At 42.4% G+C, this 71604-nt stretch overlaps 2 protein-coding genes, 2 long non-coding RNA genes and 1 pseudogene across 4 annotated transcripts in view, besides 4 other annotated features; 2 read left to right on the top strand and 3 right to left on the bottom strand.

Moving 5' to 3' along the window:
• Positions 1 to 1274, bottom strand: part of GPR39 (G protein-coupled receptor 39) — a 229778-nt gene extending 228504 nt beyond the window's left edge. Inside the window, exon 1 of the mRNA NM_001508.3 lies at positions 181 to 1274. Within this exon, the coding sequence (NP_001499.1) occupies positions 181 to 1036 (856 nt within the window). The 5' untranslated portion in view covers positions 1037 to 1274. The remainder of the gene's footprint in view (positions 1 to 180) is intronic.
• LOC124905948 (uncharacterized) lies at positions 1035 to 5690 on the top strand. The gene is made up of 4 exons (XM_047446885.1): positions 1035 to 1173; positions 1543 to 2659; positions 3660 to 3850; positions 5620 to 5690. The coding sequence occupies exons 1-2, from the start codon at positions 1035 to 1037 to the stop codon at positions 2262 to 2264; spliced, it is 861 nt and encodes a 286-aa protein (XP_047302841.1). The 3' UTR covers positions 2265 to 2659; positions 3660 to 3850; positions 5620 to 5690.
• Positions 1349 to 1643: an enhancer, noted in NCBI's record as "tiled region #6129; HepG2 Activating DNase unmatched - State 4:PromP". NCBI's record gives its function as "activates a minimal TATA promoter and a strong SV40 promoter by Sharpr-MPRA in HepG2 cells {active_cell/tissue: HepG2}" and the evidence as "EXISTENCE:reporter gene assay evidence [ECO:0000049][PMID:27701403]".
• Positions 1349 to 1643: a silencer, noted in NCBI's record as "tiled region #6129; K562 Repressive non-DNase unmatched - State 20:ReprD". NCBI's record gives its function as "weakly represses a minimal TATA promoter and a strong SV40 promoter by Sharpr-MPRA in K562 cells {active_cell/tissue: K562}" and the evidence as "EXISTENCE:reporter gene assay evidence [ECO:0000049][PMID:27701403]".
• RNU6-175P (RNA, U6 small nuclear 175, pseudogene) lies at positions 11221 to 11327 on the top strand (annotated as a pseudogene).
• Positions 14330 to 14880: an enhancer, noted in NCBI's record as "NANOG-H3K27ac hESC enhancer chr2:133160772-133161322 (GRCh37/hg19 assembly coordinates)". NCBI's record gives its function as "activates a minimal SCP1, AML or CMV promoter by ChIP-STARR-seq in naive H9 embryonic stem cells {active_cell/tissue: H9 hESC(naive)}" and the evidence as "EXISTENCE:reporter gene assay evidence [ECO:0000049][PMID:30033119]".
• Positions 55782 to 56602: an enhancer, noted in NCBI's record as "H3K27ac-H3K4me1 hESC enhancer chr2:133119050-133119870 (GRCh37/hg19 assembly coordinates)". NCBI's record gives its function as "activates a minimal SCP1, AML or CMV promoter by ChIP-STARR-seq in primed H9 embryonic stem cells {active_cell/tissue: H9 hESC(primed)}" and the evidence as "EXISTENCE:reporter gene assay evidence [ECO:0000049][PMID:30033119]".
• On the bottom strand, positions 63796 to 65412 carry FAM201B (family with sequence similarity 201 member B). Its single transcript, NR_135203.1, has one exon. It is a non-coding gene; the product is annotated as a family with sequence similarity 201 member B (long non-coding RNA).
• A 4239-nt stretch (positions 65413 to 69651) lies between these two features.
• On the bottom strand, positions 69652 to 70606 carry LOC124907892 (uncharacterized). Its single transcript, XR_007087241.1, has 2 exons — positions 70564 to 70606; positions 69652 to 69881 (listed from the first exon to the last, which is right to left on the bottom strand). It is a non-coding gene; the product is annotated as an uncharacterized LOC124907892 (long non-coding RNA).
• Positions 70607 to 71604: the final 998 nt, after the last annotated feature.

The following is a 71604-nucleotide window of genomic DNA, read 5'->3' as shown; positions in this document are numbered from 1 at the left end:
AAGAAACATTCAGAGACCCAGAGCAATGCCCTCATACTGCTACAAGACTCTTCCACCTTAGTAAACTTAAGTGTGCAATTCTAGGGCAAGACTTGCCCTGGAGAGGGCCACAGGCAGTGGCACGGGTCGTGGGGGAAGGTTGGGAAGCTGCTCACGTGTTGCCCCCGACTTAGGACTCACTCAGGAAGATGATGGTCTGCCTCCTGGCGGTCCTGCTCTCTTCGCTCTCGGACTTCCTCAGCTGCGGAGGCCGCGTGCCCCCGGCCAGCGAGCCCTTCTGGCTTTTCATGAGCACCTGCATCATGTTCCAGCACATGAAGGCTACGGAGAGCAGGACCACGAGGTAGACCACGAAGGCGCCGAAGATGCTGGACTGGAACACGGTCCAGCGGCTGGAGAGGTTGGTACAGATGGACATATTGGAGGTCTCGGGCTGCTCGTGGTGGCGGGTGCTGGAGCGGTTGCAAGTGAGACCCCGGTGGCTGGGCACGTTCACCAGGGGGTACTCAGTACCCATGGCAAACAGCAAGGGCAGTGCCACCAGGGCGGAGGTGACCCAGACGAAGCCAATCAGCAGCTTCACCTGGCAAGGTCCCGACACAGCCTTGTACCTGAAGGGGTGACAGATGGCGATGTAGCGCTCAAAGCTGAGTGTCAGCACGTGCAGCAGCGTAGCGTAGCTGCAGGCCTCGAAGAGGAAAGTGTGCAGCTTGCAGGACAGGGTGTAGCTGGACGTGGTCAGGGGATTCCAGATGATGCTGTAGAACTCCATGGGCATGCCGATGAGGAACACCAAGATGTCCGAGCAAGCCAAACTCACCATGTGGTCTGTCACCTCCTTCTGCAAGTATCCTTTCTTCTGCAGCACCTGGGTGACCCGAATGGTGGCGCTGTTCCCCAGAAGGCCCATCACGAAGATGATCAGGTACACCAGAATAAGGGTGATTTTGATCCAGGTGGCCACCTCAAACTCGGGGACATGACTGTGATCAATGATTTGGGAGCAGTCACTGCCCGGGAGGCTGGGTGAAGCCATGAGAAAGAGCACCAGGCTACCAGGTCCAAAGACTTTCTCAACTTCCCTTTCTCCTCCCAGCAGCGTCCAAAATTCTTGGCTGCAAACTCACCTGCGTGGGCGCACGATTTTATCTCACTCGAGTTCTCCTCGCGAAGGTAACTTAGTATTTCAGGTGCTTTCATGGAAACTTGCTGGAGCAGCCCAACCTAGGAGAGGCCCAGGAGGCGCCTGGGTGTTGAGGTTTGGGAGTGTATGTGGCTGGGGCGAGGCGGGGAGAGGGCGGAGGAAGAACGTTCTAAACTCCTGGCTGGCTGGGAGTGAGACCGCAGCACCTGGCGCTCCGCCTCTGCCCCTCTTCGCCGAGGGCGCACTCCGCCTCGCAGCACTCCTCTTCCTTTCCAGCTGCCGGCACTTGAGAGCCCCGGTCCACATTCCCAGAGCACCCTCTCCCGAGCTGCGGGAGGCGGGGTGGTCAGCGATTAATCATTAACCACAGCGGATTGTGCTCAGCGGCCCGGCTGCAGACCCAGCCCAGCGGCGGGGTTTGACTCAGCACATAGGCACGGTCCCTGAAATCAGATCGTGGCTCTCGAGCTACGAGCGACCCACCCCCGCCCCACCCTCCGTCACCCAGGCGGCAGCCGCAGAGGCAGCTGCGGCGCTCCAACCCGACAAGCGTCCCAAGGAGGTGCAGCCCCGGGGAAGCTGGCGACCCTCCCGAGCTGGGAGAAAGACAAACTTCCTCTCGCCCGCACTGCCCCCACGTCCACCGCTGCCCTGGGGGCCCCCTTCGAAGGCGAGGTCACGGCCCGTTTGGTGGTGGCTTGACCGGGGCGTCCCAGAGGAGCCAGCAAGCCCTCGCCTCCTCTGTGGGGTGTTTGCCAAGGACAGCTGGGCTCTGCGCTGCTTGCAGCCGCTGCTCCAGGAAGTCGGCCCCAAGCAGGCTTGCAGGATTCACTATAGAATCCCTGCCTTTCCCCAGAGCCTGCCGGTGTTCTGCGCAGGGCCCTGCCTCGCCTTCCCACGGAGGGACGCGAAGACCCCGGGGTCTCTTCTTTCAGTTTCGCTCCAAGGTGCAGCCGCTTTCCCGGCAGCGGGACGTCTTTTAATTGGGGACATGTATATGGATGAGGATGGCACTCCGCCAGCAAGCCCCAGGTGGGAAGCATGCCCTCCGGAGGGAGCTGTGCCTAGAACGTCGAAGACAGCAGGAGGAGCTGAAGGCTCTGACAAGGCCGTCATGTAAAAACAGCATTAAGGATCATGACCTTTTCCCTCGAATGGACCCATTTTCGTCTTTTAATTCCACAATCAGAGGGAATGAGCAATGAAGGGGGAGGAAGGCTGCCTTATGCGTTCTAGGATGTTTAGCACCTGCATACACACATCCATAGGGACAGCCAAATGTCTCCAGACATTGCTAAATGCCCCTTGCCAGGGAGTGGCAAAGTCAAAGTCAGAACCTCTGCCTCAAAGGAAGAACATGGATCCCCTTTATCTGTACATTCTAGGGGCCTAGCACAAGCCCTCTGTGCTGAAAACATCTCTGAATTATCCCAATCGCCACATCGATGCAATCATTTTAAAGATGAAGCAATTCTGCTGTCTGGAGGACCTATGCTTCCCCAAGGCCATAAAAGAGTGAGTGAGAGCAAGGTCTTACTCAGATGTGGAATATAAAATAAAGTTAAATACATAGAAACAAAGAGTAGAAAGGTGGTTACCAAGGCCTGGGAGGGAGAGGAAATGGGGACATGTAGGTCAAAGGACAAAATGAATAAGTCTACAGATTTATCATACAGCCACAGGACAACAGTTAATAATGTTGCAATGTAGATTGAAAATTTGCAGAGAGAGTCCATTTTAGGTGCAACACACACAAAAAGTCACTGTGGAAGATGACAGACACCTTACTTTGCTTGACTGTGGTAATCATTTCACTTTGTATATCAAAACATCATGCTGCACACCTTAAATATATATGATTTTTAAAAAATGGTTAGTGACAGACTTGGAAATTAATCCAGATCAGTCTGACCCCTGAGTTTGTACTCCTAATTCTGGGAATGCAGTAGGTGCTTAGGAAATTCATCCTGAATGGTGCACATAGAAACATGGGACTGTACTTTTTTGGGGGGGGGAGGGGACGGAGTTTTGCTCTTTTTGCCCAGGCTGGAGTGCAATGGCGCCATCTCGGCTCACTGGCAACCTCTGCCTCCCGGGTTCAAGTGATTCTCCTGCCTCAGCCTCCTGCGTAGCTGGGATTACAGGTGCGTGCCACTACACCCGGCTAATTTTTTGTATTTTTAGTAGAGACAGGGTTTCACCATGTTGGCCAGGCTGCTCTTGAACTCCTGACCTCAGGTGATCTGCCCACCTCGGCTTCCCAAAGTGCTGGGATTACAGGTGTGAGCCACTGCGCCCGGCCAGGACTGTACTTTCTGCACAGTGCACTGGAGCTATTGTCTGATGACCTCAAGGATTATTTGATTTTAATGCTGTCTAGGAGAAAAAAAAAATGCTGTATGGCCACTGGATCTTTAAAATTAGCTTCATATGTGCCTTTCATGTTTTCTCTTTCTTTGTTCTGTTAAATCACAAGCTCCAAAGCCAAGAAGTGTATCTTTTCCCTCTCTGACAGGTTGGCATAGCACCCTAAATAATGTGTTTTGTGGGCGGCCTCTCCACCCCCGATGTGTGCTACTTGACCTGCTTGTTGGCACTGGTGGAGAAACTCCTAACTCGTTTCCTCATTAGTGCACTGCATTCAGCTGAAGGACCTAGCTGACCTTTCATCTGTCCCACAACACTCACAGGAGTAGCGTAATGGGGGTAAGCATGGACTCCTGGGGCTTTTCTACTTGCAGATGAGGACTCTGAATCGACTTCTCTACGGCAGAGCCTGGTTGTTTGCTATCCCACAGGAAATTCATCCTGAATGGCACACACAGAAACACTGGACTGTACTAGGATGTACCCACAGATTCCCCTGCCCTGAACACACATACACACACACACACACACACACACTCTCACTTACACGTAAATGCCTGCCCCTGCTCACTTCTTTCTTTTCAAAGCTGTAAACAAACTAGGAACCTCACCCTCAGCCCAGCCATAGAGCTTTCCTTGGAAATTCTCCTCTTACTCATTATCTGAGCCCCTATAACATGTCAGGCACTTTCACATAATTCATTTCTCTCAATCCTCACAATAGTGCAAAGTGGAGATTATTACCCCCATTTTACAGGCGGGGAAATTGAGGATGGGGGATTGTGATGCACCAGAAAGGCCCAGACGCACCAAAAGCACATTCCATGCTATTGCACTGTCTCCCTGTGCCAGGACAAGACTGTGCTAGGCAGAACAGTGGTGTTTTGGGGAGAGGTGTTTTTTTTTTTTCAGTCACCAGCCTCAATGCTTCTCACATCCCTATCATATTGGATAATTCCAATTTGTTCTGCTCAGACAAGATTTCCATTATTATCAGGTTCCTTTCATCAAATTCTTCTTTCCCAAAGAGTGAACACAGATTACAAATGCATGGCCAAACAGTGAGAATCAACCTAATTAAAATGCACTCTTTACAGTAGAGATGGAAAAATACATTTTGAAAAAAGGTCCAGGAGAATTAAATTTTCATTTCACCTCTGCTTTTCCTAAGGCCAATTAAAAACGGTTTCATGTGCTCTCACTTGTTGATAACAGACTGGTATAGCACCTGGCCTCGGTCTGTGTAATCTAGATGTTTTATTAGCATATTGTGTAGAGGAAAGAAAGAAAATGAATGAAAAATGAAAGAAAAAAATACTCTGGGTATCCTTTGATCTCAACACAACTCAAGGCTCACTCTACTCTAGAGCCTGCACAAATTTATATTCCCATTCTACACATTCTAGATGACTTTTGAAGTCACATTGCCTAGTGGTTTTCACATTTTTTTAGAAAAAAAATCTCATTTTTGAAATATAATCTTACACTGGCACCCAGAGTAAACACACACACACACACACACACACACGCATTATATTTTTGTAAATTTAAATTTATTTTATATACTAACATTGATAACAGACTCATTTAAAGTCGATAAACAATTTACAGTAAAAAGTGAATAACATCTTGTTTACAAAGGTTTGTCATGATTATTAAGCTACAACGAAAACTTAAAACATCTTCAAAAATTATAAATAGTGTAGATAACTTTATTTGTAATACAATATAACTAAAATTAATAACAAAACCAGAAAACTGAAACATAAAACTCTACCATCTCAAAATACACTTTTTTTAAGTCTCTGGAACAATTCTTTGTCAAAGAGAAAAGCAAAACCCAAATTGCAGATTATCTAGAGAATAATGACCACAAAAATATTGCATGTCAGAACCTGTGGAAATAGCTAAAGGAATCCCTGAAAGAAAAACTCATAGCCCTAATTATTTCTAATAAGAAAGAATAAAAATACATCAAGTTATAAAAAGAATAATATTAAAGAAGACTGTAAGAAGCGATTAATAAAGATCAAAGTAATTACGAAATAACTAGATAGTAAAACTAATAAGTAAGCTCAAAACCTTATTTGTTTTGTGTTCTTTTGTAGATGGTGGGTCTTGCTATTTTGTCCAGGTTGGGCTGAACTTGTGATCCTTCTGCCTCAGCCTCCTGAGTAGCTGGGACTACAGACATTTACCACTGCAGCCAGCTAAGACTTTTTTTTTAAGTAGGACCTCTGCTTCTGGCCTTAAGAATAATGAGTATTAGGCTGGCAGCCTGTGCACAACCCCAGACCCACACCACAGCATGGATTGTGATCTCTCAGGGAAGATAAGCTAATAAGGTAAGCCCTGGGATCACCCAGGCCTGCTGTGTGGAGGCACTTTGCAGACCATGGGGCAGAGAAGGAACCCCAAGGAGAGCACAGTCATCTCACTGAGTTGGGGAGTCAGAGACTGGAATTCAGGAGGAGGCTACTGGACTCTACGAAGAAGAGTACTGAAAAGGAGGAAACTACACAGAGAAAGAGTTCCAGAGAGCTATGCAGAAGTCTTCTTGAGCCTTTTGCCAAATACTAAATGGGCATGTGCAGATGAAACTCCAAGAGCTAGGCAAAATATGCTGAAGAAAGAGCAACTTGCAGGGCTAGGGGGTAATTCAGGGGCTGTAAGACAAACAATTCCCAAAGTCACACAGAGCTGTGAAACATTAAAGTTTCAACCAACAATAGTGAAGAGACCTCACTGAACCAACCCTGGAAGGGCCAGATCTTGGTAGCACTAAACTAGCCACAGACCTAAGACTGCTGTAGACCTGCCTTAACAAAGAAACTGACCTGAGCTATCTAACATGGCAGCCATTAGCCACGTGTGACTAATAAACACTTGAAATATGGCTAGTCCAAACTGAAATGTCCCTGAAATATAAAATGCAGACCAGATTTCTAAGAATTTGTATGAAAAAAAGAATGTAAATTATCTCGTGAATAGTTTTTATATATTGATTTCATGTTGAAATGATCATATTTTGCTATAATGGATTAAATAAAATATATTATTAAAAATAATTTTACCTTTTTTTACTTTTTTTTTTTTTGAGACGGAGTCTCACTACGTCACCCAGGCTGGAATGCAATGGCACGATCTCGGCTCACTGCAACCTCCACCTCCTGGGTTCAAGTGATTCTCCTGTCTCAGCCTCCCAAGTAGTTAGGATTACAGGCACCCACCACCACGCCGGATAATTTTTATATTTTTAGTAGAGAGGGGTTTCGCCATGTTGGTCAGGCTGGTCTCGAAATCCTGACCTTGGGTGATTCACCTGCCTCAGCCTCCCAAAATGCTGGGATTACAGGTGTGAGCCACTGCGCCCAGCCTTTTACTTTTTTAATGTGGCTACTATTACATTTTAAGTTTTGTGTGGCTTGCCTTTGTGGCTACTAGGAGCGATATCCTAGAAGCTATAAAGGAAAAGTTTGATGAACTTTATTTAACAAAAATGTAAAAGTTCTGCAAGGCAAGTGATATGGTTTGGCTGTGTCCCCACCCAAACCTCATCTTGATTGGTAGCTCGCATAATTCCTCTGTGTCATGGGTGAGACCCAGTGGGAGGTAATTGAATCATGGGGTGGGTTTTTCCCAGGCTGTTCACATGATAGTGAATAAGTTTCATGAGATCTGATGGTTTTATAAAGGGCAGTTCCCCTGCACATGCGCTCTTGCCTGCCACCATGTAAGATATGCCTTTGCTCCTCCTTCACCTTCTGCTATGATTATGAGGCCTCCTCAGCCATGTGGAACTATGAGTCAATTAAACCTCTTTTTCTTTGTAAATTACCCAGTCTCGGGTATTTCTTCATAGCAGTAAGAAAATGGACCAATAGAGCAAGAAAGACTGTGGATAAAGATAAATAACAAATGACAGCTTATAGAATATATATGCAATTGATTTTACACAGTAATGAGTAACTTCCATAATGAACTCAAAGCAGATAAAAACATACATTTCTTCCCAAAATTGATCTATAGATTCAATGTAATTAAAATTTCAACAGATTTTTCTGTAAACACTTGGCAAGCTCATTCTAAATTTACAGAGAAATGTCAAGAGCCAAGAATGAGCAAGATACTCTTAGGAGATGAGAGGACCCACTCTACCAGATACCAAGACTTATTATAAACCTGTAGTTTACAAGGCAGTGTGGTTTTGACATGGGGATAGACAAAGAGAGGAATGAAACAGAAGAGATAGCAGTGAAATAAATCCATATGTGTATGACCAGGATTTATGACAGCGATGGCCTCGTGAGCCAGGGCAGAAAAGATGGGCTTTTCCATTGGTGTAGTAATCAACCAACTCTCTAGCGGAAAATGCCCTGATTTATATCGCATTTGCCAGTTTCCATGGTATCAACACTGTGGCTGACTTTGAGCTACCAGCAATTTCACAACCTACTCAGAAAACTCCTGAAATTTTAACAATCAACTCTCATGGACTTCAGGACACCACTCTTTTCAATAGATGCCTCTTGAGACAATCAAGAATCTATCTGGATAAAATTCATTAAGGAAAAGGTGAACAACCCCATTTTCTAAATGGGCCAAAGAAATAAACAGGCCCTTCATAAAAGAGAAAATCCAGATGGACAAAAAACAATGAAAAGTTACCCAACCTCTTTAGTAATCAGAGAAATGCAAATTAAAATCACAATTAAGTACAACCACACACCAACCAGACTGGCTAACATTTAGACAACCAGTACCATCTGTCCATGAAGCTGTGAAATGATGGTGACTCTTGTACCTTGAGGATAAAGAGCAAATTTATGCAACCACTTCGGAAGAGTTTGGCAGGGTCTACTAGAGTTATTCATAGACACACATATATCCTGTGACCCAGCAATTCCTCTCCTAGGTATATACCCCAGAATGCATATAAAAGAATGTTCATAGCAACATTGTCAGTAATTACACCAACCTGAAAAACACCCAAATGGCCATCTAAAGGAGAATAGATAAACAAAGTGTTGCATATCCATATAAAGAGCTACTAGAAAGCCATGAAAACTAATAAACTGTTACTTCCAAAACAATACGGTTAAATCTTACAACCATAATGATGCCTGAAAGAAGTGAGACACAAAAGATCATGTTGGAGTGCATTTATATAAGATTCAAAAACAGACAAAATCATAATATTTAGAAATATATAGATTTTATATGTGGATATATAGGTCATATGAAGAGAGTACATATATACAATTCATACATATATTTACTTAAAAGCAAATGTGTCGTTTCCATGAAAGGATCAAGGTCAGCTTTTGTGGGTTGGGGAAGGTGCATGACTGGTAAGGACCCATGGGGTGGGGTGTCAGCTTCTGAGTGTTGACAATATTCTATTTCTTAACCAGGGAAGTAGTTCCATGGTAGCAATTACATGATACTTTGCTTTATTATTTTTCCTTATGCAGTTGCTTATGGTTTATGGGTTTCTGTGTGTCATATTTCATAATACTTTAAAACAAAACTTTCTTAAAAAAGGAAGAACACCCGTGTTGCCAGATGGCTCAGCTGAATCAACCCCGCTTTTCACTCAGTGGGATGACAGTTGCAGCCACTCATTCTCACATTGTCAATAGCAGTATCAACTCCCATTAGTAAACACCTACTGTGTACCAGACACTTGCTGGTTCAATTTGCAAATTCCTACCTACATGTCTGTAAAACACCCACCATGTGTCTCTTCTCGTCTACCCAAGAGGTGGTCCATGGCCAGCAGCCTGTAGCTTGACTGTCCACATTCCTTGCAGGGCTCACTGGCAAGATGAGTGTAGGAGCAAAGACAAGTCAGACCCTGAGAAGCCATTAATATGTAACTGGGAGACTTCCTTCCTCCCCCTCTCCCTCCCTTCCTCCTTTCCTCCCTTCCTCCTTTCCTCCCTTCCTTCCTTTCTCCCTCCCTCCCCACTGGAATGCCATCTGGTAGACAGCCTAAGGATCCAGCCTTCTGGATATCAAGGAAAAGGCTGAAGGAGGTCCTGTGACAAATGGCAGGTCTTTACGAAAACTTCCAGCTTCACAACCTTAATAAGTTGATGGTCATTCCTGGGCCCTGATGGAATGCTGTGCCACTTTGATTCTTAGGTGAGCCCTAGCTGAGAGGCTTCAGATTTCTTCTTAAGAAATCATGTTCTTTTTCAAATCAACATTTTATGTGTTGCTTTCCCTTTCTTTCCTCATCTAATAAAAGGGATCAAAAAAAAAGGAAAGTGTCCCATTGGCTAGGTAAGGCACAGCTGATAAATTATGGTTTCTGCTCAGCACATACCTTTTTTTTTCCTATAAGTTGGCTATAAGCTGCAAAGCAGGGAGTCTCCCTGGTACCTATTAGGCATTCCATTTCTTAGCCTCTGGGAGCAGAGTGGCCATTCAGTCTAGGGAAAGACAAACACCAGTGTATTCATCCCCGTTTCCCCCCATCTTATGCTAGGAACCATCTTCTACCTGGGCTGCTCCCAATCTCATGCCCTGCACATTGCAAGCTCAAAGCACAGGGAAACAGCAGGGCCAACTTGTCGTCTCTCCTTGCTTCTCCCTTATCTTTACCCTTATGAAAAAACAAATACCCCTGGACCTTGGTCTCCTTATCTTAATACTCCAAGCAAAATACAAACTCTTTTTTTTTCTCACCTGGCACTATTTTCCCAGCCTATTTGGGAAGAAACCATGCATATCCCCAGGCACAACTGTCCCTAAATATAGTGATGTTCAGCCTTGATGGAAAATGGGAGGGTCTTCTTATAAAGTAGCCTATGATCCACCATCTCTTGCTATGTAAATCTACATAAATCAATTCAGGATTGGCATTCTATTTGCCTCTGACTCTTCTGAGAGTGCTGTGGCATGATGATTGAGAGGACAGACTTGGAAATCAGATCTTCTGGGTTTGAAATGGGGCTCTACCACTCACTTAGCTTATTTGTGCCTTAGTTTTTTTATCTGTAAAATACAGATAACAGTAGTACTCATCTCTTGGGCTTGTGGTGAGATTAAACGAGTTTACATTAAAAAGTGCCTGGTATATAGTATTTCCTTATATGTAGGTTAGCTCTTTGAAAAAAGAGCATTATAACTCAGTAAGTAGAACACATTTTCTGGAGCTAAACTGCTTGTGTTTGAGTCTGCTCCTCCCTAGAGATGTAACCTTGGGCACATTTCTTAATCTCTCTATGCTTTAGGTTCCTCATCTGTAAACTTAAAAATAAGTAACAAGACCCCTCCCTCAAAGGATTGTTTGCAGGACCAGATGACATCTTATAGCTAAAACACTTAAAACAATGCTAGGCACACACAAAGTTCTAGGCAAGCTTTAATTGTCATTGATGTCATGCTCACAGTCGATGAGCTGCTGTGGTCATACTGTTGAAAATAAGGCACATTCTAAACATTCCAGGTACCACTAGAGTTGAGCTAGTATTGTTTGAATGCTCTGTCTTACTGTATTCCACTGAATTTAAAGCAACTGATACCAGATAAGCATATTCTTTCTAGAAAGTACTGTAGAGATTATAAGGTAGTAAGACACTTACTCCTCTGAAGGAGCTTATCTGCAATTCAAGCCAGAAGCATGTAAATTGTTGGATGGCAACAATTGCCAGTCAAGAAAACAATCCCATTTATAGTAGCATCAAAAAGAATATAATACTGTGCTCACTTTGGCAGCACATATACTAAAATTGAAAAGATACAAAGAAGATTAGCATGACCTCTGTGCAAGGATGACATGCAAATTTGTGAAGTGTTGCATTTAAAATGTTTAAAAATTTTAATTAAAAAAGAATACAGTACTTATGAATAAATTTAACCAAGGAAGTAAAAGATCCGAACCTTATATGAAAACCATAAAACATTGGTGAAAGAAATAGAAAACTACACAAATTAATGGAAAGATATCTCATATTCATGAGTTGAAAGAATTAATATTGTTAAAATGGCCATGCTACCCAAAGCAATATACAGATTTAACATAATCTCTATCAAAATTCCAGTGGCATTTTTCACAGAAATATGAAAAACAATTCTAAAACTCATGTGGAACTACAGAACACCCTAAATAGCCAAAACAATCTTGAAAAAGAAAAACAAAGCTGGAGGCATCACACTTCCTGATTTCAAATTATATTACAAAGTTAGAGTAATCAAAGCACTATGGTACTGGCATAAAAACCGACATGTAGACCAACGGACCAGAACAGAGCACCCAGAAATAAACCCATGCATATATGGTCAACTAATTTTAGACAAGGCCACCAAAAATATACAATGGGGAAAGAACAATCTTTTCAATCAATGGCATTGGGAAAAGTGGATAGCTACGTGCAAAAGAATAAAACTGGACCCTTATTTTACACTACACACAAAATTCAACCTAAAATGAATAAAAGACGTGAACGTAAGACCTGAAACCATAAAATTGTAGAAGAAAATATAGTGAAAAGCTCCTTGATATTGGCCTCGGCAGTGAATGTTTTTAGATATCACACTGAAAGCTCAGGCAATAAAAGCAAAAGAAAACAAGTGGATCTCATCAAACAAAAGTTTCTGCATACCAAACAAAACAATTAATAAAATGAAAAGGCATCCTACAGACTGAGAGAAAATATTTGTAAACCATATATCTGATAAGGGGTTAATATCCAAAATATATAAGGAATTTAAACAACTCAACAGCAAACAAACAAACAGATAACCTGAATTTAAAATAGACAAAGGACTTGTATAAACATTTTTCCAAAGAAGATGTAAAAATGGCCAACAGGTATAGGAAAAGGTGTTCAATACCATTAATCTTCAGGGAAATGCAAATCAAAACCACGATGAAATATCACCTCACACCTGTTAGAATGGCTTTTATCAAAAAGACAAAGATAAAAATTGTTGGTGAGGATGTGGAGAAAAGGGAAGCCTCCTACACTGTTGGTGGGAGTCTAAACTGGTACAGCCATTATGGAAAACTATGAAAGTTCCTCAGAAAATAAAAATAGAACTACCATATGATCCAGCAACCCCTATGCTGGGTATGAACCAAAAGGAAATGAAATCAGCACCTTGTAAAGGCATCTGTCTCCCATGTTCACTGCAGCATTATTCACAAGAGCCAAGACATGGAAACAACCTACATGTCAGTTGATGAATGACTGGAAAACAAATTGTGGTGTATATACAATGGAATATTATTCAGCATAAAAAAGGAGATACTGATATTGACAACAACATGGATGAATCTGGATGATAATATGCTAAGTGGAATAAGCTGGATACAGAAAGAAAAATACCTCATGATCTCACTCATATGTGGAATCTAAAATAAAGTCAAAAATATAGAGAGAGTAGAACAGTAGTTACCAGTGGGGAGTAAATGGGGAGAAGTAGATCAAATGATACAAAGTTATAGTTATATAGGGATGAATAGGTCTAGGGATCTAATGTACAGCATGAGGACTATAGTTGACAATATTGTATTATATGCTGAAAATTTGCTAAGATAGATTTTAGGTGCTCTTAACCACCCACAAAAAATGAGGCAACCACATAGGGTGATAGGTATGTTAATCTGCTTGACTAGTAATCAACTCACTGTGGATATATAGATATATATATCTATATATCCAAACTTTAAGTTGTGCACATGAAAGAAAAGAAGGAAGGAAGGAAGGAAGGAAGGAAGGAAGGAAGGAAGGAAGGAAGGAAGGAAGGAAGGAAGGAAAGAAAGAAAAGAAAGAAAGAAAGAAAGAAAGAAAGAAAGAAAGAAAGAAAGAAAGAAAGAAAGAAAAGAAAAAGAAAGGAAGAAGGAAGGAAGGAAAGAAGGAAGGGAGGAAGGGAGGAAGGAAGCAAGGAAGGAAGGAAATTGCCAAATTAATATCTTTGTATGTTAATTGTAGAAAGTGCTAGATACAAGAGAAACAAAATTCCTGATCTCTGACAATGAGAATGGGTGTATGACACACAGGGAATCTTACAGTTAAGATGTTTCATTCAGCAAAATTCCCTGTTTCCAAACAGAGCACTTAACACAGAATTCACTGAACAACAGGGACTCTGTATTCTCCAACTTTATCTTCACTCAGTATAAGCTTCAGGTTGTTTGCAGAGCTGTGGCAAACAAGTGGCAAGAGGCCTGCTTAAATACATAGTTTGTGGCCTTATGATACTTTTTCTAAGCGCAAAACGAAATGGCCACTCTAAGGGGGATTGCAAGCGTGAGCTTAATTGCGTTAGCACTGGGCGTGTGCCGACGGAGTTAATCAGCTTATTGGACAGGCCTCAGAAGGAGCAGCATCATCCCTGCCACTCCCACCCCCCCATCTCAGTGGTTTCATTGTGAAAACTTTCTAGTGCATTGAGAAACCGAACAAACAAACAAACAAATTAAAAACACATCAATTTCCTGAAGTCAGCTACCTGAAGCCACAGTTCATTATTTTTTAAAGTGCAAGCAGATCCTGTCCTACAAATGAATATACTTAGCACTAGCCACTCCAGTGTTCAGACCCTCATTGCCTTTGCCATTAGAGCTTGCAGCTTTTAAGAAATCTCTGGTGGGGCTCCAAATTTCAGAAATGGAAAAAAACTGTGAACGGCAGAACCAGCTTAGGTAGCTGCATCAAGCACTTAGGCTGAGCCAACCTGTCTGCTGGTTGATGTCTGCCTTTCTCTCTCAGCTCACATTATAGATGAAATGTGCATTTGTGGGCCTGGCCTGGCACTGTTATTCTATGGGAAAATGTGTGTTCTTAGTTCCAGACTTTTGAACGCAGACCATTTCAAGTCGGGAGCAAGAGGAAGGATTGTGTATTAATTACAATGTCTTCCCTGTATTCCTGCAACCATCTTCTCTCCATTGGGGAACATCTGTGGTTTGACAAATATGGGAAAGAGCACACTGTCTCAGGATTCCTCCCAACAACTGCCTTATGGCCAGAAACAAATTTCTCACTGTTGCAAGGAGAGAAGTCATCAAAGAATGGAGGACAGAGACGAAGGACACTCATCCAAAACTCAGTGGCAGCTTCTCCCCATCTGTGTCTCAGAAAAACAGTCAAAGCCAATTAGTGTGTCCTCACCTCGAATTCTTCAAACAGGCTAGATAGAGACCCTGCAGAGAAAGGCCACAATTTTGAATGGAAGTGACTAGCACCTTGGGGTCTGTGAATGCAAATTGCATTCTGTCTGGATCCAGCATCCCTTGGCAGATGGAATCAGCATTAGGTGTGACGTGTTCAGCAAGAATCAACACGGTGGATTTGGCCTCTTCTTTGAGCTGTTGGGCAATAAGCCCAGAGTCAATCTAGATGTGCTCTGACAATTTTGATACTCAGTGCTGTCACCAGTGTAGCCCATCACAGGCCACCCCATTATCACCTGCCCAAGTGAGATGCAGGTTTGTGCCAGCTGGGAGACAGGCAAGAAGCATGTCCAGTGTGGTCTGATTTGCCATCATTATTTGCTTGGGCAAATAGACACTTGGATTTCAAGTACTGAGGTGCTATCAAATGCAGAGCCCTGACATTTGAGGAAGGTTTTTTTTTTCTTTTTTTTGGAAATGGAGTCTTGCTCTGTCACCAGGCTGGTGTGCAGGGGCGTGATCTCGGCTCACTGTAACCTCCGCCTCCCAGGTTCACGCCATTCTCCTGCCTCAGCCTCCCAAGTAGCGGGGACTACAGGTGCATGCCACCACACCCAGGTAATTTTTGTATTTTTTTCAGTAGAGATGGGGTTTCACCATGTTGGCCAGGATGGCCTCAATCTCTTGACCTCGTGATCCTCCCACCTTGGCCTACCAAAGTGCTGGGATTACAGGCATGAGCCACCGTGCCCAGCCAGAGGGAGGTTTCTTTTTTCAAAAGATCTCTAAGGGCTGGATGCAGTGGGTCACACCTGTAATCCCAACACTTTGGGAGGCTGAGGCGAGAGGATGACTTAAACCCAGGAGTTTGAGACCAGGCTGGGACACATAGTGAGACCACATCAAATAAAATAAAATATAAAATAAAATAAAAAGACATGATGATGCTACCTGTTAGTCTTGCAGACCTGCTGGGGATGATGAACCTACATATGTGGAACCCTGGGGGAGGATCAGCAACTAGTATGCCAATTGCTTCTAGAGGAAAAATAGAGCAAACCCTTTTCTTAAAAAAAAAATTTTACTTTAAGCTCGGAGATACATATGCAGAAGGTGCAGGTTTGTTACATAGATATACGTGTACCGTGGTGGTTTGCTGCACCTATTGACCCATCATCTAGGTTCCCTCCACTCACGCCCCCTACCCCCTAACAGGCCCCAGTGAGTGATGTTTCCCTCCTTGTGTTCGTGTGTTCTCACGGTTCAACTCCCATTTAGGAGTGAGAACATGTGGTGTTTGGTTTTCTGTTCCTGTGTTAGTTTGCTGAGAATGATGGCTTCCAGCTTCATCCATGTCCCTGCAAAGGACATGATCTCATTCCTTTTTATGGCTGCATAGTATCCCATGGTGTATTCGTGCCACATTTTCTTTATCCAGTCTATCATTGATGGGCATTTGGGTTGGTTCCATGTCTTAGAGCAAACTCTTTACTAAGACATTCAAGACCCCTTCCAATTTGGCCTCATCCAACTTTTCAACCTTCCATCTACTATGTGTGGCAGATTATATTTTCCAATGGTGGCCGCTCCAATGTATTTACACACACACACACTATACATGGAAAATATATAGCATATGTATATATCGCATATATAAAAAATGTGTTTCATCCCAAATGGTCTTATTACAATGTTCCTCACACTCTTCTCACTGAGAAGTGGATTCTGGGTTTCCGCTCCTTGAATCTGAGTAGGGGCTATGGTGTAGTGATGCTGTGTAACTTCCAAGGGTATGTCAGCCAAAGGGTACAGCTTCTTCCTGGTTTGCTCTTTTTAGGATATACATCTCAGGAGCCCTGAGCTGGTACAAAAAACTGCAGTTGCCCTGAGGCTGCCATACTGGAGACACCATGCAGGGAGCCCTCATAGAGTCAGATATTCAAGGTGCCTCAGCTATTCAAATCCCTAGCTCTTTGAGTCTTCCCAGCTCATGAGTGAGCAAGCCTTCATATGATTATAGCCTCAGTCTTCAGGCCACCCCAGTCGATGCCATATGAACCAGAATGAGCTGATCCTGTTGAGCCCTGTTTAAATTCCAGATTTATGAGCAAAACAAATGTGTTAATGTTTTAAGGCATTAAATTTTTGATGGCTTGTTACACAGCCATAAATAACTGAAATACCACATGTCCCAACACTATACTCCAAGTATGGACCACTCACTGAACCCAAAACCTCCTGTTCATTTATTCCTTCCCACTCTGTCCTACCCACACCGTGAATGTCCCCTCTGCCTAAAATTCCTTTGCCCTCTCTATTTATTCATTTTCCATTCCTGCATTCAACAAATACTTGTGAAACACCTACTGTAGGGTTACTATGATGAATAAAACACGTTCTCTGCCCTCAGGAATCTCATAGTTTAGTCTTAGTAGGACAGAAGCAAATTGCCAAACTGATGTGGCTGGCTGTGTAATGCTAGAGATACCACCAAATGATAGCCACCCTTCAAAGTCCATTTCAAATCCTACTTCCTCCAGAATGTCTTCCCTGTACATCTCAAATCATACTCCTTTCTCTCTATATTGAGATATTCAGTGATGTGCTGAAGTTGCTTCATATCAGCTCATGAAAGCTAACTGTACATATCTCTTCTCAATTCTGTGTTCAGTACTTCACATTAGTAGTTTGAAATTAATCATTGTGGGAGTGTTTACACCATGGAAATTGGCAAAGACTATATCAGCACATCCCCCCCACCCCAGCTTTTCTTTTTGGAGTGCTGGTTTTTAAACACTGACCATTATGCCTCTGGAGATACCTCTCACTTGGTAACCATCAGGGGTTAACTTTTGGGATAGATGCCATTACACCAAAAAATAAACGCATCCTCTGGGAATAAAGCTGCTTTAGAAAATAATTGGATGTGTTGGTGGAAAGATGATAAGGACTTCCTAAAACATGTAGAGCAGTGCTGGCAGTGAGTCATTTGGCTCTGTTATGGACAGTTTGCTGGCTGCTGGATTTTCTTTCTTTTTTAAGAATGATGTTGCAAAATTTTTACAAGCCTGTCAAGGTGGTTAGTAGATAAGCTTAAGCAACTCCCAGGGCTTCAGTAGTCAGAGGCGGTGGAGAAATCTACTTGCTGCCTCCTGGTGTCTGGCCACTCAAGTAATAGACAAGGGAATCACTTGTGCAACTCCTGCCTGCTCAGCTCTCACACCTGCTTCACCATCACACCTGCAACAGGGATATGGGGTTTTTCCTTACAGAAGTTTCCTTAAATGGCAAATGAAAACATTTTCTGGCTCCCATGGATTTAATTGTGGTTCCCTCCCCCAAAATATAAGTTGAAGTCCTAACCCCCGGTACCTGTAAATATGACCTTATTTGGAAATAGGGACTCTGCAAATATAATCAAGATGAAATCATTAGGATGGGTTCTAATCCAATACAACTGGTGCCTTTATAAGAAGAGGGGAGACGTTAAAGACAAACATGAACAGAGGAAAGGCTATGTGAAGACAGACACGCCAAGTAAGCTTTTATTTATTTATTTATTTATTTAATTTTTTTAACAAAAACAGGCTGTGGGCTGGGTTTGGCACATGGGCTGTTGTTAGCCAACTCCGACCCAGATTCTTCCCCTTAAGTAATGAAGTGCTCATTTCCTCAATACTCCCTCAATGGGAGGACTGGTGACTGCCAACTCTCAGTTGAGTCCCTCTCCAGTTTAGATGAAGAGAGCTGCTTCATCCAAAATCAGACACCCTCCTGAGGGCAGCCTGGATCCAATGACTGGTAGAGCCTTAACTGAGAACAATTCAAAGAGGCCATCCCTACTCCCAGTGAGATCGACAGACCTTGGCTGTGATGTGGCAAATTCTGCCACTGCCCCTGCCTAATTCTTTCTTCATTCCTTACCAAGTGTTGTTCCAAAGACACTCCCCCAACAAACTTCATGCATGGCACCCAGTGCCTAAAATAAAAATTTCAGAAGGAGAGGGAAAACAGAAGGCAGCTAATATTTGAAGAAATAATTAATAAAGACATCCCAGAAAAAAAAGGTGGAAAAAACTGGAATGAAAGAGTCAGATAAATATTGCAAAGGATAATGAAGAAAACCTCACTATTTTGACATCAGCTGAGTGTATTACACCTCTATTTCAGCATGAACCACCTGGAATTAGTACAGGTTCCACAAGGTAAGGGGTTCAGTCCTCTCTAAGACTGTCCTGATTTCAGACACAAGCAGCAAGTTCAGGGGTCCCCAGGTTATCCACACTTCTGATTGACTGGCTACAAATTTCGAAGTTCCACAATGCCCTCAGGTTCAATCATTTGTTAAAATGACTCACAGACCTAGAAAAGTGCTATACTTATGATTACAATTTTATTAAGCATACATATCAGGAAGAGACAAATGAAAAGATGCATAGGATGAGGTCTGGGAGGGTCCTAAACACAAAACTTACGTGACCTTTCCCTGTAGAATCAGGACACATCATCCTTCCAGCACAATAATGTGTTCACCAACTGGTGAAGCTCCACTGAGTTTGGTGTCTAGTTTTTACTAAGGTTTCCTTGTATAGGTATGATTGATTAAACCACTAGGCACATGATTGAACTGAATCTCCAGCCACCACGCCCCTTCCTGGAGGTCAGGCTGGCTCAAAATCCTACCTTGTGGCTGGTCTTTCTGGTGACCAGCCCCTACCTTGAAGCTATGTATGGGCCTACCAGGAGTCACCTCATTACCATAACAAACCCACTGCTATCACCCAGGAAACTCCATGGGTTTTAGAAGCTCCATGCCAAGAACCCAGGACAAAGACCAGACAAATTATTTATTATCTTTGAGGCAGGCAAAGCACTTGAGGTCAGGAGTTCCAGATCAGCCTGGTCAATATGGTGAAACCTCATCTCTATTAAAAATACAAAAATTAGCCAGGCACGGTGGCATGTGCCTGTATTCCCAGCTATTTGGGAGGCTGAGGCAGGAGAATTGCTTGAACCTGGGAGGCAGAGGTTGCAGTGAGCCAAGACCATACCACTGCACTCCAGCCTGCGTGAGAAAGCAAGACTCTGTCTCCAAAAAAAAAAAAAAAAAAAAAAAAAAAAAAAATATATATATATATATATATATATATTTTGAAATCCAGCTCCGCCACCTTACCTCAGGGTCATAACCTCGGTGATCCTCAATTTCCTCGTATGTAAACTAGGAGTAATGCCTACCTCAGAGAGAGGAGGTGAGGATTCTTTGAGATAAGGTATATAATGCATAATAGCAGATGCAATGCATAATCCTTACTAAATAATGGTTTCTTTATTTTCCAAAAAGTGACAATGACTTCCCAAGGACAGGGAGAGGAGTTGGGTCACAATTAGGGGACCTCAAAGCAGACACAGATGAGACATGGTGTCTGCCACACCCAAAAGCCCTTTCTAATCAAGGTGTTCAGGAAAACAGCTCTATGTGATTCTTTGGGCATGGGTAGGTGGTCATTGAATAAACTGTGTGTGCACAAGGCTCATTCCTTAGCCTAGCCAAAGATCCTTGAGGCTTTCTACCCAACAAACGATTAGTAATGAACCAAATCAAAATCCAAGCCAGGTTGCCGGAGCAGGAAATCAGCCAAAGCAGGAGAGAAGTAGTGATGCCAAGTTACAGAGCCCATGTGAGCCACGAGAAAAAGACCAAATCCATCCTGAAAGACAGAAACCATTGCGAAAGCCACCCTGTTTCTTGACTAGCTTTCCAGATCCAGGAGCAGCTCAAGTGTTTCCTAGCCATAAGTCCTTTTTCTCTCAGTTGGCTAGAATCAGTCTGTTTCTTGGAACCAAGGAAACTTGTGTATACATTCTGTAATATACCTTAATAAAAAGGAATGTGGCCGGCCCTCCATATCCATGGGTTCCACATCTGTGGGTTCAATGAAGCAGACCAAAAATACTCAAAAAAATAAAAACGAAAAACTAACAATACAACAATAAAAAAATACAGACTTTAAAAATACAGTATAAGAACTATTTACATAGCATTTACATTGTTTTAGTCATTAGAAGTAATCTAGAAATGGTTTAAAGCAGGGGTCCCCAGCCCCAAGGCCACAGCCAGGGACTGGTCTGTGGCCTGTTAGGAACTGGGCTGCACAGCAGAAGGCGAGCCGAGGGCAAGCAAGCAAGAAAGGGAAGCTTCATCTGCATTTACAGCTGCCCCCCTTCACCCACATTACTGCCTGAGCTCTGCCTCCTGTCAGATCAGCAGCAGCGTTAGATTCTCATAGGAGCATGAACTCTATTGTGAACTGCTCATGTGAGGGATCCAGGTTGTGTGCTCCTTATGAGAATCTAATGCCTGATGGTCTGTCACTGTCTCCCATCACCCCCAGATGGAACAGAACATCTAGTTGCTGGAAAACAAGCTCAGAGCTCCTACTGATTCTACTTTAGGATGAGTTGTATAATTATTTCCTTATATATTACAATGTAATAATAATAGAAAATAAGTGCACTGTAAATGTAATACACTTGAATCATTTCAAAACCATCTCCCCACCCCGGTGCATGGAAACATTGTCTTTCATGAACCCAGTCCCTGGTGTCAAAAAAATTGGGGATCACTGATTTAAAGTATACAGAATGATGTGCTTAGGTTAGAGACAAATATTACACCATTTTATATGAGGGACTTGAGCATCCTCAGATCTTGGTGTCTGAAGGAGGTCCTGAAACCAATCTCCCACAGATACCAAGGAACGACTATATAGACTTTGCTCTCCTCTTTGAGAAAAATATGTGTACATTTTGGACTGGGCCATCACTAACTATCCACAGAGGTACATGAGAAAAATGACCTGAGACCACCTCAAACATCACCCAACAGAAAACATATATCCAAAGAGCAATAATATGATTCACTTTATGCAGAAACACTGAGTGTTTACCAGGTTCTTTCTCTTCTACGCAGCATGTGAATCTCCTTCCTAGTTCCTGGACTCCACCATGGAGTCTTGGTGGTGGGAGAGGCACAGCTAGTCACAACACACAGATCTTCTCTCTTCCTACCTTCTGGCATTGAGGGTGTGCACATATGACTTCAGCTTAGCCAACTGAAGGCTTCTACAGGGACTCTAAACCATAAATGAGTGACAGATATACAAAAGCACATATCAATGATTAGCAGTGACAGCCATGCATAGCAATGGTAACTGCACTGACTGCCAGGGGGAGATTATGATGGGGGAGGGGCCTCAGAAGCAATGAGTGGTACAGTGAGGGGTGTACAGAAGTACATGAGTGATATAGATGGGGATGTTCAACAGTGATATAGATGGGGCATATAGTGGGGGGTACTCAAGAGTAATGAGGGGTGTGACTCACGCCTGTAATCTCAACACTTTGGGAGGCCGAGGTGGGTGGATCACAGGGTGAGGAGTTCGAGATCAGCCTAACCAATATGGTGAAATCCTGCCTCTACTAAAAATACAAAATTTAGCCAGGGGTGGTGGCGTGCACCTGTAATCCCAGCTACTCAGGAGGCTTAGGCAGGAAAATCACTTGAATCCGGGAAGTGGGGGTTGCGGAGAGCTAAGATCATGCCACTGTACTCCAGCCTGGGCAATAGAGTGAAACTCTGTCACCAAAAAAAAAAAAAAAAAAAAGTAGTGAGGGGTACAGTGGGGGGTGTTCAGGAATAGTGAGTGTGTTCAAGGGCAGTAAGGAGTACAGTGGGGTGTTCAGGAGCAGGGGGTACAGTGGGGGTGTCTAGGAGCAGCAGGAGGTATAGTGGGGCTGTTCAGGAGTAGTGGGGGATGTTCAGGAGCACTAGTGGGTACAGTGGGAAGTGTTCAGGAGCACTACGGGTACAGAGGGAGTGTTCAGGAGCAGTGGAGTGTTCAGGAGTACTGGGGTGTTCAGGAGCACTTAATGATATAGTGGGTAGGTGTTCAGGAGCAGAGGGGATGTTCAGGAGTAGTCGGGGATAGAGTGAGGGGTGTTCAAGAGCAGCGGATGGTACAGTAGGCCTGTTTAGGAGTAGTGAGGCAATATTCAGGAACAATGGTGATTACAGTGTGGGGTGTTCAGAAGCAGTTGGGGGTAGGGCGAATGGTGTTCAGGAGCAGTGGGGGGATATTTGGGGATAGTGGTTACAGTGGGGGATATTCCGGAGCACTGAGAGGTACAGTGAGGGTGTTCAGGAGCAATGGGGGATATAGTGTGGGGGTGTTCGTGAGCAGTAGAGGGTACAGTTGAGGTGTTCAGAAGCAGCAGGTGGTACAGTTAGAGGTTTTCAGGAACAGTCGGGGGAAGAGTAGAAATGTTGAGGAGCAGTGAGTATATAGTGGGGAGTGTTCAGAAGCAGTGGGGGTGCAGTGAAGGGGTGACCAGAAACAGTAGGGGGTACAGTGGGGGTGTTCAGGAACAGTGACTGATCCAGTGGGGTGCTCAGGAGCAGTGAGTATACAGCGGGGGTGCTCAGGAGCAGTGGGGGAAATAGTAGGAGGATGTTCAGGAGCAGTAAAGGGTACAGTGAGGTGTTTTTAGGAGTAGTCAGGGTACAATGGAGAGTGTTCAAGAGCAGTGCAGGGTACAGTGGCCGTGTTCAGAAGCAGTGAGGGAGGGGTGAGTTCAAGAGAAATGGGGGGTGTTCAGGAACAGTGGGGGATATAGCAGGGGTGTTCAGGAGCAGTGGGAAGTACAGTGGGGTGTTCAGGAGCAGTGGGAAGTACAGTGGGGTGTTCAGGAGCAGTGGGAAGTACAGTGGGGTGTTCAGGAGCAGTGGGAAGTACAGTGGGGTGTTCAGGAGCAGTGGGAAGTACAGTGGGGTGTTCAGGAGCAGTGGGAAGTACAGTGGGGTGTTCAGGAGCAGTGGGAAGTACAGTGGGGTGTTCAGGAGCAGTGGGAAGTACAGTGGGGTGTTCAGGAGCAGTGGGAAGTACAGTGGGGTGTTCAGGAGCAGTGGGAAGTACAGTGGGGTGTTCAGGAGCAGTGGGAAGTACAGTGGGGTGTTCAGGAGCAGTGGGAAGTACAGTGGGGTGTTCAGGAGCAGTGGGAAGTACAGTGGGGTGTTCAGGAGCAGTGGGAAGTACAGTGGGGGTGTTCAGGAGCAGTGGGAAGTACAGTGGGGTGTTCAGGAGCAGTGGGAAGTACAGTGGGTTGTTCAGGAGCAGTGGGAAGTACAGTGGGGGTGTTCAGGAGCAGTGGGAAGTACAGTGGGGTGTTCAGGAGCAGTGGGAAGTACAGTGGGGGTGTTCAGGAGCAGTGGGAAGTACAGTGGGGTTGTTCAGGAGCAGTGGGAAGTACAGTGGGGGTGTTCAGGAGCAGTGGGAAGTACAGTGGGGTGTTCAGGAGCAGTGGGAAGTACAGTGGGGTGTTCAGGAGCAGTGGGAAGTACAGTGGGGTGTTCAGGAGCAGTGGGAAGTACAGTGGGGTGTTCAGGAGCAGTGGGAAGTACAGTGGGGTTGTTCAGGAGCAGTGGGAAGTACAGTGGGGTGTTCAGGAGCAGTGGGAAGTACAGTAGGGTGTTCAGGAGCAGTGGGAAGTACAGTGGGGTGTTCAGGAGCAGTGGGAAGTACAGTGGGGGTGTTCAGGAGGAGTAGGAGATACACTGAAGTGTTTTCAGGAGTAGTCAGGGTACAGTGGAGGTGTTCGGGAGCAGTGGGGGTGTTCAGGAACAGTGGTGGTTATGGCAGTGGGGGTGTTCAGTAATAGTATGGGGTTGCAGTGGAGGGTGCTCAGGAGAAGTGGGAAGTACTCTGGGGGTTGTTTAGGAGCAGCTGGAAGTACAGTGGGAGGTGATCAGGAGCATGAGGTGGGACACAGTGGGAGGTGATTGGGGCAGAGGTGGGACACAGTGGAAGGTGATCAGGAGCAGAGGGGAGCACAGTGGGATGTGATCAGGAGCAGAGGGGGGACACAGTGGAAGGTGATCAGGAGCCAGGGATCCAATGGGGGTCTCTGGAGCAGTGGGGAGTACAATGGGATTGTTCAGGAGCAGTGGGGTGTAATGGGGGTATTCAGAAGCTATAGGAGGTATGGTGGTACAGTGGGGGAGGTTCTCAGGAGCAAGGGGGGAATGCAGTAAATTCTATTTGCTATAGCAAGCCCATTAACAGAGGCCTTAGACATATCTCTAATGCTTTCAATGGTTCTGCACGATTTTCCAGCGGTGTGCTGGTAAACTGACTCCTAAAAAAGCCCCAATTTGTAGCGTTGCTGATTTTTGTCATCTAAATATTCCCACCACAGTGAATTTCCACATCCACATGACTTCACTGGAGCTTCCTATGTGATGCCACTGAATGAAGAGTTAAGAGGAGATTCTAGCAATTGGCTGGTATGAGCCGGCTCCAGCTCTCCACTGTTTATTTCCCTTTAACAGATGATGTGTCAGAATCTCAAAGAATCTCCTTGGGATGGCTTCATTGGCAGAATATAAAATGCTGACTGCACTTCCTTTAAAAAAATAAGGAAAACTTAATGTTGCACATAAAAAGAAGGCTGGAAGCGTCTCGCTTCCAAGACTCTTTCATGTCACTCCCAATATTCATCTTCGAAACCTTAGTTCCTTCCCTCTTTTCTTCTGCCATCCCAGGGTGCCAGCTTAGCACTCCTAATAGAGACAGCTGTCTCACTTCCAGGTACCTAGCCTAGAAAAGACAATATCCAATAATAAGAAGAAAAGAAATAGTTTCTTCCTGGGTATCTTTTTAACAAAAAGAAAATCAGATTTTAATACAGTTTTACCATCTCTGCATATTTCACTGGGCTCAGGGAGCCCACATACCATGGCTTACACACAGAGAAAGTGGGATTTTCTTTCTCTGCACAGGAAGAAAAACATTCTTTGCTTGCATAGTTGTTTTCACCAATGTCCCCTGACCTTTCAGCAGTATTTTAAATGTCCCTGGATCTCAGACACATGGAGACATGAGGGGTAAGGAGAACTGCCACCTGTTCTTTTTATCACTAGCCACCACGTGACTTCTTTCTCAGTTGTAGAATGGAAAGAGGATTGCATTCTTTTTTTTTTTTTTTTAGAGGAAGTCTCACTGTGTCTCCCCAGGCTGGAATGCAGTGGTGCATTCTCAGCTAATTGTAGCCTCCTCCTCCTGGGTTAATGTGATTCTCCTGCATCAGCCTCCTGGGTAGCTGGGATTACAGGCATGTGCCACCACACCTCGCTAATTTGTTTGTGTTTTTAGTAGAGATGGGGTTTTACCATGTTGACCAGGCTGGTGTCCGACTCCTGACCTCAAGTGATCCACCCGCCTCAGTCTCTCAAAGTGCTGGGATCACAGATGTGAGCCACCACACCCAGCCAGGTATTACATTCTATGACTTCATATTTCTACACTTAAACCTAGCCTAGGATCTTAAAAAGTTAAGTCTGGATCATGGAAAGTGAAATAATTAATGCAATGCACCAAGCCCAGTGTTAGAAGTGGACCAAATCTTACTTCCTTTCCTCTCCCTTCCCCTCCCTAACCTTCCCCAGTTCTGTGAAATATCTGCATTTTCTTTTCTTTTTTTTTCTTTTAAAGTACAAGAGTATAACAAAACAAAAAGTAAGCCTCTCCTGAAAATGTAACCCATTATTAAGGAGAAAATGGTGCTTGTGGAAGCTGTGGAGGAAACCTCCGATCACCATTGACACTCTGCTTTCCTGCCTTTGTTTAGTTGCTGGTTGTGATTGTTAATAAGGAAGCTCCAGAGAGTTGAGTTGCTTCCTTTGCTGCTAATGATAGAAATAACAGCTCCAATTTGATGTGACAGGATTGCAGAGTGCCACCAGGCACATGCCCCATTCTTGTCACTTCCAGACTCCTAAAAAACTCCGTGACAATCTGCCTTGTCAGCAGATTCTACCTTGTCCCGTTTGTCAGGGTGGCCTGCCTGTGCATCCATCCATTGCCAACTCCCTGGCAGGCCTCGTCCTGGGCACTGCAAGGGAGACAACACTGACAACTCATTGTAAAAAGTCATGTTTGAAGACAAGGCTTCTGGGATTGAGGCAGTACAATAGTGTGGAAACTACAAGGCTTTGACACCCAGTGACCTTGGGCTTAGGAAGCAGCTGCCATTGCCAAGCACCCACTACAAATGACCTTAAATATCCTCAATCACCATAAGTAATGCTACAACCATCACACAGGTGTGAAGGCCCAGGGATGTTCCATGTGTGCCCACAGCCACCCTGCCAACCCAGGATTTGATTCAGAGCTGCCCCACAGTAAAGTCAAGTCTCCATTGCTCTCTGAGTTTAATCCTAGCATGAGACCTTGAGGGGAAAGATGAGGGTACCAAGAGCTTTGTGGGGGTCATCAGCCAACAGTCAATTGGGGGACCACAGGAATGCAAGAAGCATCTCAGGGAGAAGGTCCAGAGAGAAAAGCAGAAGGCCAAAGCCTAAAGATGGGATTTATTGGTCACAGGAGAAAGGATCTGGGGAATACAGATGAACTAGAAGAGAGGTGAGAAAGGCTCGGAGAAGAGAGTTATGGTCCACCCTTGTTTTGAGATTTCAAATGAGGAGTGGGGGATGATGGAATGATTTGTCCGCTACAGTCAAGTAGTTTCAGCTAAGTGCTAATTTCATGAACTTACAAACTGACATGCCTCCAGGGCCCAGGCAGGTGAGCATCACCAAAGGATGTAGCTGGCAAAAAACAATAGGGAGGGGTGGGGACTGCAGAGAACCTATATCTGTCCAAAAGGAGCATCCAGCACTCAAGTCCAGCTGACTGCAGCCAAATCTCACAATTGTTTCAGAGGGAGCTGGAACTCTCCGTCTTTCTTTTCTTTTTTTTGAGATGGAGTCTTGCTCTGTCGCCTAGGCTTGAGTGCAGTGACGTGATCTTGGCTCACTGCAACCTCCGCCTCCCAGGTTCAAGTGATTCTCCTGCCTCAGCTTCCCGAGTAGCTGGGATTACAAGCACCCATCACTGCGCTCAGCTAATTTTTTTAGTAGAGATGGGGTTTCACCATGTTGGGCAGGCCGGTCTCGAACTCCTGCCCTCAGGTGATCTGCCTCCCTCGGCCTCCCAAAGTACTGGGATTACAGGCATGAGCCCCACTGCACCTGGCCTCCAAGTTTTTCATGTTCTGCCAACAAGACAGTTCAATAGCTTGGAAGCAGCCTGCAGGCCACAAGTTTGCTGGCTCTGCCTTACCTGAAACCTTTGGACCCTCAGGAAATGTAAACACCAGCCCCAACATTTCACAGGTGCTGAGGAGTCCCAAGCCTAAGGCTAAATACTAGTTTTCCTTATACACCTTTTAAATTAGAGGAAAGTATGCATGTGCTACTTCTGTATTGTGATCTGATTTGGCAAAGCAGAACTTTGTGTTGGAAGTAATGAGTGTTAAATCATGACTCTACCAGAGAAAAATGGCACTAATGAGGGTGGATGTTAGGATGAAGGTCAAAAGCAACACTGCAATTGCAGGTTGGTGCCAAAGGCTGGAAATAGGGCATTTTGAACAACTTTGTGATCAAGGGGTTTACTAGAAAGGATAAAACATGGGTAACAATCAGTATCATGTAGAGTGGGACTTTCATTTTTTTTTTCCTCTCACCTTTCTCTCTTAATAGGTGCATATTGGGGTAGAATAACCACCCAGTGCTTTTTGAACTAGTCAAAATGTTTTAAAAAAACAAAAACCCACAACCTAATCTAAAGACAGTCATCACTTAGTAAGCCATGGGAGCATGATTAAAGCCCTCAGGAAAATCGGCATAGAAGGGACATACTTCAGTGTAATAACATACTTCAAGCCATCTATGACAAACCCACAGCCAACATAATACTGAATGGCAAAAAGTTGAAAGCATTCCCTCTGAGAACTGGAACAAGACAAGGATGCCCACACTCACCACTTCTATTCAACATAGTACTGGAAGTCCTAGCCAGAGTGATCAGACAAGAGAAAGAAATAAAGGGCATCCAAATCAGTAAAGAGGAAGTCAAACTGTTGCTGTTTGCTGATGATATGATTGTATACCTAGAAAACCCTAATGACACCTCCAGAAAGCTCCAAGAACTGGTAAATGAATTCAGTAAAGTTTCAGGATACAAAATTAATGTACATGAATCAGCAGCTCTGCTATATACCAACAGAGACCAACCCGAGAATCAAATCAAGAACTCAATCCCTTTTCCAATAGGTGCAAAAAATAAAATAAAATAAAATAAAATACTTAGGAGTATACCGAGACAAGGAGATGAAAGACCTCTACAAGGAAAACAACAAAACACTGCTGAAAGAAATCACAGACAAAACAAACAAATGGAAACACATACCATGCTCATGGATGGGTAGAACCAATACTGTGAAAATGACCATACTGCCAAAAGCAATCTACAAATTAATGCATTCCCATCAAAATGCCACCAGCATTCTTCAAAGAAGTAGAAAAAACAACTAAGATTCATATGGAACCAAAAAAGAGCCTGCATAGCCAAAGCAAGACTAACCAAAAAGAACAAATCTGGAGATATCACATTACCTGATTTGAAAGTATACTATAAGGCCATAGTCACCAAAACAGCATGGTATAAGAATAGGCACATAGACCAATGGAACAGAATAGGGAACCCAGAAATAAACCCAAATACTTACAGCCAACTGATCCTTGACAAAGCAAACAAAAGCATGAAGTGGGGGAAAGGACACCCTATTCAACAAATGGTGCTGTGATAATTGGCTAGCCACATGTAGGAGAATGAAACTGGATCCTCATCTCTCACCTGACACAAAAATCAACTCAAGATGGTTCAAGGACTTAAATCTAAGACCTGAAACTAAAAATTCTAGAAGATAACATTGGAAAGACCCTTCTAGACATTGGCTTAGGCAAAGACTTCATGACCAAGAACCCAAAAGCAAATGCAACAAAAACAAAGATAAAAAGATAAATCAGTGGGACTTAATTAAACTAAAGAGCTTCTGCGCTGTAAAAGGAACAGTCGGGAGGGTAAATAGACAACCCAAAGAACGAGAGAAAATATTCACAATCTATACATTCTACAATCTATACATTCAACAGAGGGCTACTATCTAGAATGTACAAGGAACTCAAACAAATTAGCAAGAAAAAACAAATAATCCCATCAAAAAGTGGGCTAAGGATATGAATAGACAATTTTCAAAAGAAGAGATAAAAATGGCCAAGAAACATGAAAAAATGCTCAACATCACTAATAATCAGGAAAATGCAAATCAAAACCACAATACGATACCACCTCATTCCTGCAAGAATGGCATAAAAAAAAAATAGTACATGCTGGTATAGATGTGGTGAAAAGGGAACACTTCTACACTGCTGATGGGAATGTAAACTAGTATAACAACTATGGAAAACAGTGTGGAGTTTTTTTAAAGAACTAAAAGTAGAACTACCATTTGATCCAGCAATCCCACTACTGTGTATCTACCCAGAGGAAAAGAAGTCATTATACGAAAAAGATTCTCAAACATGCATGTTTATAGCAGCACAATTTGTAAATGCAAAAATATGGAAGCAGCCCAAATGCCCATTAATCAACAAGTGAATAAAGGAAATGTGGTATGATGTGTACACACACACACACACATACACAATGGAATACTACTAGGCCATAAAAAGGAATAAATTAATGGCATTTGCAGCAACCTAGATGGAATTGGAGACTATTATTCTAAATGAAGTAACTTAGGAATGGAAAACCAAACATTGTGTGTTCTCACTCATAAGTGGGAGCTAAACTATGAGGATGCAAAGGCATAACAATGATACAATGGACTTTGGGGACTTGGGGGAAAGGGTCGGTGGGGTGAGAGATAAAAGACTACAAATTGGGTTCAGTGTATACTACCATGGTGATGGGTGCACCAAAATCTCACAAATCACCACTAAAGAACTTACTCATGTAATCAAATACCACTTGTTCCCCAAAAACCTATGGAAATAAAAAATTTAAAAATAAAAAAATAGAGACAAAAAAGACAGTATAAATATAATTCTAATAATAATAACAATAAGCCATGGGAGAACTGGCTGTCTTATCTGAGGTTATCTGAGGGAACTTTCATTTGGTATCTGGTATGTTTACAGGATACCATTGACCCCCATGAGTCAACAGGTGCAAGCAAAACAAATTAAAGGCAAATCTCCTCCCTGCGTGTGTGCATGAGTTTCTGTGTGCTTATAGCACATTTCTCAAACTCATACTTATACTCTCTGTTTAGGGGGAAGGAAGATCCACTGCATGGCATCAGCTGCATCATTGGTTTGCAAGGACAGCTCCACCCTCTCATTTAAATGGATCATCTGTGCCAAGTTCTTCTTGGTCACAGTTTCTGCCCACCTGCCTCCCCAACTAGCATCCCTTGGTCATTGGAGCCCCATCGTCTGGGTCTTCTAATTCCATACCCTTGGATTTGACGTCACATTGCCTATGTTGCCCCAATCTTTTTACCTTTAACTCAGTTCTGAAACCTTGTGCCTAGAGTATTCCAGCACTCCATCTCTCTGGATCTGGAACCCTGCCTTACTTCTGGCAGTAGCACCCTCGCTTTACCCACCTATCCCCATACTGGCATGCAACCTATGGTCAAGATTGATGACAGTCTTCCCTGATATTAAGACTTTCCAGAACTGCCTTCCTGCCAGGAAGCCTGCCTGCCTCCTGGCACATCCTTTCCCCCAGGCCACAGGCCTCACTGCATGAGCTGTACCACTCATTGCCTGTTGCCCATTGGCTTGGCTTGGCCTTTGGAGCATGTTTACAACACATTTTGAAAAGCAGCACTTCAGAACCCAGGAAAAGAGACAGATTGTGACAGCTCCACCCGCAAGCTCCTCAGAAAATGACACCTAAGAAATATGAACACATCAGGAAAAGAGACTCATTCGGCCTTAAGAAAGGAATAGCAAAGAGATGGACAACAGGATATTCTCTTATCTGAGACCTCTGTTCCTGTTTGTTCTTTGGAACAGACACCAGGCTTCCTTCAGCTGGGGCTTATCGAGCACCAGGCAAGGTAATAGGAACCAAGAGCAGAGATGACTGAGACACAGTCCCTGCCTACAGAGATGGCAGAGGGACAAGGAAGATGAACTTAGAGATGGTGCTGGGTGGATCACTGTGTTAGGAGAGGTTTCACAGGAGGCAGCTTCTAGGGGTGGGAAGGAAAGATGAAAGAGGTACTCTTGAATTGGAAGTTAGATGACCGGCCTTTAGTGGGTGAGTGAGGCACACTGACCAGACTGATGGTGTGTAAAAATGACTATACGCATGCAGGAAAGAGTCTGGACTTGGAATCACAAGGGTGAGGCTCGACTTCCAGCCCTGTCACTTATTTCCCCTACAACCTTAGGCAGACCTCTCAGCCTGTTAGAGCCTCAGTTCCTTGTGAATAAACAAGAATTAAGTAAAACCTGCCCTGGCAGCTACTTCACAAGGTGGTAGTAAGAGCATTGTGAATGAGAAATAGCCCTGTTAAATGGGAGGTTGCCTGCCTTCGCTGTCATCCTTGAACAGTGCCCCAGCACACACTAGGGTGACTGAATCATCCTGCTTTGTCACTGGTTTCAGCAGTGACAGTCTCAGACCCCAGGAACCTCTTTAGTCCCAGACAAATGAAGACAGTTGGTTAGTCTGGCACATGTCCTGACCAGAGGAGCTGTGAGGTCCCTGCTGGCCAAAACATTTTTTTACCATTTTCTAAGGTGTACAATGCAGTGGTTTTTAGCATATTTACAAGGTTGTGTAACCATCACAAGTATCTGGTCCCATACATTCTCATCACCCCAAAAATAAATTATTAGCAGTCAATCCCAACTCTCCTTTTGCCACTCTCTGGCAACCACTAATCCAATTTCTATCCCTATGGATTTACTTACGCTGAATTCTTACTCTAGTTTGGAAAGAAATTGACATCTGAAAGCCTTGAATTGTGCCTCTTCTTTATCTCTGAGTTTGCTGATAAGTGAGGGTATTTTTTATGAACACCTTTCCCAAGCATCTCCAGCCTCAATCCATCTCTTCACCTCCCTCAGGAATGGGTATGGCCACAGATGTGCCAATGCACTTCTTCCCACATGCCCTGGTGTGAGGACGCCAACAAGTGGTTCTACACTGTAGCCAGCCAGGTCCAATTCATTTATTAGGATACTTCATTTCTTTGTGTTACATTCACAACAAGGGACATGAATCAATTGTTAATAGGGAAAGTTTAATATTATTGCATAAGAAATATGGCTGTGCCATATTGATTGATTCAGTAGGGAATCAATTTTCCAATCATGATGGAGAAGTTGAGAGATGAGATAAGACTGTAAATGATGCCTCTTTGATTACCACTGTGAATAATACTGATCTTTCCAAAGGAGCTGAAGAATGTGGTAGCTGGAGGGAGTAGAGATGCCAAGCACTCAGGCCAAAGAAAGTGAGAGATTTCTAGGTCAGAAGCCAACTTTGTGAATGACTAAAGCTTTCAGCCAGCATTCTCAAAAGTAAATTAGGGGAAAGCAAAATGGAATGAACCAAAGCCTTTTGTGGGATCCATTGATAAAGGTTTGGTAATTAAAGTCGGCACTATGAGCAATGCTCAGGCCAGGACTAACAGCAAAGCTGTTTCTCCTCCACCCTTGCCAGCACAATAGATGCCGATGCCCATGCTGCCGGGTGCACAAGTGGCATCAAGTCAAGGCTGCAGAAAACAGAGGAAGCCAAACAGACTAGAGTGGCCACAGACCTGTGCTGAAGCAGCTTCCACATTTTTTCTAAACAAGACCTATCTTTCACTTCCTGAAAGGTTTAGGGATGAAAGAGGAAGTAGAGAGAAGGCCAGAGTGTTGCATAGTTCCTCAGCAGAAAGAAGAGTTCGTCTTTACCAGAAGAAACCCAAGCCAGAGGTTTAGAGAGCTATGAATAAATATCACTTGATTTCAGAGATGCAGGACAGGCACAGAAAAACTGGAGGCCCAGGGGAAAGAACAGTGATCAACACAGCCAGGAGCTTAAAACCACTTGTGTAGTCTGGAGCATATCTCTCTGAAAGTCAATGCCAAGCCAGCAGACAGGACCAGGTAGGCAAGCTAAAGGCAGAACATACTGGAAGGAAAACGATCAAGGCAGTTAAACTTTTCCCCACAACTGCACGTGGGTCTCCACTGGTGGATTTAGGGAGCCCAGAGCTGCCCCTGAGCTGCTGGAGCTGCAGCTGCTGCTCTTAATTCCTCCCTGCTGCTGCGGCAGGCAACAGATGGCTGCAAGATAAGGGAGGTACCCTTGAATTCGGAAGTTAGATGGCCAGTCTTTAGTGGGTGAGTGAGGCGCACTGACCAGCACTGATGGTGTGTACAGATGACTATCGACATGTAGGAAAGAGTCTGGTCTTGGAATCACAACGGTGAGGCTCGACTTCCAGCCCTGTCACTTTTTTCCCCTACAACCTTAGGCAGACCTCTCAGCCTGTCAGAGCCTCAGTTCCTTGTGAATAAACAAGAATTAAGTAAAACCTGCCTGGCAGCTACTTCAGCTGCAAGCCTTCTTCAGGGTGTCCACCAATTGTAAATGAGACCATGATGCAGGTAAGTTAAATATGAACTGACAGTAGGTCCACTGTAAATGTGTGTGTTTAATATGATCCTTAACATATGGATAATACATCACAACACCATCACATGACAGTAGAGTCACCGATCTCACAACTAGCTCTCAGTCTCAGGTTACTGAGAACCTAGTTAAACTTTGTGAGGCCGAGGCGGGCGGATCACGAGGTCAAGAGATCGAGACCATTCTGGCCAACATGGTGAAACCCCGTCTCTACTAAAAATACAAAAAATTAGCCGGGCGTAGTGGCGGGCGCCTGTAGTCCCAGCTACTTGGGAGGCTGAGGCAGGAGAATGGCGTGAACCCGGGAGGCGGAGCTTGCAGTGAGCCGACATCCCGCCACTGCACTCCAGCCTGGGCGACAGAGCGAGACTCTGTCTCAAAAAAAAAAAAAAAAAAAAAAAAAAAAATTAGCTGGGCATGGTGGTGTGCGCCTGTAGTCCCAGCTACTCGGGAGGCTGAGGCAGGAGAATCACTTGAACCCAGGAGGTGGAGGTTGCAGTGAGCCGAGATCATGCCACTGTACTCCAGCCTGGCGACAGAGGGAGACTCTGTTTAAAAAAAAAAAAAAAAAAAAGTGACATTCACTTTGCTTCCAGTTGTCTCTACATGGCCTGTCTTCTGTAGCATCTCTCCATGCCAGGATTTAATTTTGGCATGCCCTTCATGCACCTTATTGATGAAGAGATTGTAGGAACAGGGCATAAGATCTTTTGTGGGCTTGTGCAAGTGAACATATTGTATTTTTAGAGTTTATGGGCTTCAGGCTACATAAATGTATTATCAATTCAATACTGACTTGACCAGCAACAGCATACTGGACACACCAGATCCCAGAAGGAAGAACTAGTAGTTGGATAGATGATAGAGAAACCGGATGTAAAAGATTTGTGGAAACTAAAGAGGTAGGACGGGGCCAGCCATGCAGGAGCACTGCTGTGTAATGTTGGCAATAGGAAAACCTTGGGTCAGGATGGGCCCTCACCTCACCTGGGAGTTTTTCTATGCCTGCTGCTGGGGTGGGAGCCAATGGCACCTCAGCCAGCCTCCCCTTGTGATGAGCAACTAACTGGAGGTGCAGCTTCTGGCAGGCAACACCAGCAATAACTCACCCGGGGCTCCCACAGGAGCCTTGTTGCGATGCTGAGATTGTACATGTTCTTAGGCAGGGCCACACCAACTCACAGGTAATACACCAATGACTCTGGACTTTGAAGGGTTGCCCAGGAGGTAAAGCCTCTGTGGTCTTCATTAGTTCCCTTTCTCCCACAGATAACCATCTTCACTGAATTCTGCCCAGTGCCTAATGTTTAACCCTGTGATTTCCTCATGAGCCCACGTTCTACTATTTTATCACAAAATAGCTGAAGATCAGTGACAAAGACGGCCCTCCTTAACCAAACTTTAGTTAGACTCCCCTGAGCCCTTTTCTCTACCAGGCCTCACCTTGGTTTTCTGTGTGCCCTTGGTGAGCTCCATGTTAGCAAGAATCCTTCTAAGTCATCTCCCACCCTTGATATCTGATCAGTTCCTCCCCGCCCCCATCCTTGATATCTGAGTTCTCTGCCTGTTTTTAGCAAGAATCTTCCTACCCTTGGTGTCACCTCTTAGTAATTTTCCATCCACTGACCTCTCATTCTGCCCATTGGCCCTAAGTCCCAAGCTGTCTGCTGTATTAGGAGTTTAGCTCAATCTCTCTCTCCTATTGCAATAGAGTTGACTGGTATTATAATAGTCTTGAACAAAGTCTTTCTTACTGTTTTTTTTTTTCTTACTGTTTTAACAAGTGTCCAGTGAATAATTTTTCTTCTACAGTAGGTCCCATCATATTCTTTCCTAAAATTGCTCCTTCTTTATGAAAGGCAGGAGGTAGCCCTGTAGCCACTTGTCTACCATTTATTTAGATAGCTTAATGACCACCACACTTCACACAGATAATCTAATGACCACCACACTTCAAGAAGATCTTCTTCCCCAAGATTTTCAGTTTCTCTCTTCTGCCTAAGGATTTGATGGTTGTGCTGATTAATGCAAATGGTACTAAATACCATGAGCATTTCATTTGGAAGTTAAGTGGAAAAGCTAATTGTGCATTATGTATCTGAAATTACTTTCATTGGAATGCCTCGGAATGGAATTATCAGGCTTTTCTTTAATTAATTTGGTACAGAAGTTTATTGTGAGGAGCTTCAGGAATAATGCCAAGGCTCTGATAAAAGAGTTGAACTGTTGGCATTCAAGTGTTTGAAAGCCTGGGTTTTACAGTTGGGAGAATTCCCTCCCACCCGCCCATTGCCTGGAAACTCACAAATGGTCTTCACAGCAGAAGAAAGTCAGAAGGACAGCCCAGCAACGCTCCTTCAGCGTACCCACAAATTGCAAATGAGACCATTATGCAGGTAAGTTGAATATGAATGGCAGTGGGCTTTGTCAGCCTAATAAAGGAGTCCAAAATTTCAGGAAGGAAAATGAATAAATAAAATTAAATACACTCAACAAAGTGAAAGTTTCATTCTTAAGGGAAAAAAACATACTTGAGATCTGATAATACATTTTCTTTTTAAAAGTAAAATTTTTTTCACCTCTTAGCAGTGAAAAACTGAATCACTCCTACAACCCTAATGCTGCTTTCCTGAACTCAGCCAGCCCCTATTCCTAGAGGACAGCACATGGAAGTGGCACCTGGCCAGGATGGTGGGATGGGGCATGGGTGTCTGCCACAACTTTAGCCCAGGGTTTAACTCTCTTTAAAAATGCTTTGCAATTTTCAAGATTTTCCTCAAAATATATTTTCCATTCCAGGGAATTTTTTATAATACCTCCAAGAAAGGTATTTTGTTATGTACTATGCTTTAAAAATATTTTTTCTATGTTTTACAAAGTTAGTGTTTGTTCCATTTTGTAAATCACTTCCAATTGACATTGAATTACTAAAGTCTTCAAATAAAGTTTGACTCTAACTCTCTGAGCTGAATTTGCTGGAAATGAAGAACTTTGGAATGTTGGATCTGTGAGAAACTTTAGAAAACATCTACTTTAGTCCTCCAGTATCCAAGGGGGGTACATTCTAAGGCCCCCAGTGGATACCTGAAACCACAACCAAACTCTTTATATATACTATTATATATCTATGATGAAGTTTAATTTATAATTTAGGCACAGTAAGAGACTAACCATAATAACTAATAATAAAATAGAACAATCATAACAGTATGCCAACATCACTACTTTTGTGCTTTGGGGCCACTATTAAGTAAAATAAGGGTTCCTTGAAGAGAAATCCCCCAATTTTAGTCAGTTGGAGAGATGGATTTGAGACTTATTTTCTGTTCTCCTCAGCTGCAGCATCTGATTAAAGCCTTCTTCCCTGGCAATACTTGTTGTCTCAGCGATTGGCTTTCTGTGCAGTGAGCTGCAGGACCTAGACCAAACCCCTGGCATTTTGCTAACAGATCTTGGTTCCCTGATCAGGAGTGCATTGCTCGTGACTTGGCTGTCGAGGGACAGGAGAGTCTCAGAAGCCCTCCTAAGCAGCTAGCCATCTGTCTCTTTTTAGCCAGAGGTAGATTTTTGTGTCTCTCTCTCTGCTCGCACTGTTGCCAGCCCCAACTGTATTCCTGATTGCCTAGGAAGACAGCCTTTGAAATATGACATCTGCCTCCACATCAGTGAGTGTCTTGTGTGGGCCCAGTCAGTGGAATCTGCTCTTCTCAATTTGGGAAATTTTAAAGGAATTTTTGTTTGCAGGTTGAACAAGCCCAACCAATTGAAAAAGGGAAGCACTCTGACCATTTCGGTCTGGACACTCCTGGGGGCTTGTTAGTAATTGTGTGTGTAACCAGATAAATGAGCATCTTTTGTGGATATCAGAGAGCAGGATCAGTTCCTCTTGATATGGGGAATTTTGAAGGAATTTCTGTTTGCAGGTTGAACAAGCCCAACCAACTATAAAAGGGAAGCACCTCAACTACAGTTCAGATACTGTTGGGGCTTGTTAGTCACTACTGCAGTTAGACTGTATTTTTGATTATTTTTTTTCTGTGTGTTGATATAGTCATGGGAAATTGGAATTTGATTCTAGAATGCAGTTGACTTGGGTGTGTTCTTCAAAATTGGTCTGCATATAGTTATAAACGAAAAGAACAAAGAAAAATACTATTCTTTTGTAATGCTATTTGTCCCAACATTCTTTGGAGTTTGGGGAGGCTTGGACTCCATGAGTCTTTCAATTGTAGTACTGTCTTACAAATGGATTCATTTTGCTGTTGAATGGGAAAATAGGATGGAGCTCCATGTATGCAGGCTTTTATGCTTCTGTTCTAACCCTAGTCGGGCACAGTTAGTATGTGACATTCTTCTGTAGTATGCTTGGCCCCCAGTGTTCTTTGGAGTTTTGGGAGGTTTGTCCTTTAGAATTAAACTACCATTGCTTTACCCAAAATTTTGGTCACAGCCCTCATTGGATTATCTATTGAGGTAAACAAAGTTTAGCCATGTGAACATGTTTGTAAACTGATAAATTTATGTTTTTATCTCATGGCTAGAGTTTCAAGGTAAAAGCTATTGGATCTTTTTGTGTGTGTGTGCATATATGTCTAGATGTGTTTATGTGAATGTACATTTATTATATATTGTGTCTACAGAGTACCAAATTGGCTTGTAAACAAAAGAGCACCCATAAGTTAATAAGTCTAAGCATTTTTCAAGTTCACATGACTTTAGTAAATATTTAATAAACAAGCTGGCTTTAAGATTATGGGTAAAATAAAAATAGAAATGTCTTTGGAATATTCAGCATACATTTTTGGTCCAGGTTTTATATTTGCCTGTGCTACATATTTAAAGATGTCAGGGTTTGGCACAAAAGATTATAAGACTATAAACCCAACCAAAAACAAAATGATCTTTGAGTGATTTTTTTGATAAATAAGACTAATTTCATGTTTTTGGTTTTATGAAAACAGCTGAATCTTCTGAGTTATTGATGAAAATACCCAGGTATTTAACCTTAAGCTTCTTACTTAGGTGAACACCTAATATGCACAGGTTATAAAAATTAGTTGACAAAGAAATAATGACTAGTTTTGTCTAATATCTCAGTTCTCCTAAGTAATCTAGATAAATTGCTAAAAGTGAATAAAATATAAATGGGGTAAATACTGTGGGTGAAATTTTTGTGTAATTTAAAATCTTGAAATCATTTGAATGGTCATTAAATGTCTTGGTAATTTCTAATTAAGAAGGGATTATAAAATGGGGAAACATGTTTTTAAAAATTATGGAATGTTCTTATCTAAAAGATGCTGATATCTGATAGATAGTTCAATATTTCTTGCTTCCTAGGTTTTTCATTAAAATGTAAGGTTGCTAAAGAATAAGAATTCTAATTAATATATAATTCTGTATATAAAATGTGACAAAGAAAATGTATCCCTACTGAGAAAAAAATTCTCTAAATTCAAAAGTTATCTAAAGGTTGATTCACATTATGGACTTGAAAAGGTGATTTATAAAATAAAGAAGAAAGGAAACAGTAAGCAGGGGAGAGGAATATGAAAAAGTTAAGATACCATAGGAGAGACAACCATACTACATATGATCTTTCTTTGCTTTTTGGTAACTGGCCTAAGAAACAGATTCTATGTTTTATTGAGATAATTCCTATGTCATTGTTATTAGGTTTTTGATGGCTTAAGAAAACTGGAATTAAAAGGAATGAAGGGCCAGGCATGGTGGCTCATGCCTGTAACCCCAACACTTTGGGAAACAGAGATGGGAGGATCACTTGAGCCCAGGAGTTTAAGACCAGCCTAGGCAACGTAGGGAGGTCCCATCTCTACCAAAAAAAAAAAAAAAAATAGCAAGGTGTGTGGCACTTTCCTGTAGTCCTAGTTATTTGGGAGGCTGAGATGGGAGGATTGCTTGAGCTCAGGAGGTGGAGGCTTACAGCAGGCCATGATTGCACCACTGCACTCTGACCTGGGGAACAGAGCAAAAGCCTGTCTCAATAAAATAAATAAAATTAAAATATAAATAAATTAAGGTTTTTACATCCGTGTAACTTTCTGTATTGCTTTTAAAGTCCTTGGCTGTCAAGTTACAGGCCTTTAACTCCTGGGTCTGAAAAAGGCACCGACTCCTGCTAAATCTTAAACATTGACACCAGTCAAAGCCTTGTCTTCAGACCTGGGAGAAGGCAACAATCAAAATGAGTTGCTTTCATGAGACACAGAGCTATATATTAAAACTATTCAATCCTTCCAGGCCTAGGGACTATCAAGGAAGAGGTGAGTGCATGAGATTTTAAGGGCCGATTTTGAGAGATAAGATTAGTTCAGAATTTTTCTACAAATTAAACATTAATATCAAAAGCACACCAATGCAAGGCCAGCATCTGGGACCCTGTGTCAGAATAACGAGGTTTTCTTGGAGCACTGATCTACATTTTAGTAGAAAATTGTAAAAGGTTATAAAGGATTTATGGAAATATTATCTTTTGGTCAAACTGATTAAAATTAAATAGATACATTCATAAGGTTCCATTAAAATTAGCTTTAACATTAATAGTACACTATACAAATGTTAGAATTTGGTTTTATCTTTTGAACAAAATTTTCATGTAATATTAATAAGAGATAATAAAAGATTGTTGTCTACCTTTTGAGTAAACTGCAGAAAAAAGAGAAAGAAAGAAAGAGAAAGATTTAGTTGGCTTCATGCTGCCTTTATTAGGTTTTATTGTTTGGGAAACTGAGTCTCCTCTCTATCAAAGAATAAATGTTATCATTTTTTTGAAATCTTTGAATTGTCATTTTGGCTAGATGAATGACCTGTGATCCTATTTGGGAATATCAAGTGCTTTAGATCTTTGATATTTGACAAACTTGCAAAGCAAAAATCTCAAGTTCTAATTCAGTTTTTTTTTTTTTTACCTCAAACTAACTTTTGAGATATTAAGTTCCCCCAAAGTCCAAGAGAGACATGTAAGCTTATTTGATATGTCAAAATTATACAGAAAACATTATCAAATATGAAGTTGTATTTAACTTTCTTTGGGTTATATTTATATAAATATGTTATTAATGTGTTCCAAAGTTGTATGAGATTCCTAAAATTCTTATATGTCTTAGTATATGTTATCAGTGATAGTAATAATGATTACTATGTTAAATTGTTGTATGACACAGAAATAACCAAATTTCTTTGTCAACTGTGTTTTTAACTATGGCTGTCCTAAGACTTTTGTCATCCACAATTATTGCTTCATTTTGATTCTTCTCAAAAAGCAGCTTATAATCAGCTACAGTCCAAAACTTACTTCTTAGTCTTAGAAATTTTCTTACACATATACAGAGTAAAGCTGATCTAGATTTCTGAATATCCACACCATTTCTGGATTAGGAAATTACCAAAGAATTTGCTATAGTCACTGTATCTCTACGGACAAAAGAAGAATGTGTAAACATTGGTAGTTTAATTATAGTAGGGTCATTGATAGTTCCTGGATGACTATTGTAATGGGTTGAATAGTGTCCCTCCAAAATTTGTGTCCATCCAAAACGTCAAGATGTGACCTTATTTGGAAATAGGATCATTTTAGGTGGGCCCTAAATCTGATAACTGACCCCTTATGAGAAGAAGAAGGACATGCAGAGATGCAGAGAGTGGAATGCCATGGGCAGCTGAGGGAGGAAATTGCAGTGATACAGCTACAAGCCGAGCCACGCCAAGCATTGCCAGCAACCACTGAAAGTGGTGTGAAAGGCACAGAATTCTCTATCAGAACCTGCAAAAAGGACCAGCTCAGCTAATGCTTTGATTCTGGACTTCTAGCCTCAAAAACCATGAGAGAATAAATGTCTTGGTTTTTTGTTTTTGATTTTGTTTTGAGATGGAGTCTCGCTCTGTTGCCCAGGCTGGATTGCAGTGGCACAATCTCAGCTCACTGCAACCTCTACCCCCCGGGTTCAAGTGATTCTCTCTCCTGCCTCAGCCTCCCAGGTAGCTGGGTTAACAGATGCCTGCCACCATGCTCAGCTAATTTTTGTATTTTTAGTGGAGACGGGGTTTCACCATGTTGGCCAGGCTGGTCTCGAAATCCTGACCTCAGGTGATCCACCCGCCTCGGCCTCCCAAAGTGCTGGGATTACAGACGTGAGCCACTGCACCCGGCCTGTTTTTGTTTTTTTAAAAAACAACTTACTTCTTTAGGAGATTCCATGAAAAAGACTCTTGAATATAGATTTCTGATAACTTTGGTGATTATGCCATTGGACTAAAAAAAGAAATGGCCAGGACTAAAATTACAGAGCTGTTTTTGTTCATGAAGATTGTTAACCCAATATGAAGCAAATACAAGAGTCAATTGCATGCACTGAACTATTAGAGAACTGAAATAATTTTTGTGGCTTTTTTCTTTCAAACATTGCTAATTCTTTTTGTTTTGTTTTTCAGAGTCAAGAAAAATTCTTTTTTTAAGCTATTTTAGCCTTGTAAACAAAACCTGATGCATATTTCTCTATCTCTACTTGAATTCTCCAGAATTCAGAAACTATTTCTGAATATTCTTAATCTGTGGCAATATAGCTATTTCCCTAATTTCAGTAAGAATCTGTTTTCTTTTATTATAACAAGACACAATTGGAGTCACATGGTGTTTCAACAAGCTGGATGCCAGCCAGGTACTCATGAGTACTTCCATTTACAGGGGTAATGTTTTCATTCCTCATGATCATCCCACAATGCCCCCTCTTCCGCAGGAAGCAGCCAAAAGAAATGACCAGCAGATTCCCCATGACTGAGGAATTGATACATAGAAAGTGAAGATTGAAACTGCCTCAATTGTCTCATGGAACTAATATTTACAGTTTTTTGAATAAACATAGAAGCTGATTCTCCTTGGTCTTAACACTTCAAACTTACATTTGTCTCATCTGAGTTCCTTCCTCAGGAGATGAACTGAAACTCATCAGATCACTGCATCTAGGCAGTGAGTCATCAGACCCTTAATCCATCATAACTGCTTCCTTACTCCTCCCTAATTCCTGTTTTCCCTCCTTCTCCACTATACAAACCTCCCAATTTTAGTCATCAGAGAGATGGATGTGAGACTCATTCCCACTCTTCTTGGCTGCAGCACCCGATTAAAGCCTTCTTTCCTGACGACACTCATTTCAGTGGCTGGTTTTCTGTGTGGTGAGCAACAGGACCTAGAACAAATCTCTGGTGTTTTGTAACAAGATTTCAGAACAGCATGCAATTTAAAACTTATGAAATGTTTATTTCTAAGACAGGAAATATTTTAGGCTGTGAAATTAAATAGTTCAAACTTAAAGCTGTTGGGACTTTAAATTATACTGAGTCTTGAATGTGCCTATAAAACCTGAGTCACATGACATCCAGCTGCAAATTCTTCCTTTTGTTTCTGTAAATAATTAAAAAGACCAAGCAGTGCTGGAAATAAGACACCCTCAGATTACTGCCCCTCCTCAAAGAGTAATAAAGTAATCTCTATTGGAATGTGGCAATCTGTAAACAATCAAATTGCTATGGCATGTATACCTGATCTTATATGGAAAATGTTGTAATCCTGCTAGAATTTCTCTGTCTTTGCCTATATAATTGAAACTTTAGCTTCCCCACTTATCAAATGCTGACCCTATTTGTCTGGAGTCAGTGCTTTTGTGGGTGGCCATTCCCAAGCTTTGTGCTCAAATAAACTCTATACTTAATCATCTTTTCTGAATCTCATTATTTAAGATTAACATTCTGACAACCTCTGACTATGGTAGTCTGCCTTTATCTGTGGTTTCTCTTTCTATGGTTTCAGTTACCCACAGTCAATCATAGTCAGAAAACAGTAAATGAAAAATTCCAGGAATGAACAATGCATACATTTTAAATTACATGCAGTTCTGAGTAGCGTGATGAACTCTTGTCACCAAAACACTAAGAGTGTGGTCTAGATCCTGTTGCTTGCCACACAGAATGCCAGTCACTGAGATGAATGTTGCCAGGGAAGAAGGCTTTAATCAGGTGCTGCAGCTGAGAAATTCTCTTGTGGACCTTCAGTGATCCCTGTCACTTCACCGACAGATGGGGCACTGGTACTATCAGAGGCATTCAAACTAGAGCAACTCTACCAGGAATAGGAGTGGGGTAAAACGAGGCTGAGACGTGCTAGGCTGCATTCCCAGGAGGTTAGGGATTCTTAGTCACAGGATGAAATAGGAGGTTGGCACAAAATACAGGTCACGAAGACCTTGCTGATAAAACAGGATGCAGTAAAGAAGCCAACCAAAACCTGTCAAAACCAAGATGGTGACTAAAGTGACCTCTGGTCAGCCTCACTGCTCATTATACAATAATCATAATACATTAGCATGCTAAAGAACTCCCACCAGTGCCACAGACAGTTTACAAATGCCATGGCCATGTCTGCAAGTTACCCTTTACGGTCTAAGAAGGGGAAGAACCCTCAGTTCCAGGAACTCCAGGTTCTTTGCCTGGAAAACTCATGAATAATCCACCCTTTGTTTAGCATATAATCAAGAAATAACCATAAAAATAGCCAACCAGCAGCCCTCAGGGCTGCTCTGTCTATGGAGTAGCCATTCTTTTGTTTCTTTACTTCTCTAATAAACTTGCTTTCACTTTACTCTGTGGATTCACCCCGAATTCTTTCTTGCATGAGATGTAAGAACCCTCTCTTGGGGTCTGGATCAGGACCCCTTTCTGGTAACAGCACCAACGCAAAGGATTTTCATTCACCCAGTTTCACAAGAGTCAATGGAGATCTCTGGTAAGGCCCCTCTTGGTCCAAATCATCCCAGGCTCGCTTGCGGATTCAGACTATTTGAGCTACACACATTCCTAACTCAACGGAGTTGGAATTGAAGCTCTACCTCAAGCTAGGAGTTTCATTTGTTACTCTCTAGAGATTCTGCTAATCATGAATTTGTGAGTTTTACTTTTCTCTGAGATTAAGGGGTTGTTTTGGAATTATTCATTAGAGATTTTGATTTTCAACCTTTTCTCTCATTCAGAATTTTAGTCAGTGGGGAAACAGTTTCTCTCTGGAAAGAGGAAGTGGATCTTTGTGGCTTAAGCAAAAATATAAAAATAAATAAAAAGTGTAATTTTAAAAGCTGGCCAGATTCTGAAGCTTGGCTCAACTGATAAATCTACACTTTCTTCTTGAGTGACCAAAATAAGAAGAGGACAAAATAAGACACTGTTCCTCCTAACCAAAAGGCACCTTAGGTGGCTAAGGTCTTGTGGGAATGTTGGAGCTAATCACTTACAGTGTGAACAGTCTCACGGAAGTCTTTTAAGAAGAACATGCAGGGAGCATTGCTTAACCCAGCGGACACACATAAAGGCTGGTCATCTAATGCCTTAAGCACCAAGTTTCTTGGAACCACCAAGACATGTAAAAGGGAAGAACCCACTCAAGGCTGACACCTTGAGGAGCTATTCCTATAAGCTGCACACTTGATCCAAAACAAAATCCCATTAGATATTTTTGCTCTTGCGAAAGGAAGATCTAAATTGTGGGCAATTATACTTCTAAAACTGAGTCTTCCTCCTTACAGAGAGAATCACCTTTAGAAACACTAACTGGACTTATGTGTAATACTTACAGCATTTCTTCATGCAAATATTTAGAAAAATGGTCTCACATAACTCCCAGAGACCCCAAATTACAATGGTCCACATGGAGTACCTTTGAAATACCTAGCCTAGTTTATCAGTACAGTCAATTACAAAAAGCAAGCCCTAAAATAAAATAACTGGGGATGGTACCTATTTTCAATGGTACTTAGAAGTTTCTAGACAGGTTCTAATAGTCATTTCTTTGCAAGTGGAAAACAAAAGATTGTCTAAAACACTTTCTGATTTGAAAATGACTGCCCAAAATTTTCCCCCTTCTTCATCTTCTTTTCTTTTGCCAGAACTTCCTTGTCCAAACTTACTTCTCTTTCCTCCTCTACCTTCTGCTGTTCTGGCTCCATTCTGGGAATACTCTGTGTCTGATAGAGGAGAATCTGCCTTGGTTATTGATTATGGTCAAAAGTGGAACTTAAAGATGTAAAGAATTCCTGTATCCTCTTCAGAACTCGATTGAATTTGCTAAAGAATTTGAACTAAATATTTGAACTTATGACTCTGGCTGGATTTTCTGACATATACCAATTGGTTCACATGTTAATATCAGAAAGAAAAGCCAAGACTGGGTAGCAAAGGTAAACTGCAGGAATATTGTGAAAAACTTGCATAAATTTTCTGAAGCAGATCATGAATGGGCCTGCAGTACTGCCAAGTCTTTACTAGATACTATTCCCTTAGTTTTCAAAACAGTAGTTGATTGGAGTAAAATACAGCAATGCCAACAAAATTTTGATGAGCCTATAATATCATACTATGAGAGATTTGAAAAAGTATTTCAACAATATTCAGGCCCATCAGAAGAAAGTTATTCTAATCACCAAAATTATATTCTCCTTAACTCAAAATTTATAAATGGACTAGATGAAAAACTGGCAATTATAATAAAGAGACAATACCTTGGTTGAGCTACCTCTCAAACTCATGATCTAGTTAATTTTGCTGACCAAATGTCTTACACTCTAACTGACATGGACAGAAGACAGGGAAATACAGTGTAGAAGAGGGACGTTCTCTGGCAAAGATCCCACCCTCAAACTTGGAAACCCACAGCCCGAATTGAGAACAGGCATTCCTATTTTTGCACCCAAAAGTTGCCTTTTGGCCTGCCACACCCCTTACCCTGTACCCACATAAGCCCTCAAACCTCAGGCTCTATGGACAGATGAGCAGACGAGGAGATGAACAGAAAAACAGATGGATGGCAGAACCGTGCAGCAGACAGAAGAGAAGGAGTATCTGAACACTGACAGGAGTTCGACTGGGGACAGTCGGAGAGGAGATCGGCCTCTGGACATCCAAACTCCAGAGGAAGATCATCTTTCCACTCCATCTCCCTTCCAGCACCCCATCCATCCTGCTGAGAGCCACTTCCACCTCTCAATAAAACCCCTGCATTCATCCTTCAAGTCTGTGTGTGACCTGATTCTTCCTGGATTCTGGACCAGGACCCGGGTACCAAGAGGGTACTAAGCTGGTTAACACTGTCCATGGACGGCAAAGCTAAGAGAGCACACTGTAACACATGCCCACTTGGGCTTCAGGAGCCTTAGGTACCCACCCCTGGATGCTGCTGTGGGGCCAGAGCCCAGGGGCACTCGCCCAGGCTCCTGCACCTGCCCATCTGCATGCACTCCCTCCCTTAAGGGGGTTTGAGTGCACATGAAGGCTGAACAGATAAGCCACACATCCTGCAAGGGGGTTCAGAGAACTCTCCCATTTTCATAACCAAGGAAGAAAGAGAAAAGGAAATTAAACAGAGAGGAAAAAGAAATAAGATCATGAATTTACAATTTAAACAATTGTCCAAAACATTTGTAACCCATAAGCAGACTAATAAAGTCCAAAACCAACTCAATTCCCTGCTTTGCAATTACAGCAAAAAGCCTGGATGTTTCTTAAAAATTAAAATGAAAAGAACAGCAACACGCCAGAGAAAAAGAATAGGGATGCTTCGAGGAAGTCAAAGTGGCCTTATCTTTTCTTCTCATTAATACTTCAGGGGAAATTATACCTTGATTCTGATAGTATGAGGTGTCAGCAATCACGAAAATCAAGTTATGCTACAATTTAAGGCACTAATGACAATCTTAAGGAAAACCTTAGAGACGTTTTAAAGAAGAATTGCAGGATTTCTAATTATGCACCTACTTTGGGAATGAAGACATAGAGAGGTGCCCTTTGGAGGCAGACAGCTCTGTTTCCGCCACCTTCTACCAGGAAGCCCATCTGGGCTTTTATAATAAAAAAAACCCACAGTGAATGATTTATCCCTGCTTTAGCTCAAGGCTGCGAACACTTCTGCCATTCAAGCTTCTGAGGAGAGGAAGCACTGGGTTCCTTTCATCAATACACAGAGCCCAGCTCCTCCGGGCCCCTACAGGACTCTCATAAAAGGTTACTTAATTGCCAGGACCCACAGGTAAAGCTGACATCCTGGATGAAGACTCAAAGGAGTTGAGTGTACCTTGGGCTGGTTAAGCTCAAGGGATATTCTTTCAAAAACTGTCTAGAAATATTCTAAGCCAAGAAGAAGCCACAGAGTATGTTAAATCATATCTTAACCTGAACGACCGCAGCTGCATAGCTGATAGGTGGGAAATCTTTTCCTTGCAAGGAAAGAGAAACGGCTTAAACTAGCTGAAGTCGAAATGTTTGTTTTGCTTTTTAAAATTAGGATCCTTTGTATGCCACAGAACCCAGCAGCAGAATGTCCAGCTGCATTTCAAAGCACTGGAAAACCATAAGGAGCCAAAAAATCACAATAACTTACCGTTAGCTACTGCTGCAATAATGCTGCATGACAAACAACAAAAAAATCTCACTGGTACAGGCCAAAAAGCCTTCCCTTCTCACACAGCTGCAGGTTGGCTGGGTAGCTCTGATCCCGGCTCACTTGTCTTCTGGTTGACCTCCACCTACGTGCCTACAAAATCCCTTCAGCAGTGTCTCACAGCTTCTCCATGCTTGGCTCCTAATGGCCAGCACGTGTTCCCTTCTTCAGTGATTGCCCGTGCACTAACTACTAAGGGTGTGGGAGTGTGAAAGTCCCACTCCTTTGTCTTGAGATGGGATAAACTGTGGGGTAATTCCCACTCCAGAGCGCCCCATGGCATCAAGCTGAGGAGCGGACTTCACTCCTTTGTAGGGACATGGATGAAGCTGGAAACCATCATTCTCAGCCAACTATCTCAAGGACAAAAAACCAAACACCGCATGTTCTCACTCATAGGTGGGAATTGAACAATGAGAACACTTGGAAACAGGAAGGGGAACATCGCACCCCTGGGCCTGTCATAGGGTTGGGGGAGGGGGGAGGGATAACATTAGGAGATATACCTAATGTAAATGACGACTTAATGGGTGCAGCACACCAACATGGCATGTGTATACATATGTAACAAACCTGCACGTTGTGCACATGTACCCTAGAACTTAAAGTATAATAAAATAAATAAATATCACAGCCCTGTCTCGTTTCTTCCTCCTCTCCATGCCCTCCAGGGAACACTTCCTTAACAGACAATTTACACATGAGTCTCGAACTCCAGGTCTACTTTAGGAGAACCCAGCAGAAGACATATGGCAGAGGATGAGGATTGTAAACAAAAAAGCCTCATGGAGGAAGGAAAGGAGAAAACTTTATTTTCAGAGGGAGAAATAATCTGCATATTGGGGAATGCCACCTCCAAGGAAAACAAAGTATGTGCTCCATGGAAGGGAAAGGAAAGCTGGTATATTCATGCCTTGCAAGGTTAGCCTTACATACATATTCATCAGGTTTGGAGGAAATCTATGAATATTCATAAGGGAAGTCAGGAGTGTGTGTAGTGAGTAAACATATATGAAACGTACATTCCATGTTCAGTTTGGGGTGAAGTTTTAGCGTGAAAGTGAGGTGAAAATTGACTCTTTAAGTCAAAAGGTAAACTATAGAGCACAAAGATAATTTGTGCACAGACTCTGTAAGCAGGGCTGAGGTCTGTGACTATCAGGAAAGAAAGGCCAGTTCGCTGTTGTCCAATCTGGAAAAGGACCCCCCCTGAAACACTCTTAAGGTTTTGCTTCTCACTAACTTTGACTCCCCTGTAGCTCTGCCTTGCCATGTGTAAAGCTAGAAAAAGCCCAATTTTCTGGCCAGGTCACCTTGAACCCCCCACCCTCACCAAACCACTTCATAATAGTAAATTACTTATAAGGGAACATTCTGCTTTCCCCTAATAAGGTGTTGGTGATATTTTGTTAGCTTTAAGAATTCTGTGTTAAAAATCTGTATGTAGAACCTTGGCTCCCAGGCCTGGTACAATGGCTCAACCCTGTAATCCCAGTACTTTGGGAGGCCGAGGTGGGTGGACTGCTTGAGCTCAGGAGTTCAAGACTAGCCTGGGCAACATGGCAAAACCCCATCTCAACAAAAAATACAAAAATTAGCCAGGTGTGGCAGCATGTGCCTGTGTAGTCCCAGCTAATTGGGAGGCTAGGTGGGAGGATCACCTGAGCCTGGGAGGTGGAGGTTTTAGTAAGCCAAGATCACACCACTGCATTCCAGTCTAGGTGACAGAGTGAGACCCCGCTTCCAAACAAACAAACAAAAAAAAACAGAAAACAAAACCTTGGCTTTCCCACACAGAGTAAGCTCAGGACTTCCTACCTGTGCACCTGTACACCTAGGGGGCTGACCAGGATGGTGAGGGACAGTCATCTGGACACTGCCCTCACCTTTCTGTACCCTTCTCAGCTATACGGGCATCACTGGCTGGACTCTGTGGACTCCTCTTTTCCTTTGCTGAGCTATGACTCTATGAATTCCAGCGCTTCTCAAGGCTCACCTGGTGATCCTGGCATAGCAGCAATAGATTTCTCCTACTTTCATCTGACCCTGGGATCCCTGAGCATCTATCTTAAAAGTCTGATAAGGATGAATTTAAGAAAAAGTAAAAGCTTTAGCTGAGGATGCTTCTCTACCAAAACCCCAAGTGCTGATTCCAGCCTTGACACTGACCTTGCAACGTGGCCTCACAGCAACTGAATCCTTTACTTAATGTCTTTAGTCCACAGTCCTAGGAGAGAGTTCTGATTCACTCCCTTTGTGTTAAATACTCGACTTTAATCCAGTCAACTGTGAGTGGGGGTGAGACTACCAGATTCACATATGACTCCCTGGATTCACCCATAGGGACTGGAAGTGAAACTCAGCCTTTCAGCAGGGGTGTGGGTGGGGAGAATGGCTGGTGTTGCTAGAACAACCAGTGCCAGCTACTGAGGAAGAAATCGTGGCTCCTTTTCAATAGACCCTATTCTCCCCTCACACCAACCCCATCCATTTATCCTTTGATACTCAGCTCTGTGCTCCGTCCTGCAGACTGCCTAGGTTCAAGTCTCAACTCCCTCACATACGAGCCAGGTGTCTTCAAGGAAGGTACTTAACAAATTGGGCACCAGTTTCCTTACCTGGAGAACAGCTAGTGAGAGTTCCTGCCTCAGAGGCTGCCTGTGAAGTTTACTTCCTGATACACAGTAACACTGGCAGCAGTTGGAGGTGGTGGGAGTAAAGGAAAGTCCCAAGTTTGACTCCACCATCCAGATATGTATTGAGGATGTAAGTGCTTTCCTTCTTCCACTCAGGAGCTTGACTTTCTTTTTTGTGGCTGTTTTTTAATTTTACTTTAAGTTCTGGGATACATGAGCAGAATGTGCAGGTTTGTTACCTAAGTATACATGTGCCATGGTGGTTTGCTGCACCTATCAACCCATCATCTAGGTTTTAAGCCCTGCGTGCGTTAGGTATTTGTCCTGATGCTCTCCCTCACCTCTCCCCCGACCCCAGACAGACCCCAGTGTTTTGTTCCCCTCCCTGTGTCCATGTGTTCGCATTGTTCAACTTCCACTTATGAGTGAGAACATACGATGTTTGGTTTTCTGTTCCTGTGTTAGTTTGCTGAGGATGATGGCTTCCAGCTTCATCCATGTCTGTGCAAAGGACATGATTTCATTCCTTTTCATGGCTGCATAGTATTCCATGGTGCATATGTACCACACTTGCATTATCCAATCTATCATTGATGGGCATTTGGGTTGGTTCTAAGTCTTTGCTGTTGTAAATAGTGCTGCAATAAGCATATGTGTGCATGTGTCTTTATACTAGAATGATATATAATCCTTTGGGTATATACCCAGTAATGGGGTTGCTGGGTCAAATGGTATTTCTGGTTCTAGATCCTTGAGGAATTGCCACACTGCCTTCCACAATGGTTGAACTAATTTTCACTCCCACGTATAGTACAAAAGCATTCCAATTTCTCCACAACCTCACCAGCATCTATTGTTTCTTGACTTTTTAATAATCGCCATTCTGACTGGTGTGAGATGGCATCTCATTGTGGTTTTGATTTGCATTTCTTTAATGATGAGTGACATTGAGCTTTTTTCATATGTTTTTGGCCACAGAACTTCTTGATTTCTGCCTTAATTTCATTATTTACCCAGGAGTCATTCAGGAGCAGGCTGTTCATTTTCCATGTAGTTGTGTGGTTTTGAGGGAGCTTCTTAATTCTGGGTTCTAATTCGATTGCACTGTGATCTGAGAGACTGTTTGTTATGATTTGTTCTTTTGCATTTGCTGAGGAGTGTTTTACTTCCAATTATGTGGTCAATTTTAGAATAAGTGCCATGTGACACTGAAAAGAATGTATATTCTGTTGATTTGGGGTGAAGAGTTCTGTAGATGTCTATTAGGTCTGCTTGATCCAGAACTGTGTTCAAGTCCCGAATATCCTTGTTAATTTTCTGTCTCGTTCATCTAACGTTGACAGTTGGGTGTTAAAGTCTCCCACTATTATTGTGTGGGAGTCTAAGTCTCTTTGTAGGTCTCTAAAAACTTGTCTTATGAATCTGGGTACTCCTGTATTGGATGCATATATATTTAAGATAGTTAGCTCTTCTTGTTGAATTGATCCCCTTACCATTATGTAATGCCCTTCTTTGTCTTTTTGGATCTTTGTTGGTTTGAAGTCTGTTTTGTCAGAGACTAGGATAGCAGCCCATGCCTTTTTTTTTTCTTTCCATTTGCTTGGTAAATTTTCCTCCATCCCTTTATTTTGAGCCTATGTGTGTCTTTGCATGTGAGCTGCATCTCCCAAATACAGCACACCACTGGGTCTTGACTCTATCCAATTTGCCAGGCTGTGTCTTTCAATTGGGGCATTTAGTCCATTTACATTTAAGGTTAGTATTGTTATGTGTGGATTAGATCCTGTCATCATGATGCTATCTGGTTATTTTGCATGCTAATTGATGCAATTTCTTCATAGTGTCATTGGTTTCTGTATTTTGGTGTGTTTTTGCAGTGGCTGGTACTGGTTTTGACTTTCCATATTTAGTGCTTCCTTCAGGAGCTCTTGTAAGGCAGGCCTAGTGATGACGAAATCCCTCAGCATTTGCTTGTCTGGAAAGGATTTTATTTCTCCTTTGCTTATGAAGGTTAGTTTGGCTGGATATGAAATTCTGGGTTAAAAATTATGTTCTTTAAAAATGTTGAATATTGGCCCCCACTCTCTTCTGGCTTGTAGGGTTTCTGCAGAGAGATCTGCTGTTAGTCTGATGAAACTATTGTAGGTAACCTGACCTTTCTCTCTGGCTGCCCTTAATATTTTTTTCTTTATTTTGACCTTGGAGAATCTGATGATTATGTGTCTTGGGGGTGATCTTCTCGAGGAGTATCTTAGTGGTGTTCTCTGTATTTCCTGAATTTGCATGTTGGCCTGTCTTGCTAGGTTGGGGAAGTTCTCCTGTATATAAAACCTTGGCTGTGTAGTCCCAGCCTGAAGAGTGTTTTCCAGCTCATTTCCATTTGCTCGATCTCCTTCAGGTACTCCAATCAATAGTAGGTTCGGTCTTTTTACATAGTCCCATATTTCTTGGAGGCTTTGTTCATTCTTTTTCATTCTTTTTTCTCTAATCTTGTCTGCATGCTTTATTTCAGCAAGGTGGTCTTCAAACTCTGATATCCTTTCTTCCGCTTGGTCACTTTGGCTATTGAGACTTGTGTATGCTTCATGAAGTTCTCGAGCTGTGTTTTTTCAGCTCCATCAGGTCATTTATGTCCATTTGGGCAAGAGTGTCCTGTTTTTCCAGGTACAGTCTGTCATGCCTTCCTTTGGCTAGGAAAGGAAAATCCCCCAACCCCTTGCACTTCCTGGGTGAGTTGATGCCCTGCCCTGCTTCAGCTCACCCTCCGTGGGATGAACTCACTGTCCAATCAGTCCCAATGAGATGAATCAGGTAGCTCAGTTGGAAATGCAGAAATCACCCATCTTGCATTGATCACACTGGGAGCTGCAGACCAGAGCTCTTCCTATTTGGCTATATTGGAATGAGAGTTTAAATCAATCAATTTAATATATCATATTAACAGAGTAAAAGATATAAACCACACAATCATCTCAAATAATGCAGAAAAGTCAACTGACAGTATTAATCATCTTTTCAAGATAAAAAAAACACTCAATAAACTAGAAATAAAAGGAAACTAACATAGCAAAAGATATGTAAATAACTCATCACCAACTGGGTTCAACAGCTCATGCCTATAGTCCCAGCAGTTTGGGTAGCTGAGGTGGGTGGATGATTTTAGGTCAGGAGTTCCAGACCAGCCTGACCAACATGGTGAATCCCTGTCTCTACAAAAAATATTAACATTAGCTTGACGTTGTGGTGTGTGCCTGTAGTCCCAGCTACCAGGGATGCTGAGGCAGGAGAATAGCTTGAACTCGGGAGGTGGAGGTTGCAGTGAGCCCAGATCATGCCACTGCACTCCAGCCTGGTTGACAGAGCAAGATCCTATCTCAGAAAAGCGAAAACAACAACAAAAACAAAAAAACGAAAACAATCATCACTAATATTATACTGAATTCTGAACTGTGGAAAGTTTATCCTCTAAGATTAATAATAAGGCAAGATATTCACTGTTGCCACATCTATTCAAAAATAGCAGTGAAAGTCCTGGCAAAACAACTAGGCAATGAAAAAAAGAAAAGATCCACATTCTAAAGGAAGAAGTAAAAGTACCTGTTACTTATGATATGATGTTATATACAAAAAAATCCTATACGCTGAAAACAATACCTGTTAGAACTAATAGTTGCATTTAGCAAAATTGCAGAATACAAAATTAAGTGTATTTCTCTTCATTACACGGTACAATCCAAGTTTTTAAAATTCCATTGAAAATAGCATTAAGAAGAATATACTTTGGAATAAACAAGCAAAGAGATGTAAGACTAGTATACTAGAAGTTACAAGATGTTGCTGAAGAAAAGTCACAAACAATGGGGAAGATATTCTATATTTATAGATTAGACAATTGAAAAGATATCCCATATTCATAAATTAGAAAACAATATTCTTAAGTCTATACTAATGAAATCAACAACAGATTAAATGCAATAGCTATATAAATCATAACAATATTTACTTGCAGAAATACAAAATTCTAAAACATATGAAATCTCAAGATTGAAAATAGCCAATTAAACTTGTAAAATAATGTCAATTGTGGAGCCCTCACAATTTTTAAATCAAAAACTAATTGCAGTGCTGTTGAACTCTTTTCAAATGTGGTATTTTGAGGCCAGGTTCTATGGCTTACATGTGTAACCTCAGCACTTTGTGAGGCTGAGGTAGGAGGATTGCTTGAACCCAGGAGTTCAAACCACACTGGACATCCTAGTGAGAACATCCATCGCTAAAAAAAAAATTAAAATTAAAATTAACCTGGCAATGTGACGTGAACCTGTAGTCTCAGCTATTCCAGAGGCTGAAGTGAGAGGATTTTTTAAGCCTGGGAGAGCAAGGCTGCAGTGAGCCATGGTCGCACCAGTGCACCCCAGCCTAGATGACAGAGAACCTGTCTCAAAAAGTAAAAAGGAGAAAATCTAAAAAGAAATGTATTAAATCAAGACGTGTAGACATAGAAAATAATAGAGACCCCTCTCTCCACAAAACCTTGTATATATGGTCAAAATGATCTTCAACAAGGGTGCAAAGGCCAAACTATGGAGAGGGAATAGCCCCCTTTAACAAAAAACGGTATGAAGACTTGCTATCAACATGTAAAATACAGAAGTCAGAATTGTAGTTTATACTATTTTTTTTTAAAACTCAAAATGTGTAAGTCTGAAAGCCTTACACAAAAATATAAGGGAAAAATATCCAAAATTATGCCATGGAATTTGGCAATGGGTTCTTGACTGCCAGCAGCCCCACATCCCTGGAGCATCCATCCGCTCACCGCTGCCTGGTGCTGGGTCCTTCCACACCTGTCACACTGCTTTGTGCGGGGCTCTGAGGGGCACGAGCCAGGACACCAGGCCGAGCACAGGGCACAGGCCGGGCGTTCTCCGGCTATTCGAAGGCAGGCTGTCCCCGTGACAGCCTCAGGCGCAGGAGGGAGGACGGCCTGATTCGAGTCTGTGGAAGGAGGAAGAAGCTCGTTTCCTGAGCCAGCAGGGACACAGAGGCGGATGCGGGACACAGGGACACAGGGTGGTATGGCATATATTTTGAAACATGGCCACAATTTGAATAATTAGAGTGTTATGCTGAAACTGCACCAAAATTTATCATTCCAGTGACTACAGGGAATTTTTAATAGTTGTTATTTTTATAATAAAATTAAACTTTAATGAAATAACTGACTTTCAAACTTCAGCAAGAGGACAAATATTCAGCCAGAGGTATCAGTTCCCGGTTTCTGCTTCGGGTCCTCTCTGGTCTCCCACAGCCCCTCCTGCATCACCCAGGTCTAAGGGGCAACCTGCCCTGGCCTGTGTTCCCTCGTCCCTCCCCTTCCCCACCCAGATCCTGCAGTGCCTTCCTGGGGCAGGGGCAGCGAACCATCCAGAGCGGGAGGCTCCCTCGCCCAGGGCAGCACCGCTCCGCCCCTCTCCCCTCCTGCCCAGCCCCTGGCAAAGGAGTCACCTGGGCCTGGCCCGCTGCCCGCCCCCCAATGCCTGCCCTGTGCCTGCAACGGCGACGCTGCCAACAAGAGGTGCCAGAGACCGCGGCGCAAACCGCCCAGAGAGCAGGGTCCCACTCACCTGGGAGCGGGGGCACGTCCCTTCCGGTAGGCGATGGAGTTAAGATTGTTTCCTTATTTATTTTACTTAAAACTGGTAGAATGTTACTATTATATGAAGTACCCATGACTCTCTCAGTAAATTTGAGCAAACGTTTATTAGTTTTTGTCAGTTTAACTAGTTCTTTTATTTCTATTATTAAGGTGAAATTTAACTTCTATCTGAAATCAGTAAGATACAGAGAGATTTTAATGACAAGTGAATATTTTTTTCTCAGGGGGAACTGAATTATGAATTGAATGAATGAATTATGAATTAAATGAATGAATTTATTACCAAGGTAGAGAGGACACTAACCAATCGGTAGTTTTAATCAATATGTATTCCCTCCCCCCTCCCTCTTTGTTTTTTGTTTGTTTGTTTGTTTGTTTTTGAGACAGAGTTTTGCTCTGTCGCCCAGGCTGGAGTGATGTGGCGCGATCTTGGCTCACTACAACCTCCGCCCCCCGGGTTCAAGCGACTCTCCGCCTCAGACCCCGGAGTAGCTGGGATTACAGGCGCCAGCCACCATGCCCAGTTAATTTTTGTGTTTTCATTAGAGGCGGGGTTTCACCGTGTTGGCCAGGCTGGTCTCAAACTCCTGACCTCGGGTGATCCGCTCACCTTGGCCTCTCAAAGTGTTGGGATTATAGGCGTGAGCCACCAGTCCCAGCCCCTCCCACCCCTCTGTATTATGACCATGTGTACCCAGCTTTTAGCTCCCACTTATGAAAGAGAACATGCGGTATTTTGTTTATTGCTTTTGCATTAGTTTGCTGGAAACAATGCATCCATGTTGCTTCAAATGGCATAATTTTGAGTTTTTTCTGGCTGTATAGTATTCCATGAGTCTTTATCCAGACCACAACTGATGGACGCCTGGGTTAAGTCTATGTCTTTGTGATTGTGAATACTGCTGTGCTAAAAATATGGCTACATGTGTCTTTTTGGTAGGATATTTATTTTCTTTCAGGTATATACCCAGTAATGGGGTTACTGGGTTGAATGGTAGTTCAACTCTCAGTTCTTTAAGAAATCCCCAATCTGCTTTCCACAGTGGCTGAACTAATTTACATTCCTTCAGAAAGTGTGTAAGTGTTCTCTATTCTCTAAATCTTCACCAATATGTGTTTTTCTTTTGACTTTTCAAAAAAAGCCATTCTGACTGGTGTGAAATGGTATTTCATTTCGGTTTTGATTTGCATTTCTCTAATAAATAATGATGATGAGCACTTTTACATATGTTTGTTGGGTGCTTGTGTGTATGTCTTCTTTTGAGAAGTGTCTGTTCATGTCCTGTTGCCCACTTTTTAATGGAGTTACTTGCTGCTGCTTGTTGATTTGTTTGAGTTCCTTATAGGTTCTGAATAATAGACCTCTGTTAGATGCGTAGTTTGTGAATATTTTCTTTCATACTGTGGGTTATCTCTTTACTACCTTGATAGTTTCTCTTGTTGTGCAAAAGTTTCTCAGTTTAATTAACTACCACTTGTCAATTTTTGTTTTAGTTGCAATTGCTTTTGAGGACTTAGCCATAAATTATTTGCCATATGGAGAAATAGGAACACTTTTACACTGTTGGTGGGACTGTAAACTAGTTCAACCATTGTGGAAGTCAGTGTGGCGATTCCTCAGGGATCTAGAACTAGAAATACCATTTGACCCAGCCATCCCATTACTGGGTATATACCCAAAGGACTATAAATCATGCTGCTATAAAGACACATGCACACGTATGTTTACTGCAGCACTATCCACAATAGCAAAGACGTGGAACCAACCCAAATATCCAACAATGATAGACTGGATTAAGAAAATGTGGCACATATACACCATGGAATACTATGCAGCCATAAAAAATGATGAGTTCATGTCCTTTGTAGGGACGTGGATGAAATTGGAAATCATCATTCTCAGTAAACTATCGCAAGAACAAAAAACCAAACACCACATATTCTCACTCATAGGTGGGAATTGAACAATGAGAACACATGGACACAGGAAGGGGAACATCACACTCTGGGGACTGTTATGGGGTCAGGGGAGGGGAGAGGGATAGCTTTAGGAGATATACCTAATGCTAAATGATGAGTTAATGGGTGCAGCACACCAGCATGGCACGTATATACATATGTAACTAACCTGCACATTGTGCACATGTACTCTAAAACTTAAAGTATAATAATAATAAAATAAAATAAAAAAACAAGAAAAGTATTTCCTAGGATTTTTCTAGGCGTCTTATAGCTTGAGATTTTACATTTAACTCTTTAATCCATCTTAAGTTAATTTTTGTATTTGGTGAAATATGGGGGTCTAGTTTTATTCTTCTGCATATGACTAGCCAGTTATCCCTGCATTATTTATTAAATAAAAGTCTTTTTCCCATTGCTTACTTTTGTCAACTTTGTTAAAGATGTGATGGTTGCAGGCATGTGGCCTTAGTTTCTAGTACTCTAGTCTGTTCCATTGGTCTATGTGTCTGTTTTTCTACCAGTACCATGTTGTTTTGATTACTATAGTCTTCTAGGATAGTTTGAAGTCATGTAATATGATGTCTCTAGCCTATGTCTCTAGCCTTAGTATTGCTTTGGCTTGGCTATTCAGACTCCTTTTAGGTTCCATATAAATTTTAGATGTTTTCTATTTTGTGCAAAATGACATTAGTAGTTTGATAGGAAAAGCATTGAATCTGTAAATCGCTTTGAGCAGTATACTCATCTGCACGCAGATGATACTACAGTGTATGTTCTGTGGTTGATGAATGAAGTGTATTGTAATTCCAAATGGTCAAGCATTGAATTTAAATGCAGAATTTCTTTTTTTTTTTTTTTTTGAGACGGAGTCTCGCTCTGTCGCCCAGGCTGGAGTGCAGTGGCGCGATCTCGGCTCACTGCAAGCTCCGCCTCCCAGGTTCACGCCATTCTCCTGCCTCAGCCTCCCGAGTAGCTGGGACTACAGGCGCCCGCTACCACGCCCGGCTAATTTTTTGTATTTTTAGTGAGACGGGGTTTCACCGTGTTAGCCAGGATGGTCTCGATCTCCTGACCTCGTGATCCGCCCGCCTCGGCCTCCCAAAGAATTTCTTTATTAGTTTTCTGCCTCAATGATCTGTCTAACACTGTCATTGGGGTGTGTTCCAATCTGTGTGTTCCAATGTTGGCTGCATATATATTTAGAATAGACATATATTGCATATATATTTAGAATATATTTAAAATACATTTCACTTACTGGTACTTCACTCACTTTTATTAGCTGGATGCCATCATGGGGGCAGTTTGCCTCCATTCTCCTTCCCGGAATCTGGTGTGTCCTTCAAGATTCTGGTGGATTCCTTTTCTTCTTCTTAAATTAAAGCTCAGAGAGTTGACATTTATGCACTATTGTGCTATGTCCATGTGGCTGAAGCATGCTTAAAGTCTCTAATCCATCATCTTGAAAAAAAATTTAATCTAAATTTGAGTTTATAAAAGCAAAATTGTATATTTTATTAAGTGGTTGTTATTCTCGAGCTAAAAGATTAATCTCATAAATACACATATTTATCTTCAGTGCCAGAACCAAAAAATTAATAGGTGCCACCAACACGTATCAGCACAGTCATATTGTTTGTGTTTTACTGTCATTTTGGACACAAGAATAATAAGAAAAAAACTGACTTTAAGACACAATGGTATCTACATTATAAGAATTGTAGTAGTTGGCTCAAAAACTGGTGTCTTTCTCCAATGGGTCTCCGGAGGTAGTTGGAGCTAAGCTTGGACAGAAGAACACCAAGGTTCCCATGCATTGGAGTTGAGAGATAACAAAAGACACAGTTAAATTTGAACTTCAGATAAATAATAGATAAAAGTTAGTGTATTTATAAAGTATTGCATATACATATTGCATGCAAGTATGCAGATATCATAATAGAAAAGTATTATTTTTTTCAGAATCTTGAACTTAAGTATATTCTATATGACTATTTGCTGAATCTTGTAGCTCCACCATGAAAATAATCATGGGTCTTGGAAAATATGATATGTACCTGGAGAAGTGATATAGAATTAAAAATTATAGAATTCATATTGTTTGGTCAGAGCGTAAGAGAGTGTAATCAGGTCCTAATAAATACATTCAAAATGTAAAATCTTAATACAAACCTCAGCACTCCCTGTAAGAAGTGACAATTAAGCTAGAGTGAATCCCCTGACCACTCTCAGAAGACACATAATGCATTTGAGACCAGCCTGGCCAACATGGCAAAACCACGTCTCTACTAAAAATATAAAAATTAGCCAGGTATGGTGGTGTGCACCTGCAATCCCAGCTACTTGAAAGGCTGAGGCAGGAGAATCACTTGAACACCAGAGGCAGAGGTTGCAGTGAACTGAGATCACACCATTGCACTCCAGCCTGGGCAACAAGAGCAAGACTGTGTCTCAAAAAAAAAAAAAAAAAAGAAGAAGAAGAAGATAGATAATGCATAACAATGTATCATTATTATGAATTCACTTTAGGCTATTCTCCATAGAATAAGTTCCAAAGTATGTGATCATCATGGATAATGGTGGAGACGATGACATAATTAATGAATCTTTATGTTATAGGTTATCTCTTAGGTATTAAATCTATGTTGGATAAAGAACATCTGAAGTGAAATTGCTATTATTTTGAAGATAATATCCAATTGTTTTCTGCAAGTTGCATTTGGTCACTGTGAGACAACTTACTGATGCGTGGAAAAATGCCAACTACCATGATTTACATATAATTTACATTACAAAATTTTAGAAGAAAAACCAAACTCTTTGAGGGATTTTAAAAAGGCTTATTTTGAGCTTATATGAATGACTGTGGCCCAGTGAATCACAGGTTTAAGGAGTCCTGAGAAACTGCATGCAAAGCAGCTGAATTACAGTTGATTTTCCATTTTAGAGAGGGAGAAATTACAGGGGAATACATAAATCAATACACAGAAGGTATACATTTGTTGGACCCAAAAAAGATTCTTTGAAAGATCAAGCCTTTCACTATATTGACTGAGCAAAAGATGGAAGACTAATTATTAAAATAATAAATGAAAGCAGAGCCATTACAACCAACTTTACAGAACTACAAAAGGATTACAGGAGTATACTATGAACAACTGTCTAACAACAAATTAGGTGCCCTGGATGAAATGGATGAATCACTAGAAAGACACAAACTACCAAAGTGGCTCAAGAAGAAAGAGAAAATCTGAATAGATCTATAACCTAGGAGATTGAATTAGTAATCAAAAGCGATTAACAAAGAAACATTTATGACCAAATGGCTGCATTAACTGCTGAGTCAACCTAACATTTAAAGAAGAATTAATACCATTTCTTCTCAAACTCTTCTGACAAAATATATGAAGAAGGAATACTTGCTAATTCATTTTTTGATAACAGCATTATCCTTATACCAAAGACAAAGAGAGCACAAAAGAGAGAACTACAGAACAATATCCCTTATGAATATATAAGCAAAAATCTCAGCACAATACTAGCAATACTAGCAAAATACTAGCAGCAATACTGCATAATCAAAGGATTGTAAACTATCACCCTTTGAGATTTATCCCCAAAATGCAAGGGTGGCTCAACATATAAAAAATCAATCAGTGTAATATACTGTAACACTGAAATGAATAAGCATGTTATTATTTCAATTGATGCAGAAAAAACATTGATGAAATATAACGCCCTGCTATAATAAAAATACTCAATAAACTAGGCATAGAAGGGATCTTCTGCAACATGACAATGGGATGTACAAAAACCCAACAGTTAATATCATGATCAATGATGAAACACTGAAAGCTGTTTTCCTAACATCTAGAACAAGACAAGGATGGTGCATTTGCCACTTGTATTCAACGTAGCACTGGCAGTTCTAGCCAGAGCAATTAGGCAAGACAAAGAAATAAAAGGCATCTACATTAGAAATAAAAAATAGGTGTAAAATTATATCTACACATGATCTTATGGGTATAAAGCTCCAAACAAAACACAAAACCATTTATAACTAATAAAAGAGGCAGGATGCAAAACAAACATAGGCAAATGAGCTATATTTCTATTTAGTTGTAAATAACTATGAAAACATTTTAAAAATTCCATTTATAATAGCATCAAAGAATAAGTTATTCAGGCATAAATGTAACCATGGTGGAACACAAAACTTTGCTGAAAAAAACTAAAGAGAGTGGAAATAACTGGAAAGACATTCTGTGTTCACGGGTTGTAAGACAATATTGTTAAGATGACAATACCATCTAAAGTAATCTACAGATTCAATGCAATACCATCAAAATCCCAAAGGCATTTTTGCAGAAACAAAGAAACTCATTCTAAAATCATACAAAAATTCAAAGGATCTGACAGACAAAACAGTCTTGAAAAAGAACATTGGAAAACTCACATTTTTCAGTTTCACAGCCTACTACAAATCTACAGTCATCAAGAGAGTGTGGTACTGGCATAAGACCAACAGACTTTTAGACCAATACAATAGAACAGATTTGAGATCCTACAAATTAGTCCTCACATATATGGTCAATGACTGTTCAACAAGGTGGCCAAGTCTAGTCAAGGGAGGAAAGAACAGTCTCTTCAACAGCTGGATGTCAGTGCACAGGAGAGAAATTAGACCCCTACCTTGCAGTATATACAAAAATTAATTCTAAATTAATAAAAGACTTAAATGTAAGGACTAAAAGTATGTAACTCTTAGAAGAAAACACACGGTAAACCTTTATGACCTTTGAGTTTTAAGTGTATTTTGAAATATGACAGAAAAGCACAGATAACAAAAGAAAATACATGTAAATTAGATTCAATCAAAATAAAAACCCTTTATGCATCAAAGGATACTATCAAGGGAGTGAAAAGACAACCCATAGTATGTGAGAAAATATGTATCTGCTAAAATCAAAGTGTGTATCTGATAAAAGCTTAATATCCCACAACTCAACAGAATTTCTAAGATCCCAATTAAAAAAGAGGCAAAGGACTTGAATAGACATTTCTCCAAAAAAGATACACAAATGTCTAAGAAGGACAAGAAAAGATGCTAAACACCGTTATTCATTAATAAAATGCAAGACAAAACCCAAATGAGATGCCACTTTGCATCCACTAGTAAGGCTTTCATAACAACGATACAGAAAATCAGTGTTGCTAAGGAGGTGGAGAAATTGGAGCCCTCATGAACTGGCTGCTAGGAACAGAAAATGATGCACTTGCTGTGGAAAACAGTTTGGTGGTTCCTCAAAGAATCACACAGAGAAACAGGCGCCGCGGGCTTGCGGGTTCTCCTGGGCTGGCGCGGGACTTCCCGGAATCGCAGGCGCTCATCCCTTCCCTCCTGAGGGCCCGCCTGGCCGTGACTCCGCCCCTCTTCTCCTCCGAAGAGAGATCGGGGCCGCTCCAGGGGCCGCCTGCAGCCACCGGGGATGCGGCTGAGGGTCGGTTCCTGCCCTGGTGCAGCCGCCTCCGGGCAGACCGCCTGACTTGGCCTCAGTCACGGCGACATCTAGCCCTGGTTCTGCGAGGCTGGGCGCGCCAGCCAGCTTGGAAGTTGCCCGGCGCCTGTAGCTGGGCGCCCAGGTGGTGGAGCATGGCCTGGGCGGCCTCTGGATCACGAGTGCCCCTGGCCTGAGAGCCCGCCAGACCCTGCCCCCGCCCGGGTCCTCCTCTGCCAGAGCTCGAGACCTCTAGCTAGGGGTCCTCTACAGCCACCGGGGATGGGGCTGAGGGCCGGTTCCCGCCCCCGTGCAGCTGCTGCAGGGCAGACCGCCTGGCTTCGCCGCAGCCACAGGGACATCTGGCCCTGGTTCCGAGATGTGGGGAGTGCGGGCGGGCTCGGGAGTTGCCTGGAGGCTGCTGCCTGCACACAGAAGGCGGCTGCAGCTTAGGTGCCCAGGCGGGCTGGAGGTGCATGGCCTGGTCGGCCTTGGGATCGCCAGCGCGCCCAGCCTGAGGGCCCCCAGGCCGTGCCTCTCGCCCACTCCTCCACCTGAGGGAGATCTGGGCCGCTGGCACGGGCACTCGGCAGTCACCCCGTGTGGGGCTGAGCGGCGGGTTCTCAGTTCTGGCTCCTGTGCAGCCGCCGCCGCCGGGCAGAATGACTGGCTTGATCGCAGCCACTGGGATACCTGGCCCTGGTTCTGCGATGCTGGGAGCGCGAGCGGGCTCGGGGGTTGCCAGGCAGCTGCTGCCTGCACACAGAGGGCGACTGCAGCTTGGGCGCCCAGGCGGCGGAGCATGGTCTGGGTGTCGTCTGGAATGCGTGCGCGCCAGGCTTGAGGGCCCCCCTGGTGGTGCCACCTGCCTCGCTGCTGGGCTCCTTCCTGCCCCTGCGCCTGCGCGGGCGCTGGGCCTTTGCGAAGGCTGAGCTGAGTTCTCCTCAGCACAGACCCGGAGAGCATCGCGAGGGCGGAGCTGAGTTCTCCTCTGCACAGACTTCGGAGATACAGCGAAGGCGGAGCAGTGTTCTCAGCACAGACCCGGGCGGGCGGGCCGGGGGCACCGCGAGGGCGGAGCTGCGTTCTGCTCAGCACAGACCTTGGGGGCACTGCCTCGCTTTGGTACAACTCGGGGCCGCATCGACGGTGAATAGAATCCTTCCTGTTTGCAGCCCTGAATAATCAGGGTCAGAGACCAGTTAGAGGGGTTCAATGTGGAAAACGGGAAACCAAAATCCCCTCTGAATCCTGCCCACCGAGGTTCTCCCCAGCCAAGGCGAGGCGGCCGCAGTGCGAGATCCACACCGCAGCCTCGGAAGACAAATGCAGCATTCCTAATGCAGACATGACACCCAAAATATGACACCTCCATTGCTCATGTAACAAGCACCTGTAATGCTAATGCACTGCCTCAATACAAAAATATTAATATAAGATCCGCAATCCCCTCGCTGCCGTGCAGTCCTAAGACAGAGATCATAATAATCAACATTGACATAGTCAATACCAACGTAGCAACGAACCTAGGGTTAAGGTTGGTGTTAGGGTTAGGGGTTAAGTTTAGGGTTAGGGTTTGGAGATAGCGGTTGGGGTCAGAGTTAGGGGTTAGGAGTCAACGTTTAGAGTTAGGGGTTAAGAGATGTTAGGGGTTAGGTATTAGGGGTTAGGGTTGGGTTAGGGTGAGGGTGAGGGTTGTGGTTAGGGGTTAGGGGTTAGGGTTAAGGGTTAGGGTTAGGGGTTAGGGTTAGGGTCAGGGGTTAGGGGTCAAGGTTAGGGTTCAGGGTCAAGGTCAGGGGTCCCACTCTGTGGGTTGTGTATTTACTCTGCTGACTGTTCCCTTTGCCATGCAAAAGCTCTTTAGTTTAATTAAGTCCCAGATATTTATCTTTGTTTTTATTGCATTTGCATTTGGGTCCTTGGTCATGAAATCCTTGCCTTTGCCAATGTCTAGAAGGGTTTATCCAGTGTTATCTTCTAGAATTTTTATAGTTCAGAAATTAGGTTTAAGTTCTTAATCCATCTTGAGTAGATTTTTGTATAAGGTGAGAGATGAGAATGCAGTTTTATTCCCCTACATGTGGCTAGCCAATTATCCCAACATCATGTGTTGAAAAGGGTGTCCTTTCCCCACTTTATGTTTTTGTTTACTTTGTCGAAGACCAGTTGGCTGATTATACTTGGGCATATGTCTAAACAAAACACGTATAGATCTGTATGCAGAAAATCATGAAACACTAAAGCAAGAAATTAAAGAACACTTAAATGAAGGGACTTGTTATATTAATGAACTGGAAAACTCAATGTGAGAAAGACAGATCTTCTGATTTAACATAATGTCAATGAAAATACCAGCTGAATTTTTGGGTAGATATAAATAAGCTGATTCTAAAATGCATGGAAAGGCATGCATTCCATTTATATGGAAAGGCAAAGGAACCAGAATAGCTAAAAACAATTTTGGAAAAAAAGAATAAATTTGGAGGAATCAAACTATCCTAAGATTTACTATCAAGCTACAGTAAATATGACATCTTGCTACTGGTGAAGAGATACACACATAGATCAATTTAGCAGAACATAGTACAGAAATAAACCCAAACAAGTGGTGTTGGGATGGTTGGTCATTCATATGTAAAGAAATAAACCCCAACTTAACCATCGCATATTATTAAGAAGTTAACTCACAATGGATCACAGATTTAAGTGTAAAACCATAAAACGTCTAGAACAAGAGAAAATCTTCATGACCTGGGGCTAGGCAGACTTCTTAGATATGACATCAAAAGCACAATCCAAAAAAGATAACATCGATAAATCAGATGTCATTAAAATTAGAAATTTTGTTCTGCAAAAGACACTATTAAGAGAATGAAAAGACAAGCTACAGGCTGAGAAGAAATATTTGCAAATCACACATCTAAAAAAAGACTTATATCCAGAATATATAAATAGCTCTCAAAAATCAACAATAGGAAAAATATAACCCAATGTGAAACTGGGCAAAGCATGCATACAGACACTTCTGCAAAGAAGATATAAGGATGGCAAAGAAACAACAACAAAAAAGTAATATCTGCTGAACACCATTAGCCATTAGGGAAATGTAAATTAAACTCACAATGCTTAGAATGGCTAAAATAAAAAAATAAGGAAAATACTAAGTGCTGATGAAGATGTAAATAAACTGGAACTTTCTACATCATTAGTGAGAATGCAAAATGGTACAGATACTACAATTTGGCAGTTTCTTATAAAGTTAAACATGCATTTCCCATATGACCCAGTAAACATACTCCTGGCTTCGTATGCTACAGAAATAAGCACAAAAAAACTATACATGAATGTTTATATCAGCTCTATTGATAAATGCCAAAAAGTGGGGGAAAAAGTCTATCAACCAGTGAATAGATGAACTGTGATATATCCATGAAGTGGATACTTCCGTTAACCAGAAGTAAACAGAAATGAAGTATTGATACGTATAACAACTTGGGTGAATGTCAAGACCAATTTGCTGAGTAAAAGAATCCGGTCTCAAATGTTACATATAGCGTCGGTCCATTTATATGACATTCTCAAAAAGACAAAGCTGTAGAGTTTTAGTGCTTATGGTAGTTGCCAGTGGTTACAGGTATGGTGAGGGGTAATTATGAGGGAAGACATTTGGGGTGATGGAAATGTTCTTTTTCTGACTACGGTAGTCGTTACACAAACTATGCCTGTGTTGTAATAGAATTGTACACCAAAAATAACAAAATAGTCAATTTTACTGTAGAAACATTTTTTAAAAACCTGTTTTAAAAACCTGGAAACACAATCTCAGTTATAAGGTATGGTCTATAAATGTTGTTATCATTTCTAACAATTTGTTTCCAGGGATTTTTTTTTAGATTATCGAAACATAACCAATCATTGCTCTTCAACTCTTCAATACTCTGAAATAGTTGGTGGATTATATAACCTACCAATATTAAGTGAGATTAAGGAATATATCCAGGGGTTATTTCTATTCTATTTTGATACCTATTCCAATTCTACACTGCAAATCCTTGATGCCAGCTGTCTGTTGAGTAGCTACTCTAACCATAAACACTTAACAACTTTGTACGATGTGCTGGACACATAGAGAAAAATATGACATGGTCCCAGAAATAGAAGAACTTCCAGTGTATGGACTTAGATAAAGAGAAATAAGAAACAAAGAGCTATAAGACTTAGGCAAGGCAAACTCTATACTGGAACACAAAATTCAGCACCATTCTTCTCCAAGGTACAACTCTCTTGCGTCCCCTAGCGTCCTCAATAAGGACCATTCTGTAAGCTGCAACGAATGAAAACCTTAGAGTAGCTGCCGGCATTTCCCTTTCACGGTCTTGGATATAAGCAATTTATGATCATCAATGTTTGACAATTATGACAATCAATCAAACAATATTATACTAAGTCGATGTTAGAGATTTGGTTTAAAATACTGAAACCAAAAAAAAGGGGCATGGAGTTGATCCGAGACTGGCAAATGTTAACAAAGTTTGAAGCTGGGTGATGCTTCCACAGAATTATTTTAGTCATATTACATTTGACTATGCTTATAAATTTCCATAGTAAAAACTTAAGGGAAAAATAAAAGCTATGAAGCCTATTTGGTTAAACATGGGTAAAAATCCAAAAAGAAGTCTACTGGAAGAGGAAAACATTGAATTAATATTGTTATTGTTATATCTTGTGGTTAGCATAATTAGTTTCTTTTACTCTTTCTATACTTTCTTAATCTTTTACAATATGCAATCATTTATATAATCAGAATATGAATGTAAATATTTCAAATAAAATTAAATTACAGATAACTAAAAAAAATAAAAAATTCAAAGCTCATTAACCTCGCTTTTACGGTCCTCTAGAAAAATCCAAACATGTCTTCTGAAGCTGACACTAAACACATCAAGAACTAAGGCAATCGATGGAAACTATCTGAATTCAAATCTCAGCTCAGACTCTTACCACCTGGGTGACCTAAAGGTAAACCACCTATGCTGTGTGTCTCTTTGCTTTTCTTTAAGATGGGAATGGTGGCACCCAACCCAGCCTCAAAGGGCTCTTGTGAGGATTAAATATGTTAATTCATATCAAACTCTAAGAATGATCAGCACTCAATGTTTAAATACTATCTTTATTACTCATGCCCAAGTTCTCCCTCATCCGTTTCTGCATTTATTGAACAAATATCAGGGCATCTTCGAGCAGAATTTGCCAATGAATGAAGGAAATATTGTCTCCCTGGGAAAAAAGGATGATAAGTACTACTCAGGTGAGACTCCGCTGCCAAGTGCCAAAGGGTTATTCCCTCCTTCTCCCTGCAGCCTTTTTCAAGAAGTCAAGGCTAAAGAAGGAAAGGAGGATGGGAGAAATCAGAACTCCTGCATGAATTACAGTGGACTGCCCAGACAGCCCGGAGTGATCCTCTCCTAAAGAAAAATCTCTCAGTGATCAGAAAAGGGCCAGGGATACTCTGCAGCTGGAGCTCTGACCCCATCCTGGGCTCACAGAAGCTTTCAGGGAACTGAGTCCTTCTCAGAAAATTAAAACGTGCTAATAACAAGAGACCCATCTTCTACCACCTGTCAGGCTCTGTTCCAAGCCTTTTTATTTAACTCTCAAAAGAACTCCATTAGATAGATACTAGTACCATTTTAAAGAAAAAGAAACATAGGCAGAGAGATTAAGATACTCGCCTTTTATTATACTGCTAGGAAATGGCAGAGCTGGCTGATGGTCAGGGGAAAGGGCTGGGGGAGTACAGAACCCAGGAGATCCCCAGTCCCTGCGATGTAGGATCCCGGACCCCCGGCGCTAAGTGGAGATGCGCCAGCTGCCCCACACTGGAGAAGGCTCAAAGAAAACAAATCCCACCCTTCGCCGCAGGTGGATTCTCCTCCCCTAGAGCTACTGTCCAGTTGCTACTGGCCTCCAGCAAAACAAACATCAGTATGGACGGAAGGAGCAGGACGCAGGGCGGGGAGGGTCACCTTTCTGGGAGAAAAGAAGGCCGCGGCCTAGCGTACCTTGGGCGGAAGTGGCTCTCCCTACGGAGACCTCCTGGACTACGCTTCCCAGAATTCTCGACGGGATCAGGGAGACGGCCTCAGCCTCCTAGAGCGGAAGTTACCCGACTACACGGGGCTCCCAAACTACACTTCCCAGAATTCCTAGAAAAACTCTCCACTCTCTGCCTGCCTAGGACGCAAGTGCAGGGTGCCAAGCGGAGAGCCTGGATCATATTTCACATGTGCCGGTCCCAAAGGAATTCCTTAACTCTCCCTTCCTGGAACCGAAATGCTTCCAAAGGCAGAGAGCTCCTATATATATTTCTCTGTTTTCCCCGGAGGACCGTGCATGAAAGGCGCCTTTTTGGCGCGTGTGTCTCTGACCCTGTGGATCTTCTGGACAATTCCCGGAATTTCTTGCAGGGCAGCACTTCCCCTTAAGTCGTCTCTTTCTCGTTTGGATAGTCAGTATTTGTATAGTCACTATTCTCTTTTGGTTAGCCGTCTAATTTTATACTGCCAGTCAAGCTCTACTCCCTTCCCCCTAGAGTTTGAATTTATTTTTTTTCAAACGCTACACAAACCCAAATAAACTCAACCAAAGCGGACTTTACCTACCTTCCTACCTACCTACCAAGAAAATATCCCACAAAGGAGAGAACGGAGAAGCTTGCAATACAGGAAGAAAAAAAAAGAATTACAGAATGGAAGGGATGTGTGCTCTAAAAATGCAGGTACTCAAAGGAAATTGGGCTGATTTGTACTGGACACCGAATTTGAGGAATACAGGATCTCAACCTTTCTTTGACTGGATTACTTTTTTATTCCATTTTGGTGTGGACGCGTCTGAAACTGATAGTGCTGCTGCTACCTACCATAATGTGTTTGTTGCAAGATCCACAAGAACGTGGATGCCAAGAATCCACAAAAAAAAACAGATGCAACCGTTGATGAGGCCATAAACAGAAACAGCAAGCGGTTCCCACGTTTCCTCTGCTTTAACTACTGATGATGAAATGCAAGTCATAAGGCAAATAGAAGGGCTGTACTGATACAGAC

Source organism: Homo sapiens, chromosome 2 (assembly GCF_000001405.40).
Source record: "Homo sapiens chromosome 2, GRCh38.p14 Primary Assembly".
In the NCBI taxonomy this organism is placed as follows: domain Eukaryota; kingdom Metazoa; phylum Chordata; class Mammalia; order Primates; family Hominidae; genus Homo; species Homo sapiens.
The sequence above is the reverse complement of the archived record's forward strand: the minus strand, read 5'-3'. Positions and strand labels throughout refer to the sequence as shown.

What these genes read in the sequence shown, in the direction of transcription:
- LOC124905948 (XM_047446885.1), top strand. Translation starts at nt 1,035, where the DNA reads ATGAGAAAGAGCACCAGGCTACCAGGTCCAAAGACTTTCTCAACTTCC. An exon ending in CTCGAGTTCTCCTCGCGAAG is followed by an intron (nt 1,174 to 1,542) that starts GTAACTTAGTAT and finishes GCCCGGCTGCAG; the next exon opens with ACCCAGCCCAGCGGCGGGGT.